This window comes from Lotus japonicus, chromosome 5, assembly GCF_012489685.1.
Source record: "Lotus japonicus ecotype B-129 chromosome 5, LjGifu_v1.2".
Taxonomy (NCBI): domain Eukaryota; kingdom Viridiplantae; phylum Streptophyta; class Magnoliopsida; order Fabales; family Fabaceae; genus Lotus; species Lotus japonicus.
In genome coordinates this window covers 55,142,119-55,210,423 of record NC_080045.1, presented here as the reverse complement: position 1 = coordinate 55,210,423, position 68,305 = coordinate 55,142,119, and the positions used below count along the sequence as shown (strand labels likewise).

The 68,305-nt window shown below is 36.7% G+C and overlaps 3 protein-coding genes and 2 pseudogenes across 3 annotated transcripts; 2 read left to right on the top strand and 3 right to left on the bottom strand.

Moving 5' to 3' along the window:
- The first annotated feature begins 15,627 nt into the window (after positions 1-15,627).
- On the top strand, positions 15,628-17,789 carry LOC130720169 (WRKY transcription factor 23-like). The gene is made up of 3 exons (XM_057570784.1): positions 15,628-16,215; positions 16,596-16,739; positions 17,096-17,789. Exons 1-3 carry the CDS (start codon positions 15,788-15,790, stop codon positions 17,508-17,510), a joined length of 987 nt encoding a protein of 328 aa, XP_057426767.1. The 5' UTR covers positions 15,628-15,787; the 3' UTR covers positions 17,511-17,789.
- Positions 17,790-21,554: 3,765 nt separating this feature from the next.
- LOC130719813 (uncharacterized) lies at positions 21,555-22,142 on the bottom strand. The gene has a single exon (XM_057570418.1). The coding sequence runs from the start codon at positions 22,140-22,142 to the stop codon at positions 21,555-21,557; it is 588 nt and encodes a 195-aa protein (XP_057426401.1).
- A 15,689-nt stretch (positions 22,143-37,831) lies between these two features.
- LOC130719812 (uncharacterized) lies at positions 37,832-38,453 on the bottom strand (annotated as a pseudogene).
- An 11,066-nt stretch (positions 38,454-49,519) lies between these two features.
- Positions 49,520-50,135, bottom strand: LOC130719811 (uncharacterized; annotated as a pseudogene).
- Positions 50,136-54,131: 3,996 nt separating this feature from the next.
- Positions 54,132-56,920, top strand: LOC130721172 (uncharacterized). Its single transcript, XM_057571918.1, has 4 exons — positions 54,132-54,279; positions 54,404-54,917; positions 56,458-56,601; positions 56,723-56,920. Exons 2-4 carry the CDS (start codon positions 54,404-54,406, stop codon positions 56,737-56,739), a joined length of 675 nt encoding a protein of 224 aa, XP_057427901.1. The 5' UTR covers positions 54,132-54,279; the 3' UTR covers positions 56,740-56,920.
- Positions 56,921-68,305: the final 11,385 nt, after the last annotated feature.

Genomic DNA, 68,305 nt, shown 5'->3' with positions numbered 1-68,305 from the left:
TAAGTGGACCATGTAAAATTCACAATTTGTTGTTCATCAAAGCAAAATAGAAAAGTTCTCTATCTTCTCCCTTTTCTTTAAACTATATCATTTAAATAATATTATAATTTTTATATATTTTTCTCTCCTTGAACAATGTTTCTTTCACACCTCTCTTTGAGGTGAAGAAGAGAGGTGGAGAGAGGTAAAATGAGGAAAGAAATATGAAGAAAAGAAAAAATATGAGAGAAAAAGTATGAGATATGACACATGATAAGAGGAGAGAGATAGAAATAAAAAATTGTGGATATTGAGTGTTTAAAATATGAGGTGTGTATATATCATTATTGTCTCTCCTTATCTTTCTTCCGTATTTTCTTTCTTCACATCTTTTCATAAGAAATAGAATATTAAATAAAGATGTGATTCATTTAAGTAGAACATATTTAATTCACTTTAAGCCACCGAATGATCGTTCTTGTTTAGTTTCTGTCGTTAGGGAATGTCTTTCTTTATGTAATACTTTTCATATTGTTTCTCTTGTGTTTTTTCACCGTCATAGTAATGTGGTTGTTGATTTTATGGCTAAAAATGCCTTCTATCTTTCGCCGATTTGGTTTGAATTGAGGAGATATCTTCTCAAGTCGAACCGCCTCTTGTAGACATTTTGACTTCCATACCAGCTTCAGGTTAATTTTATGCCGTAAACCTTAAAAAAAATTGTACCAAAAAAAACTCATAAAAACTTGCTTCACCATGTGTAAACTTATTCTTCCACTCCCTTCATATGAAATTATTATGACGTGAGGTACAAAAAGTAGAACACAAGCTTAGATTTGAATGGATTCGGATATGTATTAGGCCTTAGGGATGGTGTGTTACCGAGTGTACGTGGGTTAGTGGGGACTGCATATGAAGTGATCCCGTGAAGGGCACAAGGAACAAATCCCCCCACGTGCGCGAGTTCAAAGTAAGGAATTTTTTTTTGACATATCAAAGTAGGGAGAACCTAATATGCACCATTTTTAAGTGTTGTAACTTTACACCACCTACTTTAATTGGGTATAGCAGGTTAACACATTATTTTTTTTAAGAAAAAATATCATTAAAAATTTGTCATATATTAAATTTCTTTAAAAAAAGATGTGTTGACCTGTTATAGCAAGTTAAAAAAAGTGGTATAAAATTAGACCACTTTAAAAGTTGTCCACATTAGGGGTCACCATCAAAGTAAGGAAATTAAATAGAGATTAGCTTTTTATTTATTTATTTTGCCATCAGTCTCAACGGAGAAAGAGACTCTACATGACTAATCTGATCGGGACACGTTAGTAATGTCTCTGACCACAAATGTATTGTTTTTTTTACCTCAGAAGGGATCGAACCCTATTAGAAATTGAGAGACTCTCAACCACAAAAGCTAGCTCAAGAGTTGAGATTTGTACTACCACTTATAAAGATCATCTATGTTTTATCTCTAACCAATGTGGACAATCTTGTTATGATATCAGAGTCTATCATAGATCCATTTGTTGTGTGGAGACCTCTCATAATTGGGCCACTCGTTGTTGTTGATCACACGTTCCTGGTTGTTTAGTCCTGTACGTGTGAGGGGGTGTGTTAGAAGTCCCACATTGGCTAGAGATAGAGCATAAATAGCTTTTATAGGGATAGTGCAAACCTCAACTCTTGAGCTAGCTTTTGTGGTTAAGTATAGGCCTCCCAATTTCTAATAAACTCGGGCCAGAAGCCTAGGCGAAATCCCTTAAGGAAATGCACATTCACTACTTGTGTCACCCCTTGTGGTAAACGGTGATTTTTTTTTTGGTTAAGCGGTGATTAATTGATTATATATTAAAACCGAAAATTAAATCTAAAATATTATTTACCAACTCAAAATTTAATCTCAAATTTAAAAAATATTACAAAACATATATTTAAATTTATAGAGGTGGCAAATGCAATGGGGCCCATCAGTCCTTAAAGACCGGCCACCGTGTATCCAGGTTTGGGTTGCTCTCGCTAAGACTAACTCCAATGGTGTTGAAATGTGGGTGATTAATGTTGAAAGGGGTGTGTAATGGTGTTGAAAGTTGAAAGGGGGAGAGAGGAGTTGAAAAAATTAAACAGAGTTGAAACCTGTGTCCGGAGACACGTGGCACGCCCTGGTTGGTGACCGTCAGGCGCGTGCCACACACGCGCCGACAAGGCGCGTAACGCTGCAGGTTTGGCAGCGTGTGGGACCCAGCAGCTCCGGAAGTGGGACGCGTGGCACGCGTCGGTTGGACACCGACAGGCGAGTGTCACGCACACGTCAGAGGAGAGAGAGATGGTCTGCAATGGGACACGTGGCAGAGTTTTATTGGTCCGGGCGATTTTCGTTTATCCTAATCTTTCAAACTCAATTATTTCATTCAAAAAAAAAAATTTAAAAATATAATTTTTTTACCAAAATTCATTTTTTTTTTCTCTATAAATAGAGACTTGGTTCGTTTGATTTGGACACAGAAAAAAAAACTAAGTTTTCCATCATCTTATTCATTTGTTGTCTTGCATTTTAAGTTAAGCAAATAAAATATATTATTGTGTGCTTAGTTTCTTTTCTTCCATTTGAAGTTAACAAAATAAAATAAATTATTGTGTATATTTTTTTAAAAAAATATTAAATTGTTAAGTGTTTTAATTTAATTTACGTTAAAAAATTACTTTAATTTAATTTAATTTAAAATAATAAAAAAACATTAAATTAAATTAAATCGATAATAGTTTATTTAATTTAATTTTTATCAAAAATTTTAATTTTATGAAATCATAAAAAGAAAAATATAAAATTAAATCAAAATATGAAATAAAAAAAGTGGTGGGGTAGGGGGTAGGGTGTTGAATGAAAAATCATTGGAGTGAGTAAAAGTTGAATGAAGTGTTGAACTGGAGAGAGAAGGTGATGTGGAGTGTTGGAAAGAGAAAAAGTTGAGCGTTGAGGGTGTTGAATGTTGAAACCATTGGAGATGGTCTAAAAGGAAGAAGCAACCATTGATCACGCCAATCTTCCTTTTGGATTTTCTACACCTACCCAAATCCAATTTTCATGAGTACTTTTTATATTTTCTGAAGATGTTTCTAGAATTAATCTTTTAATTAATGGAATCCCTCTTAAACCGGGAGTTTTTAGATTTCAAGTTTGAAACCAATTTTTTTCTTTTTGGTCTATAGTTTCTTCGACTTTTTTACTTTGTTAGTGTAAATTTAGAATTTATTTACTAATCTAGTGCAAGTTTTAAAATATTTACGAAATTAGTGTAAATCGCAACTAGTGGTGACGATATCTATTTTTTTTTCTTCATACTTTCAAGAAATCGCCAATAGCTCTGCGATATTTTTTTTTACCAATATTATTTTTCTAGTATCGTCATTATAATTGGCGATTTCATTTGTTTTTTACTTTTAAGAAAAACGCCATTGTGATTGGCGATTTGCTTTGTTTTAATTTAAAACATTACGTTTTGCTTTACACGTTTTTATTTTTTTTTTGTTCACTTTGATAAGGTTGTTGTAGTTAAAATATAATTTTTTATGCATGCAATGGTAGATGCCCATTATATTAATGTGTTTAGTTTAAAAAAGAAAAAGAAATCGCCAGTCTTGTTGGCGTTATTGTTTAAAACAAAAAATAAAAGACATCGCCAATGGTAATGACGTTTTGTTTAAAAAAATTAAAATCGCCACTTATGATGGCGATACAAAATAAATTATAATATATGTATTATGTAAACGCCAACCCTAATGGCGATAAAAAAAAAAACATCGCCAAAGCCATTGACGATTTCCTTAAAACGTAAAAAAAAAAAAAAATAGATATCGTCATAACCACTGGCGATTTACACTAGTTTCATAAATATTTTAAAAGTTGAACTAAATTGGTAAATAAAATCTAAATTTACACTACCAGGTAAAAAAAGTCAGTTTCTTCTAGCCAGTCAAAATTTGTATCCTGCTGCATTAATCACGCGTGGGCTCGAATATTATTTGTATGATTCGATATATATTGTAATTATAGTTGAGTCATATCATGTAAAATGAATCGTAAGATAGTGATTGAAGTTCATAATTGTATTTTCGAATCTTCTAAACAAAGTACATTTTTTTTATTTTAATCCCTATTTAAATTTTACTTATTCTATTACCACATTAATAAAAATAATATTTCTATGGTTTTTTTTGGTAGGTAATATTTCTATGGTTTATTAGGGACCATGAAGGTATTATTTTTATATTACTAAATATCATAATATTTTGAGGATAAATTTAACTCAATTTAAAATGACTCACTAAACAGGTAATTTAATTTTATCTTACAAAAAAAATCATTTTTATTTAGGCTATGTTTGACACGTTTAGCTGATAGCTGAAAAGCTAGCTCATAGCTGAAACTTGATAAGGTAGCTGAAAACTGAAAAGTTAAGTAATTATAACAAAAGTGTTTGGTAAAACTAGCTGTTGAACAAGCTACAATTGTAAAATGACATAAAATGACATACTTGTATAATTATTTTCATATTTAACATTACTTTATTTTCACATTAATACATATAGAATATTAATATTAAAATTATTATAACTTTAAATATTTTAATTTGACTCAATTTATTTATCATCTTAAAAATAGGTTTTCCGAAGGGACAAAAAAAATCATCTTAAAAATATAATATTAATTTTTACTTATTTTATTTTAACATTAATACCTATATGGTGGAATTTTAATAAAATAATAAGGATAAAAATGACAATAAATTCAATAAGCTATAAGCTACCTCAGATAGCTTATAGCTTAAAGCTTTATGCTACTGAAATAAGCTCCTTCACCAAACACTTTTATAGAGCTTTTAAGCTAATCAAATAAGCTATAAGCTAGCTGAAATGACATGCCAAACATAGCCTTAATATTATTTATATTTCTAAATTATGAAATTATGTACAAATTCTATTTCATATTTTTGTTAGTGTAATTATTCCAAATTCTTATAGCTAAGGTTAATATTTTCATTGAATTTTGTTAAATATCGAATTAATTTCCTTCACATTTTGTCTTTAAAAAAACTTGATTCCCGCCCCACCAAAAAAAAGCTTAACTTAAAAAAAAAAACTCCACATTTTTGTTCCTTTCAAAAAGAAAAAAAAAATCAAATTTCACTAGCTCGAAAGTGGTTGAGTATTTTAATTTACTCTCACTTTAAAATGAACGTGTCATTGTAGTTCTTAATTTTTTAATTCAAACATTTTTGGGTTAATGATTTATATCTTTGGTTATTTTTTCACTTCAAATTCTACCTGTATAAATCACTCATGTAGATAAGTTTACCCAAATCAAATGGATCAATAAAATCATTTATACTTAAGGATATTAATTATGTGGCACATTGCAATTGCTTGGTTCATTACTCATTATCTCATGATCAAGACGATGTTTGGATTGTCAACTTTTCTGATTGTGTTCTTACTCGTTCATTGTCAGACATTCTGGAGATAATTTTTTAATATAATTAAGTGTCATTTTTTCTGTAAAAAAGATTATGGCTTAATTGCAACTTTGGTCCCCGATGTTTACCAATGCCACGATTTTGGTCCCTCACCTAATTTAATTACATGGATGGTCCCCGACGTTGTAGGTCGTGTGCAACGTTAGTCCTACCGTTTATTTCTTAATGGAGGAGGCTTACGTGGACGTCTAGTTGGAGAGAAAAATGAGATCTGAGGAGAGAGGGAAGCACGTGAGTATCACGTGAACCTTATATGAACTCATTATACCCAAATCTGAAACCCTAGGGATCTAAATCGCGTTACACTACTAAAAAAAGCTATTTAGCGACGGGCAAAATCCGTCGCTAAATAAGCAAAAATCCGTCGCTAAACATTTAGCGACGGACCTGCATCCGCCGTGCAAAAGGGCGTAGCTAAAAAATTAACGACGGAATATGATATCCGTCGCTAATAGTGACGGAAATATACCGTCGCTAATTTATTTAATTTTGTCGCTATATCATTTGCCGTATTAGTTCTTATTTCGTCGCTATTTGCGACGGTACAAGCCGTCGCTAAAGGATCACATTCCGTCGCTAACAACATGACCTTTTTATTTCTATTCCGTCGCTAAATCCCTCGCTAAGTTAGCGACGGAATGGTTCCCTCGTTAATTCATGAATTCCTATATGAAATTCTTCTGTCACGTGCGTATCACAGTATAATCTATTATCCATCAATTTCTTATTTTTAGGCATATCCATGTTTCTAACACAAACACAATAAACAACCAATAAGTAGCAGTTCAGTAAATGAATCCTCAATTTACAAGCATATTCAAGCTTAAATCAAAGCATTCATCAATGAGCAAGTAAATTGCAAAAACATGCATTATAAATTTATGGCATGTTACAAAGATGATACTTGAAGAATTAACATCTGACCCCAAAATAAAAATTTGAAGCAGACCAACCCAACTGAAGCACCTTATTCACCTGCATTCAAAGAGTGGAAGTCATTTTATGATATTAAGCCTAAAAAAACAGAAGCACTACATCCACAAAGATAAATGAATGACAATACATTTTCCTTTTCTCTTGGGATAACAATAATTTTTTATGGGACTGGAAAACAAAAAGTTCCTCAAGGTGCTGAAACAGTATAATATGGATAGAGAGAGATTATGAGAACACTTTCTTGCTCTTTTTTAAAGAGTAAGTACTTTGAGGTGCTGAGATTGCATTTTCTGAAATTTTTGGCTAATGCTTTTATTTGGGCACATACTAAGAAACCAATGTCTTTATTCCGGGGAAAGAGAAGTTGATCCAAACACACTATCAATCTAAGTATGATAAAAGCTTTATAAATAAGTACCTACCTCAAGAGTAGTTACTGCAAACTCAAGAGCAACATTACACTCTAATGATCCATTCTGCCCTCCAACAGAAGAGAAAAATGATGAGAAGGGAAATAACAAATAAGAATAGTTTGAACGCCACTTAGTTATAGTTATAAGGAAAAATAACCAGAAGCAATTATGCAAATACCTTCATCACAGGTACAAGATTGGCGATGTTACGTATCATGAATACTTCTCGAGGTTGGAATCCTGATATGTTAGAGGGGCATACCCTAGAGTCTGCACAAGGAATTACAAAAAACTGTACTTGGATTTATCAGTTAAGAGTTAAGACCAATGTCTCAGTTGAATTACAACATGGAGCAGTAAACATACAAGAGCCAAAGAAATTAAGCTAAAATGTAATGAAAAAGGGGGAATTGGTTTTTTTTTAAGAAATCAAACCCACATATGACATCCAGCACATACACATTATTCAAAGTTTACAGACACAATTTAACAGTGCTATGAAACTTGAAGAGAAATGACTAGTTCCAGTTTTCAGACCTTCTATCAGCCATGTTGTTACCCTCAACTTTTCATGAACAAATAAAAGGAACATACTAGTGCTATAGAACAAATAATAAATGAAGTCTTACCATCTATTCTGACACTTACCTATGTATATAACATATTAACCAGGTATAGGTCATAGCATTTATAGACTCTTTTGTCAGGAACAACATCACAGATTCAAAGAGTTCAAAACCTTTCACAAATGGAAACACATAAAGTTCAAATCCAAATGTCATAACTAAAAAAAATCAAACATTGACTCACAAAGATACAAACTTTGAAAGAAAAAAGAGTTAGATCAGATCACAATCACAGCTTGAATCGAAAAAGTTTTGAAATTGAACAAAAAGAGCAAGTGAGAATAGAAAGAACAACGAGAGAAATATTTGAACGGCTTAGTTAGTGAAACAAAATAAATAAACAAATAAAGAAATTGAGGAACAAAATAAAGTGGAAGAAATGGAAGATCTGCAATTGCCATAAAGTCCAAAAATAAATACTTAGTAAGAGATGATTACAGTGGTATATGTTGGTTCAACAACATCTATAAGAAGCACAAAAACAGTTAATCATATTACTTAAACAACAAAGAAGAATCATATTCGGGTGTGTTTGGATCAGTGTTAGCAGAATTGGATCTGATCAGAATTGGATCTGGTTAGAATTGGATCTGGTAAACGTGAGTTTGAGTAACGTGATTTATGTTTGGATACATTATCAGAAACGTGATTCTTCTGAGAGAATTTCGTTTGGATAACTTTGATTAGAATTGATTTTGATTGTATAATGACCGAAATGGGTATGAATATTATAATGAATATGAATTAATTTATTAATTTACTTTCACTAAATTAATAATGATATATAATACACTATTAGAAAAATTATTAATTTTATTTCACTAAATTAATGAATATTAAAATTTAATTTCATTCAACCACCATTGTTTTTAAAACTTTGTATTAATATAATGATTTGAATCATATTTAATAAGAAAATAAGAAAAAAATTAGCCTTGTACGGTTGGGCACTTGGGCCACTCAGCCCAACACCACTATCTAATTTAACACTAACCCTAAGTTTGTCCCAAAAAAAAAATAATAATAACCCTAAGTTAATAATGCACTCACAGTCAAGGAGAGGATATATGCAGCCGCCACACGCAGAGAATAAGGACGGAGGATAGAAGGAAAAAAAAAACAGAGGTGAGATGACAAACAGTGAAGATCGAAAGCAGAAGAGGAAGTTATGTAGCTTTTCTTTTCTCCAAGTCCTTTCTCTTCTAAAATCATCCCCACATGTCAAGAGTCCAAGGTGCAAGAAGAAAGGGGTATAAACGGAATAAAAAATCAGATGGAACCCAGATCTGGAGAGAATCGCGTCTCTATGACGGAGAAGCAACCCAGAGCAGCATCAATGAGATCCGCATCTGGTTGCTAAAATCGATTCCAAAATAGAGCATCCAAACATCAATTTTTGTTGAAGATCCACGTTTGCTCATCCAGACGTGATTTTGGAGGTGTGTGACGCGCAACCAAACACACACTTCATCCAACACATTTGGAAATAGACCATGGAAGAGTAAGTTGGAAGAAAAATTTCTAAATGCTATTTCTTGAGTTCGAACCTCTGGGAGGGCCAATTTTTCATTTTTAAATAACAAAACCAAAAGCTTTAGCGACGGAAATAAGACAGTTATGATCTGTCGGTAAAACAGCGAGGGAATTAGCGACGGGTGGACATCAGCGACGGTAAAAATCCGTCGCTAATTTCCTGGATAAAATATAGAAGATTATTAGCGAGGGAATTAGCGACGGAACTACAAAGAGGTTGAAAATCCGTCGCTAATTCCATCGCAAAATTTTAAAACAGCATGACTTTTTTACCTTGGTAGTGTAGATTTGGAGTTTATTTACCAATTTGGTGCAACTTTTAAAATATTTACAGAACTAGTGTAAATCGCCACTACCATCGGCGATATATATCTTTTTTTTTTTTTTCACGTTTTAGAGATATCGCCAACAGCTCTGACGATATATATATTTTTCTAGTATCGCCATTAGGACTGACGTTAACCAAATATTATATATAATTTCTTTTACTGTCGCCATTATAATTGACGATTTTGAATTTTTTAGTGTCGCCAATCCTATTGGCGATGTCTTGTTTTTTTTTTTTTAACTATATAACTTATAGTACTGGCGTTCCTTTTTTTGGTTCACAAATGTAGTTATTAGTTAATAGTTATATTTTTAAAACCTATATATATATATAGTTAAAATATGTACATAGTTAAATAGCAACACATTAAATATATTAAATGTATGCATGTAAGAAAAAAAAAACATGCATGTATTCATGTGTCTAGTATTAAAAAAAAAAAAGAATTCATTGCTTAAGACAAAAAAAACAAGAGACATCACCAATGGTAATGAAGATTTCTTAAAAAAAAATTAAAATCGCCACTCATGATGGCGATACAATTTTTTTTTAATATATGTATAATCTTAACGCCAACCCTAATGGCGATACAAAAAAAAACCAAACATCGCCAGATCCATTGGCGATTTCTCTAAAACCTGAAGAAAAAAAAATAGATATCGCCATCAGCCATGGTGATTTACACTAGTCTCGTAAATATTTAAAAAGTTGCACTAGATTGGTAAATAAATTCTAAATATACACTACCAAAGTAAAAAAGTCGCATTTTTATTCCAAAAACATGAATCCGTCGCTAATTCCGTCGCTAACAGCAAGGGATTTTGTTCCGTCGCTAAAATCCCTCGCTAATTCACGTTTTTTTAGTAGTGTTACCTTCTTCGTTCCAGGGAGGTCAGGGGTTTGGGTATAATGGGTTCAGATAAGGGTCACGTGATACTCACGTGCTTCCCTCTCTCCTCATACCTCCTTTCTCTCTCCAGCTGGACGTCCACGAAAATCTCCTCCATTAAGAAATAAACGGTAGGACTAACGTTGCACACGGCCTACAACGTCGGGGACCATCCATGTAATTAAATTAGGTGGGGGACCAAAATCGTGGCATTGGTAAACGTCGGGGACCAAAGTTGCAATTAAACCAAAGATTATTTATAAATAATAAAGAGTAAAATACACTCACCCCCCTCAAGGTTTGCCAGAATGACACTCCACCCCATTCTTTTTTTAAATCTACACTCCACCCCATTTTTTATAAAGGCAAAATTTAGTGACGAAAACAAATTCGTCACTAATAAAAAATAATTACTAATTAGTTAAAATTTAAATAAGTTTAATGCATATACACTATCATACATTAATTTATGAAAATAATTTTACTGAATTAAATTTAAAAAAACAATCCACTCTGTCTGTTAAGTCCACGTCCCATCTGTCTCCAAATCATATTTCTCACCACAAACGGTCACCACCAAGCCTTTGCTCCCTTTAACACGACGGCCACTGTCCCAGAATGTGAAACCCCATGGCACCACCATGCATCAAAGTTTTGTTGCGACCTGAACCACAGAACATGAATCGCACATTCCCAAAGCTATATGTTCAACTACTTCTTGTGAACTTCACCCCCTTTAAGTTGCAAGCGAACGCTCTGTTGGTTTAAGATGTCGTTGGATTTTGTTAAAAAAGGTGCTCCACCGCATCGTTGGGTTCTAATAACCTCCGATCCACTTCATATTTCTTAATTTTGTTTCTCTATTTTCTTCACCCATTTGTCTTGCTTTTTGGGTCTACAATCCAATTTTCAAAATTTGAGGTATAAAGAGATTATTTTGATTAAAATTGAATTATTACCAAATATGAAAACACAAGCATGTTTCCCTATGTTCGAGATATGGTTTGTAAACCGGTCGGGTGTGCTATTGCAGAATTTGCATTTTGAATTTATGGAGGAAGACCGCGATTGAGAGAATGAGGAGGACTGTAATGTTTTCATTTTTAAATTTATTGGATTATATTGAAAATATTTTTTGAAATAATTGATTAACAATTTAAATAATAACTAATTATTAATGAAGAATATTTTTCGTCACTAAATTTGCATCTATATAAAATGGGGTGGGGTGTAGATTTTAGACAAGAATGGGGTGGAATGTAATTCTAACAAACCTTGAGAGGGGTGAGTGTACTTTACTCAATAATAAATAATATTTTTATAAAATTCTAAATGCACATATTTTAAACACAATTTGTCCACTAGTCTTGGACAAACTTATTCACATGCATGCATGACATGAGTGACTTAGAGAACCCTACATGGTTGCAATTTTAAATACGTTTTGAATATAAGTTGGGCTTTAAATAGTGACTTGCTGGATAACAGAAATAGATAGGGGAATGAGAAATCTGGATTTATTGCAGTCAATTCCAACACTCTCAATTATGATATGACGGTTCACATATTTAGCATGAATTCTTATCTAAATTATTGAAGTCAAATATAAATCGTGGTGATTTCAATCAAATGTTTGATCTTGCTCACATGAATGTGGTGATTGCGTCAAAATACAATTACAATGAATCAGTTCCTGATTAAACATGCTCCATAAGATATCTTATAGTTATAACTAGGAAGTACCCCTCACTAAAAATGCATATGGAGCTACATTACTCCATATAATTCTGTGGAGCATGTTCAACCAGGAACCAAGCTATTGCAGTATTTGGAGCCTTTTTTCTCTTATTGTAATTGTGGCCCCTTTTTATCTCCTGTTATTTGTCTGTTTTCTTTTCTTCTCTCCTCTCTTTGTCTTTTAGTTCTTTCTTTTTTACTCTTTAGCTCTCGGGCTTTCATCTTCTCTTTTTGTTGAATGTGTGGTACTGAGTTAGGACACCTCTTGTGCTCTTGGTTTTATTAATCTAATTTGGCTTTTCAAAAAACAAAAAACATACCTAATTATTCCCCTACTTGCCAACAATTCAACAAAAATGATTCATTTCCACTCAATTCATCGACACCCAATCTTAACTAGTGTTTCTTACAGCTTCAATTCAACAATATTGAGTTTCACCAACATCGCCATATCGGTATGACACCTGTAATTTGTGCTATCGGTATGACACCTGTAATTTGTGCCGGTTTTTAAGTGATTGAATGTGATGATGAATCATTTTGCACTCAGATATGAAAATGAAGAGGGATTATTAATTAGGGAGTGAGTGGGGACGGGGGACCTATGAAGTTAAAGAGATTGAAACGGGACGAGGGAGCATGGCCTTTATTTGCGGGGTACATTCAAAAGAATAGGTGTGGTACGGCAAGGTACACAACCTTACACATATCCAGCATTTTGAGGAACGTTTCCTTGGTGATAACTCCAAAGTGATTAATTACTTATAACGTTACAAACAAATCAATTTTGAACGGACTCTAAAAAACAAATAGTGCATAGTACTATCGCAATTAATGAGTGATGGGGAAAATAAGAGAAAACGGACCCTCCTATGTGGCTAATTCACCCCATGGTCCTTTTACCATATTACTTATACACAGTGGCGGATCCAGGACCCCGGAGTCAGGGGGTTTAAAATTTTCAAATAAGCACATCGATAAAAATATAATTAAAAACAACTATAATATGTTAATACATCAACATAAGATACCAATACCATAATCATAATTAACTTCAACATGTAGTGGTTGCAGGGACGGAGGCTGAAATTTCTACAGGGGGACTAAGATCTAAATGAATATGATTTGTGAAAATAATTCAATTGTGAAAATAATTCAATTCTTATCAAATAAAGAATGTGCCAAAAAAAACATAAATATTTTAGTGATAACAAAAAAATAGTTTGAGTGCAAGAGATATTTTATATAAAAATAAGAATTATAAGATCATTAACAATTTTTTTGGCAAACAAAACCAACAACTATATTTGATCATTAACAATTTGAATCTGTTCTGCTAGATTATACTGCAATCTCATTCATAGGTGAGCATATTTGTTCAAATATCCATCAATGATTTACACCAACACTTTTAGGAAAGGAAAGCATGATGTAACCAAGTTTTGGATGTATTAATGAATTCAAATGCTGAGTTTAGACCCTTCTTGGGTTTGAAACGTTTCCTTTTAAGGCTAGCCACGCCGTGACGAAGTTTAAGTTTGTATGCTCTTCTATAACTCTTCAAAACCTTCTTCATCTCCTTCATCTTGTAACATTTGAAATTCTCTTCTCCATGTTTCCATCTGTTCATCAAAATGTCTTAGTTGTTCTGCAACAAACAGTATATTATTGTAGTTTCTTGCAGTAAAATCTCTACCAAACTCTCTGCAACTCCTTCATATTTTATCATTTCAACCCGAAAGCCTTTACTCATGAACAGTTTATCCAGCCATTGCTGTGTAATGGCCTTGATCTCTATGTCACTCTCAGCTAACCAGGCAGGCAACTCTTCCACAAAAAAAGATCCCTTCATTGTCCAGAAAGCTATATTTCACTGGTGCCTTTCATCAAACAATTGGTGTGCCCAATTTCATCATGCCCCTTTTCTGCCAATGTCAAACATAATGAAGAGAATGATAACCTTAGCTGCAACATTATGATAATTAAAGGATATAACAAGTGGGAAGAAAACATGAATAAAAAGAGAAAACTCATTCAGGCATTTTGTCATACAGTTTACAGACACCGAAATTTCAATGATGATATGAAGAAAGAAACATATCATTCTTACCCATCCCCCTCCCTCACTCATTTTATGCCTCTAAATCCCAATCAACCTGAACACTATCAATCTAATTTCTAAACCATTCAAACGATTGAAAAGAACATTGCACAAAACACAACTGTAAACCCATTACCTTGACTCCTTGAGTGCAGATTCCCAACACTGGCAACGCAGAGCACTAAGAGTGGCCTTCTCGTGAGATACAGAGATTGAGAGGCGCGCGACGGTGGTGGCGTGGCGTGGTGGTGCGCCGTGCTCGACTGCTCATGCGTGTGCTTGTTGACGGCCAGACCTACACACCTAGTGAGAGAAAGACTGGGTGAGGGTCGTGAGTCTGTGAGTGTGTGAGAGAGGTGTAAGTGGGGTCATGGATGCAAATTGAAATTCTCAGGGGTTCAAAAAAGAAACAATACAAGGGGGTAAGTAGAAATTTTTCTTTTTTCAGGGGGTTCAACTGAACCCCCTCACTGCTATGTGGGTCCGCCCCTGCTTATACATGACTGCGATGCTTTCTTGTACATAATGTACTCCCTCCTATTTATTGATTTTTTTCCCATCATCTTTTATTGGCAAACACATCAATGTATATGTACATGCCTAAGAAAAAAAATCTTATAGCGATTTGTATAAAGAAAGATCTTCAAACCCGTGAGAATGTACGAATGGACTATGATCATCAATTCATCATGCTTTCACCCATGATATAAACATAAGTACATAACATGTATATGTTATCACATTAACATAGCCGTAAATGACACGCTAAACAATGGAAATGAAGCAAGCACCGAATCACTTTGCAAGAATCTTCATCAGAAACATTGAAACCACACGTGCATGAACTTTTTCCATATCTCAGAAATTACGGAAAAAAAGAGTTTCATTCATACCGGCACCGCAACTTTTTTTTGTCTTTTTATTTCCCCCACTTTTTCTATTTTGGTTTTTCCTATTTGGCAGTTGCTACTTTAACTTTTCCAATTTCAATCAACGATTATGTGGAATTGGAAATGAAGCTTAATGTTAAGAAGCGTTTCACACTTTTATTTTCAAGGAAATTAAGACACAGAAAAAGCAAACACATCCACCGACAACATAGATGGATGCTAATTATGCTATAGAAAAAAAAAAGATCACACATATACGTGTGACGGTGTGAATCACTCACCAATTTAATTAATCAATTAATTTCATGATTAAGCCTTTTTTGTTTTGTTTTGTTTATCACACGCTATTCTATTTTTTCTCATAATTTCAGCACAGTGAAAAAAAAAGAGTAAACACTATTTGCAATTTGGCATTTAATAAAAGAAGGAGGGAAATTAATTTTAATTGATTTAACGCCGTTGGAATCCAGAACGTGGCAGTGTATGCGGAACCCCGTTCACACACACAGTCAAACACCACGTATGAAAGCGTCGACCATGCATTCACAATGTCACCGGCCCAACGTTCTCCGTACCAGTCAATCACCTACAATTGCCGGTCAAACTCTCCGTGTCCCTTCCATTCACACAAACACAAACACCTTTCACTTTCTTGTAAGCTTAAAACTACACACAACCCTTCTTTCTCTCTCTCTCTCTCTCTCTCTCTCTCTCTGTAGCTATAAACCTCTCTCTTCATTTCTCACCTTAGAGATTGTGTTTTTTGGAATGAAGGATTTGGATTTGTGTATTTGAGAAATTATCAGCTAGCTAGCAATATGGAGAAGAAATCTAGTACTAGTACTGTGAAGACTGAGGATGTGGTTGGTTCATCTTCCTTCCCTTGTTACAATTCTAGTGCCTTTCCATTTTCCAATGGATTTGATTTTTCTGAGGTGGAGAAAAGCTCTTTAGGGTTTATGGAGTTACTGGGTCAGGGTGTGCAGGACTATGGTTCTCTGCTTGATTTACCACAACTCTCAACTATGCCTAGTACTGTGTCTGTGCCTCATCATCAGACTGCTACAGTGAAGGCTCCATCTGATGATGCTGGGAAAGAGTGTTCTTCTGAGGTGTTGAATCAGCAACCTGCTACTCCTAACTCTTCTTCGATTTCATCGACATCAAGTGAGGCAGTCATTAATGATGAACAGAATAAGACTGTTGACCAAACAGAAGATGATGAACACAACAAGACCAAGAAACAGTGGGTTTTTTTCTTCTCTTTCTATTTATTTAACTTTTTTATCAAAGCCATCTTTTGTTTTGTACAAATTGGTATTTTTTTATTTTTTTCCCCAATTTCTTCTTCTTTTTTGTGTTTTGTTTTAAGCTTCATTTCTCAAAGGCTAATTTCATAGCATGGTATGTGAAGAACATGTTTTGTGGTAGTATGGCATAAAGCTAAGTACGTGTTATTATATCTGCTTTTGCTTTATGTTGGAAAGGGAAGCTTGTTTCAGGATCAAATTAGATAAATGAATGTGATGGAGTTGCTTTTTGTTTTTTACTATTTGAGATACAATACAATACTAGTGGTTAATTTGATGGATTCTGGGATCTGCTGCTGGTTGTTGTTTGGTTCAGGTTGAAGGCAAAGAAGACAAATCAGAAGAGACAGAGAGAACCAAGATTCGCCTTCATGACCAAAAGCGAGGTAGATCATCTCGAAGATGGATATAGATGGAGAAAGTACGGTCAAAAAGCTGTGAAAAATAGCCCCTTTCCAAGGTACTAACAATGCTTGCTTGCTTTTAATTCTCTAATCACAAACATATGTTATAAAGTACTATTTCTACAATATTCAAAAGCCAAAATGAATTTTGAAGAAGCTTTTATGAGAAGCTTATGAGTTTTCTTATTAGTTTTGCTTCTTTCCCTTATAAACTTGTTAAATTAATTTGGGCAAACTTATGATCTCATAAATCATGTTTTTACTACTACTAACCGTTCATATATTTTGTTTACAATATCCTTCTTATGTGTTAGAATTAATTTATAGAGAAATTCTTTTGGTTTCCGAAACCAGATTTTTCTTAGTACACAAACAAGCTGTTAAGTGTTAACATTTGTGTGTTTTTATACAGGAGCTATTATCGTTGCACCAGTGCTTCATGTAATGTGAAGAAACGTGTGGAGCGATCCTTTACTGATCCAAGCATTGTGGTCACAACCTATGAAGGCCAACACACACATTCAAGCCCGGTCATGCCTCGGGCAGGCTTCGGCGGAGCTCCGATACGGCCAGGTTACTCCACCGCGTGTGGCGCCACTAACTTCGGCTCAGTTTTGCAAGGAAACTACTTGTCCCAGTATCAGCACCATCCCCACCAGCACCTTGTCAATACGCTGTCATCTCTGCAGGGTTTCCCTTACTCTGATTCTCCATCTTCAAAAAACGCTGCTTTTGTTACTCAAGAGATGCAGCAAGCGACTGCATTTCTAATGGACCATGGGCTTCTTCAAGATGTTGTTCCTTCACACATGTTGAAAGAAGAGTAGATGATATTGATAAGTAAAATAACTGATCCATTGCAGGTTCTTTCATGTGGCTTAATTTTTTGCTGACTTTTTTCTAGGTAAGAAAGAACTAAGAACTTTAGTACTAGTAGTACATGTAATTTTTGTTCATGATATGACTGATAGAGTGATAGGTGGTAAGATTAGTGATCATGATCATCATACTTGTAAATTCCACTTTATCTTTTTTTGCACGTAACCATCATCATCATTATTATGGACTATTATTACTATTATTTATTACAATTAGTATTATTATGATCCAATATTGCAGGGACTGGTTCTGGTTTCTTCCTCAGTCACGTCTCTAACTGGTTGTTTTAATTGCTTCAGTATTTGAGCTTTCCGTATAGATCCAAAAGAAAATGAAAGAACATAGTTTCTCGTTGGTGGGTTTGGGTTTGGGGCAGTGTGTGAAATGATTAAAAAAAGCAGTTTTTGATCTTCTGATTTCTGACTCTTCCTTTGTCTTGTGTTTTTGTTTCTATTTGGTGGAGGAATGTGCATTGATTTCACAGCAGTGAAGATTGTTAGGTTAAGGAACAATTGGTATGGAAACAAAGACCCATAACCAATTATAGTTAAAATGCTTTTTTAAAATTAGAAGAACACAGTGGGTGAAAACTGGAGCTTTATCCTAATATGGGGTGCAGGGTTATAAATGGGAAGGGAAATTCAACCACTCTGATCCATTTTTAGCTGGGTGAGTAAATGCCCCTGTGTATTCTACACGCTATCAATGCAATACAAAAATAAAAAGAGAGAAGAAAATAACAAAAGGAGAAAAAATGATACAAGCTAAGAATATTAATTTAGTGTGATATGGTCACACTGTGTGTGATGTAATTGATAGTATTTGATAATGACTCATGTGTGAGCTTCTTAAAGAAGGCATAGAGACAGGTGGTACTTGTTATTAAGCTTTGGTGTTAATTGAGCAGGTGAGAGATCACTCTAATCGTTATGAAGAATAATTGAAGTTTCAAAATTTAATAGAGATATATAGCGCGTTCAGGGATGAGGGGATGCATTGCATGCCAAGTTGCCAATACATTGTTTAGAAGTTATATACGACACGCCACCATCAAGGAAATTAATCAATGGGGTCTTGTTGTCTCTTTCAGTTGAGTCTTATTTTTTTATACGCTTTCGTTTTCTATTTTCTTTAACGGTAAAGTGGCAGATACATTGCATTGAGATTAAATACTTCACCTGTTTAGCATAGTATAAAGTAGGGTATAATATCACTTCTTTTCTTCCAAAGCTAAAATGGTGTTTTAAATTGCCTTTATTCTTCTTCTATTCCTGCACCCCAATGGCAAATAAATGTCATGTATTGCGACATGCTTGCTTACACGATTAGCAAACTAGTATTGCTTGAAAATTCAAGCATGAGTTGAAATCTCCATTAAATATGAATGAGGTTTATAAAGGAAGTAACATATGTACAAAATATCTAAAATTGATATGACATTAAGTTAGACTTATTCTCAGTCTCCCAACACTAATATCTAATCAACCAGAAATTTAGCATGCAATTATGGGGTTAGGATAAATTAGACAAATCATTTCATTATTAAGATAAATTGTGTTTTCAATTTTTAGAAGCGGATAACGAATCTAAAATTTGTGGTGCCTAACGGTGGAACCACATTTCTTTTCATGCTTTGTGGGCTTCATATAGTTTGTCATTGTCATTCATCTGTCATCTATGAGCGTTACAAATAGAAGAATAAAAACCCAAAGATTCTTTTGATTTTTTTAATGGGTATCAGATATCAAACTAATGGCTAAAGCCACGGTAAACAGCGCCTAAAAACCAATGTCCATCAAACCTAATGAAAGCAATACAACATATAACACTATTTTTTTTTTGTCAAATGTTCATAGTTCATTCATAACCTAAGGGTTGCCTAACGACACTTACAACATGCGGGAATAAATCTCAACGAGCGATATCGCAATGCAAAACATGAGCAATTTAAGTACAAGAAGCATGCACACTCAAACATAAAGCTGAAACATCCAGCATAAAACATGATGTAAAAACCCTAAGGGCCATTCAAAAGCCCCTAAACCCCAAAATACCAAAGAGCCTGATTGACTTCTGAGCGGAGAAGTTTCAATCTTCAGTTTTAACCGGCGCTCCCCAAATACAACTCACTCGGCTCTGTCGTAGTTGCAAACAGTCCGCTATCGGGAAAGCCCAAGAACGGCTTCAACAGCACCAACAGGGGGACAATCCAGCATCTCTGAGAAGTGAGGGGATAATAGGAAGCTTTTGTAGATCTGGAACAGGGAGTGGATGGAGCCAACAACAAGAGTGTGATAACAGCAAGCCAACCAGGGGAGTAAAGGAAGAGCACGCAGAGGACGACCCAAACCCTACTTCCACTTCCTCTTCAAAACAAAACAAAACCAAAGCTTTCACTTTTCAACCCAAGCTTTCACCTTTCTGCCCAGATCTCTGCCTGAAAAAACGAAGAAGAGGATGGCCTCAGATCTGGGTTGCGGCGGCAGCCTGTGTTGCGGTGGCTCTTACGACATCTCAGACATTGAGGTGGTGGTCGAACCTTCTCAGCACTGGATCTGCAGCAAGGCAAACGTTGGCAGATGGAGGTGGGAGAGGCGGCCAAGGTGGAGGGAGGGATGAAAAGGGCAGAGGCTATGGTGGCCAAGAGGATCCAAACAAAAACTAAGCAAAAAACCCACTTATTTAGGTAAGCAAATCCACCTAATGTGGAGAAACACCCACCTGTTGTGGGAGAAAGACCTACCTAAAGCAGGAAAAGAGCCTCCCTAGAGGAGGAGAAGCTTTACATGCACCAAAGTTGCTATAAATTTAAAACATACACCGCAACACCCTACCAAAGTGTCCCATGAACAAAATAAAACTGGCTTGAATCCATGAAATGAAGCAGGCCTTACAAAAAAGGTGTTATATTTTTTTGGAGCCGGCGTTGTAGGACTTCTACAAACACTAGAAATTATCTTATGGGCCCCTTATTACTTTCACAAAATTTTAACAATTTTTCATGAAGCTAGCTATGAATTCTCATTAAAGGGACGATTCCCAAAGAGAGAGGCCCAGAGATAGTAACATACAATATGCAGGCTTAACTCCATTTTGATTAGGCTTCCAGAAAAATCGCGGTCCATCACTATATGCGAAATTGCGAATGGTGGAAGTTATGGAAGTTACGCCATTCCTGGGAATGTTTTATGCCCGTGCATCCAATTTCCAACCTTATAACAAACACGAGAATATAATTGTCTACCTCCACATTCCCGGGAATGTATTTCCCAACCTTCTACCAAACGCCCCCTAAAGAGTTGTTTAAGCTTTTGACCCTAAAAAGGGGTCTCCCCACATCCTGACTTTCTCCCCTCGACCAATAGCGCACTTGGGCAACTAATAATGTACCGCCCAAATCGGAAGAAAGGGACGAACCTATATGACAAGTGAGCTACCACTTTCACAAGATCACATTAAATCAAAGATCAAAAGTGAAATTCGTCTAATAAACTATTGCCCCATGAATACACTGCCCATGTCAATAGGTCATCCCTTTTTCCACATTAAAGTTAAACCTTGTTCTTCCACTTTAAAGTGATTTAAGTCATCTCTAAACCCAAAACCGAAAACGAAAATAGCCAGTCAACCTTAAATTAATCCCGCACAACACTGAAGTCATCAATGCATAAAGTCATCACGAAAATTTAACCCCCTCATCCGTTTTGGCCTTACAAGAGTGTAATTATATATTTATTTATTTGTTTGTGTAATGGAACACCAAAAGCAAATCTATTCCAATATTGAAGAAGAGAATATCCAAATTAAATCTAATAAAAAGTGAAAGAAGCCATGTAGACATGTAGTACTGATTAAACCTGAAGTGAATAAAATAAACACAGTACAAATGTTAAAATAAGAGCTATTTCTTTGCTAGCTAGATAGATTTCAAACAACAAATAAATACCCACGAAGTTAGACACGCTCGAGCAAACTTAAATACCGATTAATAATTAACGACTAAGCAACTGCCTCCCAATATAGTGATAGGAGTATACATTAATGGCAGCAAATTCAGCTTGTTCTATGCTGAGGTTCATTTGACCCCAATCCTTAAACATCGCACATGAAGGCCAATTTTGAGGTTCAAAATCCGTACGAACAGCATGAACTAGTTCATCTAAGCCGCAAAAGCTCAAACGAGGGTCACCTTTGACAGCCGAAGCCAATTGTCCCAGTTCCACAGCATTTCTGCATCCAATCCCGAAGTCTTTCTCCAACTTGGCCAAATTATCTTTGATGCCAAGACCAACGAAGGTGAAATCCGGACGACGAAGAAAATTGAGCAGGGAACAGGGAATGGAAGGTAAACGTTGTAGCTGAATGATAAGACATGAACGTCCATCACAAAGATTCAAAGTTGCACATTTGGATTCCTCACCTTGAGATAGAACCCACTCGGTATCCAACCCAATGATCTTCATTTGGTTAGAATGATTATCCAAGAAAGACCGTAGAAGGTTTTCAACGCTCCACTTCACATTTGTCACAGTGGTCTGTATGCTCCCTCCGTTGAAAGAAACCAACCTCTCAAAACCCATTTGAACGAGAACTAAGTAACTAGCATGTATCAGCGTGTATATTGAAAAATAAAAAGAGACGATGGCTGGCTACATATAGGGATATGAAATGAACTGATGTGGGTTGGCGTTGTGACCCAATTGAGTGCAATATTCTTGTAACTCGTATAAGGGATTTAATGCAGAAGCTAGATTGATTTTTTGATTTTTCCCTCGTAAGTTGAGTTGAGTTAATGTGTGATTAAATACAGCATTATTTTCTGTCCACTTAATTCCGAAATTTGAGCCTTAAATTTATTATTGGTAGTGTAAACGATGCCCAAATAAACATGCGTTCTCTTTTTCTTGGTGCTAATTCATGTTCACAGTTCACACAAGAGTTGCGAAAAATACGGCTGAAAGTTTAGAGCAATTTCTAGTTCAGGATATCATATTTTTTAAGACCAAATCCAATAGAGGGACTAATAACATGCATAATTAACCTTACTTATAAGTCAACTATAGAGAAACCAAATCCAATTGATGGCCTACGTTGAGACCTACGTTGGTAGAGTTATTCAAGATATCCATGATGTGGCCTTATCTTTTGTTGTCGCAGACTTAATTTTTGTGAGACCCCGTTGTAACAACTTCCTCGCTAAATATGCATTTCCCATCCAAATTGGATTTGGATTGAGAAAGGGCCTCAAGCCTCTTGAGTTTTTTTTACATTTTGATGTGATTTATTGAACCTTATTTTTTTTACTTGAACTCATTTACCCTTACAAATTATCTTATGTGGCCCTTACCTTTTTTTTTCGAAGGTTCAAATTCATTCAACACCCAAAAGGGGGAGCCCAGCGGCACTTACAACAGAGATCGACATACATATTGAATGAAGAAATTATAAGCCCAAATTAACTTACAAGGTCAGTTCATTAACATTAAGCATAAGAGTCCTTAGAAACATCTAAATTAAGTTAGAACCAAGGGAGATTAAGAGAACTCTAGTAAGTACAACCCATAAAAAAGCCCATGTTATTGAGCCCATGAAAAATTGGGCCCTACAAGCCCAAGCTTTAAGGGTCTCCAAACCCTTGCCATCTAGGGTATCGAAACAATGGCAATGGCAGAAGGGGAGCGGCGACTGCTCCAAAGCTCAATCCAAAGAAGACTTACTGCAAACAGAAGTGAAAATTTGATAATGAAATCTTTACATGTCACTTCTACTACCTTGTCGGCTCAGCCGTGAGCTATCTTGCTACAAGGTAATCATCGACACAAGTGTTCAACACCTATAAAACAGGGGACAAACCCCGCAGCAGGCCAGATCTAAAAGAAGTAGGAGATGAGACCAAGGACTTGAACGATGTGGCCGCAGATGATGGTTGGTGGTGGAAATCACAGTCGTGGCGCAGAGGAAGCAGCAAAGAAGATACCTTTTTACTTGCACAAATTTTGACTATTATTTTTTCATGAAGCTATGAATTCACATTAAAGGGACAAAGCCCAAAGAGAGAGGCCCAAAGATAGTAGTAACATACAACCAACATGCAGGCTGAACTAAATTTTATGCTTTCGGAAACATCATGGTCCATCACTATTTAAGAGTTAATTAAGCACTTGGCCTTTGGCCCTCCAAATTATCAAAAAAAAAAAGAGAGTTAATTAACCTTTTGACCATAACCAGGGGTATATGAATCCTTGAATTCAGAAAGTCCGTAAACCATTTGATTTAAAAGCATCTCAATTCTCAAAACCCCATAGCCAAAACGCAAACTCATCCATTGTGCCTTGAAAGAGATATTCGTGAGATGAAGTGCTCAAAGAAAATTCATTCGAGTATAGAAGAAGAAAATATCCAAATCTAATAAAAACAGAGACAGCAGCATGATGAAGTACTGATATATTGATTTTAAACTGAATAAAGTTGACACAATGACGTTAACAATATTGGACCCCTTTCTTTGGTAGATAGATTCCTAACAATGCCCACATGCAAACCTAATCATCACGAGTAAACATAACTAACACGCGCGCGTCGAAGCAAACTACATCCAATTTGGTAATAACAATAAACATGTGCAGTTGCAAGTTTAGCTTGTTCTTTGCTGAGGTTAACTTTGCCCCAATCATTAAAGACCGCGTTTGAAGGGAGATCGAGACTACCAGAGAGACCAAGCGCATGAGCTATTTCATCAACAGCTCCTGAAATACTCCAATGAGGCGTGTTGTCGATAGCAGCAGCCCATTGCCTAAGTTCCACCGCATTTTTGCATCCAATCCCGTAGTGCTTCTCTGGACTGATATGGGCGGACCGAATGGGCTAATCAGTATCATGTAACTAATGGGCCGGGCAACCCATGGTCCAGCCGGACCAAAACCCAAGCTATAAATAAAAGAGGACCGCCCAAGCGGTGGGGATCCTATCATTTCACGCATTTTACTCACTTTGTTTACTCTCGCTTGCTCTCGATATTGGTTAGCTTTAGTCTGCGGTTCCATACCGGAACATTGGCGCCCACCGTGGGGCCTTGGATACTTTCCTAGGCTTCGTTTTTCATCGCGATGGTGACTCGATCCGGGGTGAATGGAGAGAGGAATCATGTTCAACAAAATGATGTTCCTCCCGATGTTCTTCAGCGGATCATGGACGATCTCAATGAACATCGTCAACATAATCAGCAGTTGCAAAATCAACTTACTGATCTTAATCAGACTCAGGGTTTACGAGAGGGCGATCGAAGAATGGCTGAGACGGTGGTGGACTTTCAACCTTTCACAGAGGAAATAGCGAACACTGTCGTCCCAGACAATTTGAAGACGTTGAAGCTTGATTCTTACTATGGCGATTCAGATCCAAAGGACCATTTAGTGTATTTCAACACGAAAATGGTCATTGTAGGCGCATCAGACGCATTGAAGTGCAAAATGTTACCGTCAACTTTTAGGAAATCAGCGATGATTTGGTTTACAACTCTACCGTCAAGGTCAATCGTCAATTTCACAGAATTATCTACAAAATTCTTGTCTCAGTTTTCTACCAGTCGTGCACAAAAAGTGACTCCGGCGACATTATTCAACATTCGGCAGGGAGTAAATGAGACTTTGCAATCTTATATGGGGCGTTTCAATCAACTATCTGTTCATTTGGAGGATAAGATGCCAGAAATTTGCATTGCAGCCTTTGAATTGGGTTTGAGGCCGGGCGGTCTAAACAGTAATTTAAGCAGGAAACCGGTGGAAACAATGGTGCACCTACGCGAAAGGGTTCAAGGATACATTAGGGAGGAGCAAAGTGATCAGATCAAGAATAACCGCCCGAATGCGGTGGTAACTGGGCAGAAACAGCAGTTCGAGGCGAGAAAAGGAGCGGTTACAGATCAATATTCGAAGGGATGGACCGAACGTGGCAACGCAAGGTATAATAATCGTAACCGTTATGACGGCCGATTTGATAACCGTTCTAATTTCAAAAATCGTGCTCAACCGTATGGAGTGCGTGGGCCAGGACATTCGATGACGTGGACTCGGAACCAAAATGACCGTGCAGTACCTTTGGCGGTTAATTTGATTGAAGCTTTGCACACGTGTTTGGAGGCGAATGTTATTCGTTTTCCACGGCAGCCAAAGCCGTCAACGGGTTACGTGGACAAGAAGAAGTGGTGCGAGTATCATAGGATTTCAGGGCATAATACTGATGACTGTTTTACTTTGAAGAAGGAGATTGATAAATTGATAAAGGCTGGGTATATGAAGCAGCTTGAGGGGCGAAGCAATTCAGATGAAGCAGGAACTTCAACAAGACGAACCGAAGATGGAAAAGAGATTGAGGGTGGTGGTCAAGATAGGCAATCGGATGGAAAAGCAAAGGGGCGAATTCATTCTATTTTTGGTGGATTTCGTGGCGGAGGAATGACTAATTCAGCTCGTAAGAGGTACGTTCACTCCATTAATGTTGTTTACTCTAACGATTGGGGAAGTTGGGCAACCAATCAACCCGATATAACGTTTACTGTGCGAGATTTTGAGGGAGTACAGCCTCACGAAGACGATCCAATTGTTGTAATGCTGAGGATTGCTGATTATGAAATTGAGAGGGTACTTCTGGATCAAGGAAGCTCGGCGGATTTGATTTATGGTGACGCTTTTGAAAAGTTAGGGCTAAATGAATCTGATTTGTTGCCTTATGATGGTTCTTTAGTGGGTTTTTCTGGAGAAAAAGTATTTGTTCGAGGATATGTGGAATTGAAAACTGTCTTTGGAGAAGGGAAGAATGCGGAGGCATTTGCTATTAAGTTTTTGGTAGTAAAGTGTACTTCACCGTACAATGTACTCATTGGGAGGCCATCACTAAACAGATTGGGGGCGATCATTTCTACAAGACATTTAACGGCGAAGTATCCATTGAGCAAAGGAGGAGTTGGAATTTTAAAGGCTGATCAAATGGTTGCTCGAAAGTGTTATTCAGAAAGTTTTAAGCAGTATGGGCACATGGGTAAGAAAGCAGTGAAAGAGGGGCATCGAGTCTATGAGGTGGATTTAGAACAGTCAGAAATTATTTTGGATCCTCGAGAAGGATTCAGTGAGTACAAGATGAAATCAGAAGAGGAAACTAAGGCGATCCAAATTGGTGAGCGAAACTTGAAAGTTGGTGTCAATTTAACTACAAGTCAGGAAAACAGGTTGGTAAAATTATTATCTGAGAATATGGATTTGTTTGCATGGAGTGCAAGAGATTTACCAGGAATCGATCCGGAATTTATATGTCACAAATTGGCTTTAAATCCCGGGGTGAAACCTATTGTTCAGTTTAAAAGAAAGATGGGCGAAGAAAAGGCAGAGGCTGTAAAGGTGGAAACAAATAAGTTACTGGAAGCTGGATTCATTAGGGAAGTAAAGTATCCAACTTGGTTGGCGAATGTTGTTATGGTGAAGAAGGCTAATGGCAAGTGGCGAATGTGCACAGATTATACAGATTTGAACAAGCACTGTCCTAAGGATTCTTATCCTTTACCGAATATTGATAAGCTTGTGGATAGGGCATCTGGATTCGGAATGCTTAGCCTCATGGATGCATACTCAGGGTATCATCAAATAAGAATGTATCAGCCTGACGAGGAGAAAACAGCTTTCATGACAAATCAGGCGAACTATTGCTATCAGACTATGCCGTTTGGGCTGAAGAATGCGGGAGCAACATACCAAAGGTTGATGGATAAGGTGTTTGACAAGCAGGTGGGGCGGAACATGGAGATTTATGTAGACGACATGGTGGTCAAGTCAGAGGAAATGGTGGCGCATTGTTCTGATCTCGAAGAAGCTTTTGGCGAACTAAGAAAGCATAACATGAGACTTAATCCGGAAAAGTGTTCGTTTGGAATTCAAAGCGGAAAGTTTTTGGGCTTCATGATCACGAGGAGAGGAATTGAGGCGAACCCTGATAATTGTAAGGCGATACTCGATATGCAGAGTCCAACCTCAGTTAAAGATGTGCAGAAGTTAACAGGAAGAATAACAGCTTTGTCCAGGTTTATTCCGTGTTCTGGGGAAAAATCAGCACCATTTTTTCAATGCTTAAGGAAGAACAAAACTTTTCAATGGACTGAAGAATGTGAGAGGGCGTTCCAAAGTTTGAAGGATCATTTATCCAAGCCACCAATTTTAGCCAAACCAGTTCCAGGTATTTCATTATCAATGTTTATTTCCATCTCTGATAATGCAGTTAGTTCAGTTTTGTTGCAAGAAAATAAGGATGATATGAGGATCATATATTTTGTGAGTCATGCTCTTCAAGGAGCTGAAGTTAGATACCAAAAAATTGAAAAGGCTGCATTAGCTCTAATCATATCCGCCAGGAAATTAAGACCTTATTTTCAAGGCTTTCCAATTGTGGTAAAAACAGATTTGCCACTTCGCCAAGTTTTGCAAAAGCCTGATCTGGCTGGACGAATGGTTTCCTGGGCTGTTGAATTGTCAGAATTTGAAATCACTTTTGACAGGAAAGGTCTGGTTAAAGCACAGGTATTGGTGGATTTTGTTAATGAAATGTCTTCCAGTGAGAAAAATATGGAAGTTGGCGAATGGAGTTTGTCTGTAGATGGTTCGTCTAATGTCAAGGGAAGTGGAGCTGGAATAATCTTAGAAGGGCCAGGTGGCGTGACAGTTGAGCAGTCACTCAAGTTTGACTTTAAAGCAAGCAATAATCAGGCAGAGTATGAAGCTATAATTGCAGGTTTGAAGTTGGCGATCGAGATGGGGGTCAAGAGCATAATGATTAAAACAGATTCTCAGATAGTTTCCAGGCAAATTCAGGGTGAATATCAGGCGAGTGACGCACAGCTGGCTAAGTATTTATTGAAAGCTCAGGGATTGATAAAGCAGATAGGCACAGTGCAGGTCAATTACGTTCCGCGGGAGGAGAATACAAGGGCGGATATTCTATCAAAGTTAGCAAGCACCAAGAAGCCGGGAAACAATAAGTCAGTTATCCAGGAAGTTTTAAGTAGCCCAAGTATCGAAGAAGATGAGACAATGATGGTGTTAACTTTAGCGAATTCAGATTGGATGGGGCGTATCAAACAGTGTTTGGAGGCAGAAGGCTCTAATGTGTTGACATTCTCTAAGGATCAAATTCGCGAGGCAAGTCGTTACACATTGTTGGGCGATCAATTGTACAGAAGAGGGATTGGAGTTCCTTTATTGAGATGTGTCTCTAAGGATGAGGCGGAAAGAATCATGTTTGAAGTTCACGAAGGTGTGTGTGCAAGTCATGTAGGGGGAAGATCTTTGGAGGCGAAAGTGCTCAGAGCAGGGTTCTATTGGCCAACTTTACGAGGGGATTGTATGGAATATGTGAAGAAGTGTGGTAAATGTCAAATTTATGCAGATTTACATAAGGCGCCGCCTGAGACTCTTAGCTCAATGAGTTCATCGTGGCCATTTGCAATGTGGGGAGTAGATATTCTGGGACCGTTCACTCCAGCAGGTTCTCAAATCAGATTTATTTTGGTGGCGGTGGACTATTTTACTAAGTGGATTGAGGCGGAATCAATGGCGAAAATAACAGCAAAAAAAGTCAAAAAAATTTATTGGAGAAAATTGGTTTGCAGATTTGGCGTTCCAGCAACTATCGTCTCAGACAATGGAACACAGTTTACAAGCAGAAGTGTGAAGGATTTTTGTGCAGGAATGGGAATTGAGATGCGTTTCGCCTCAGTTGAGCACCCTCAGACAAATGGACAAGTGGAGTCAGCGAATAAAGTCATTCTCAATGGAATTAGAAAGCGTCTAGGCGAAGCTAAGGGATTATGGGCTGAAGAGTTAATCACGGTCATTTGGGCGTACAATACTACTCCTCAATCAACTACTGGCGAATCACCTTTTAAGTTGACTTACGGGGTAGATGCAATGATACCAGCAGAATTACAAGATGTAACTTTCAGGGTGGCAACTTATAATGAAGAGCAGAACGACATGAATAGAGTGGTTGATCTCAATTTAGCAGAGGAAACGCAAGCAGAGGTTCGTTTGAGGCAGGCAATGGTAAAACAGAGGTTGGAAAGGCGATACAATTCTAGAGTGGTTCCGAGGCAAATGAGAGTTGGTGATTTGGTTCTGCGTAGGAAGGCAAAGGGGCCTGATGATTCGAAGTTATCACCTAATTGGGAAGGACCTTACAGGATTCTGCGAGAGCTTGGTCAAGGGGCGTATCATTTGGAGGAGTTATCGGGGCGAAGGGTCCCAAGGGCTTGGAATGCACAGCATCTCCGTTATTATTACAGTTGAAGTGCAGGGTGGTTCGTTCGGTTTGTTTTGTGTTGTACAGTTTGTTTCAGTGTATGTTTGTCCAAGACTGTGTTTCGTTGTTTCAGTTTGTGTGTGTTGAAGTCTACGTTTGTTGGTTGTATCGTTTAAAACTATGTTTGTTGTGTAAGACTAGATTTGATGCACTCTTTTCTCTACCCCAGGCGGGAGAGTTTTTAACGAGGCATCAATTATTAATGAATAACAGGTGTGTACTCTTTTCTCTACCCCAGGCGGGAGAGTTTTTAACGAGGCATAACCTTTTTTAAAATGATCAAGGGCTTATCATTTTACTTATTTCTTTTACCCATAGCGGAAACTTATCAACTAAGGTCTATCAATTGGGCGACGTCAGACAATTGAGAAAAAAGTAAGTCTCTTAAAACAAGAGCATTCGGCCACGAATTCATAAGCACAGTCTTAAATTGGATTTAAGCTTGTCCAAACTAAGCACAAGTCTCCACGCGAGCATACTAATGAAATCAAATATGTTGACTTTGATTTCCATGAGTAACTATGTCAAAAATGAAAAGTTTGACTAAGTTATGTACACAAAGGCCTTATGATTCCAAAGTAGTTGATTAAGTTTAAACTTTAGCATATTTCATTATGTACGACAAAATGTGGGAATAACGTATTCAACTAAACGACGAAGGCGGATCAAATTTGGTGAAAGGTTAGTAAAAATTATTCATGTTAAGTTATACTTTGAGATTACTGATTGAAAGGTTAGTAAAGCGCAGTATTATTAATTATATTAATTTGTCTAATTGATCTAGTTGTTGTTGGATGAATTATGTTATTGATATCGAAAGAATAACTTAATGGTTTCTATGTTAAGTTAAGATGTGATGTCTTCATGGAATAGGAATAGGAACAGAAATATATTAAGTGTTGGAAACATGTTATTAAGTGTTGAAGTAATTTAGACGGGAGGCAGAACCATTAGAATTATGCAATTTGAGAGTTGATATATAGAAAACACATCATATTAATAGTGCTTGATAAACATTACATAATTATCTTAGGATAAACCGTGGAGCTAATTGCTCAACACTTACGGAAATAAAGATAAAACATAGGCAGATTTAACTAACTTAGAAAAAAAAAAAAAAAAACTAAAGGATAATTCATGTAGTACATATGCTTGAACAGGGGTGGAACTAATGATTCTCTCCTTCGCCTTCATTGTTGTTGGCATTCCCATCTTCTTCATTTTTATCTGCTTCTTCTTCTTCTTCTTCCTCATCACCAGTGTCAGGGCTGATCAATTTGCCATCAACAATCCTTGCAAAAGGATCGGAACCAGCAAAGTTGATGGAAACTTGAGGATTTAGGAAAAGAATCTGTTCTTTGGCTTTTGCAAATCCAGCTTCAAATTGGTCAAGGACAGAATTCTTCAGTTCAGAAATTTGTGAATGCAACTTAGAATTTTCATTTTTCAATTCAGCATTGGCGGAATGGAGTTGTGTGACTTCTGCCTGAGATTTCACAAGTTCTTCTTCCTTAGCTTTCTGAGCGGTGTCTAAGTCTTCAGCATGCTTCTTTAAGCGTTCATTCTCTAGGGCTAAATCTGCGGCCTTCTTCTCATTCACTTTGTTGGCAGAATCCAACAATTTCATAGTAGCTTTCATCTTCAGCATCTCTCTTTCTTTCTCTTCTAACTGTTTGGCGGAATTAATCCCATCAAAGTCAGCGGTCTCCAGGTCAATCATCTTGGAAATTGCCGCAATTTCAAGTCCTTTCGTCATGATGGCTTGACAAGCTTCTTTTAATCCGATCTTCTTAACCTTTTCCCGATCCGCCTCAAATACCAAATTTGTTTCCACCAGCGAATTAAAATCAATTTTGGAGTCCCATAGCGAGGTCACTTCTTCAGAAGTGAGTTCTTCAAATTCTTTCAGCAGGCTTTTCCATGAAGGGGGCGGAGCACTTGAAGACCCAGCTTTGTGTGTCATATGTTGAGGATTACCCTTCACCATAAATTTTTCCATTGAGGGCTGAGAAGAGTCTTTTCCTTTCGCCGATTCAGGTGTTTCATTCTTTCTCTTCTTCTTTTGAGGGCGATTCGATTCGGTGCCTGAATGACTAGCATCGGCATCTAACAGAGTTTTCGCTGGGTTTCTTTTTTCCCTTGCAGCCTGTTGTTCTCGACGGAAACGGAGGATATCATCATCAGAGAGGCGAGTCATTTTTGCTGAAACAAAATGGTAGGGTTAGAAATAAAATAAATACTCGAGATACAAAGATGTGGAAATTTAAGAATCTTACCCACATATTCACCCAATCTGTTTTCATAATGGGCATCTAGAAATTCGGTGAGATTCAAGTCAATGCTAGATAGAAAGGTGCAATCCACCATTTCCTCAGGGGTGAGGGAATCATCAGGAAGTTTGATGATAGCTTCATAACGGGCGGTCCAGTAGAAAGGGAACTTTGGGCTTCGATCATTGAAATAAAATACATCCTTGCACTTCTCTGTTTCGTTTAGCCTAAAGAATTTCCCTTTAAATTGTTTGTAATGGCTTCTAAATAAGGTAAATAGGCCTTTTCCCCTAGCGGCGGCTAAAGAAAGGTATTCACCTTTTATGCTTCTACCACTAGTTTCAAAGAAGTAAAAAAACTTATTGCTAGTGGGTTCGATACCTAACACTTGACATAGAAGTTCGAACGCCCTCAGGTATGCCCAGCTATTACAATGGAGTTGTGTTGGGGCAACATTTAGTAAGGTTAAAACGGAGCAAGTGAAATCTGAGAGAGGGAGTTTATATTTTAGGTCGGTGAAAATGTTTTCAAAGAAATAGGTGTGGTTTTTGCCGTTAGGGTCAGGAGCCCCAAAACAACAAGGTTCAGTAGGTAAACAGGGGACTATGTCAAGGTACACATCTTGGCCATCAGAGCGAAAAGTGTTTTCAGTGATTAGATCCATTACAGTTTTAACATTGCAGAATTTAGTGAACCTAGTTTTAACTTTGCTAGTGACCCATGTATCGACTGCAATGGAAGAAGTTTTAGGAGCTTTAGAGGCCCTACGGGTGTGTTTTGCATCCATTTTCAAAAGAATTCCTGAAATTATAAAGGATCCAGGGTTATGAATATAAAGGGGTAAAATGTAAGTTGGAATTGTGGGGAAGAATAGATTTTAAGTAGAGTTTGGTTTGGATAAACAAGCGAATGAAGAAGAAGAAGAATTTAGATGAAACTTTTTAGTGTAGAAGGAAGTAAGATTTCATGAATAAACAGAGTGAAGAATGCTTACCAGTGAAAAAGGCTGTGATGAACTCGGTTAAATCTGGAGGACTTCTGGTAATGTGCAAGAACACTTGTAGTTAAATGCAAGAAATTTGGTAATTGCGGAGGAATGGTGAAAATTTTGAAGTGCAAGAGTGAAGTGGTTTGGGGGTAAAAAGGATTGCTATATATAGAGAGAAGGTAGAAGATGAAAAGGTGTGTCAAAAAGGTGTGGTTAAAAATACTTGAGGCAAACTGTGAGCATGCGTGTGGTTTGTGTGAATCCACGCGTTCATTCAGACCACACATTTGAATTTGCTGAGGCGGTGAACCGGCGCGTCATTAAGAGGTGACGTTTGGAAAAAGTAACGCTTGAGCAGAGAGTGGTGTCAGTTGGCAGGTAAGCGTCGTTTCGAAGAAGAAGAGTCGTTTCAGAGAAAAGTTACCCTATGAGTGGATTTTAAATGCACATTTCAATTAATGCGAATAGCATAGCTTAGGTAGGTTTTATACATTACAAGTTCCAAGATATCTGTAGTATATTTGTGATGATTGTTGCAGGTACAAAAATCCGGAAGGGGATTGATATGGTGCATAGTGATTGAGGTGATGGGCAAAGCGTCACTTAGACATCACGTGTCACGCAGAAAGAATTATTTTATAATGATTAGCCTAGTATATTTTTACTTTGTTGATTAGCCTTATTTCATTGAAGCCTGCGTGCTCACAAATTGGTTCACATTGTACACGGGCGTACCAGAAGTTGTGGGCCTCAATAAGACACTTTCGTTTTAGTTCTAAAACATCAGTGTCTTGTGGGCCTGTGGACTGATATGGGCGGACCGAATGGGCTAATCAGTATCATGTAACTAATGGGCCGGGCAACCCATGGTCCAGCCGGACCAAAACCCAAGCTATAAATAAAAGAGGACCGCCCAAGCGGTGGGGATCCTATCATTTCACGCATTTTACTCACTTTGTTTACTCTCGCTTGCTCTCGATATTGGTTAACCTTAGTCTGCGGTTCCATACCGGAACATTCTCCAACTTGGCTAAATTATCTTTGATGCCAACACCAACGAAGGTATGATCCGGAAGGCGAAGAAAAGTAAGCAGCGAATTTGGAATAGAATCTAAATGTTGTAGCTGAATGATAAGACATAAAGTTCCATCACAAAGATGTAAGGTTGCACATTTGGTCTCGTAATCTTTAGATTCCGGATTCTGAATCAGAACCCACTCAGAATCCAACCCAATGACCTTCACTTTATGATCATAATCATTAGGAGCAGGAAGCAAGAAAGACTGTAGAATGTCGTCAACCTTCTTCAGCTCATTTGTAACGGTGGTCATGATGCGCACTCCGTTGATCATATCAAACGACTCCACAAAACCCATGTTGACAACAAGTTCTAGCTAGTATCAGCGTGGATTCAGATACAAATTTAAAGAGACATGATATTGGGTATATGTAAGGATACGGAATTAATGCTTGTGTGGTTGGCGTTGTGACCCTCTAGTTTTCTACGTATATTAAGTGCAATATTCTCGTAACTCCTATTAGGGATTTAAGGCAGAAAGCTAGAGGGTCTTTTCCCATCTCGTATGTTGCATTCAATTAATCTGAGATTAAATACGCTATTACTGTATGCTCACCTAATCCCGAAACTCGAGCTTTTGATTTATCATTGGTGCTTTGTGTAAACGATCGATGCCCAAATAAACATGGTATTGGTGGACATATCTTTTACTCTTCTTATTCTTCCTGTTTATGGGTATGCTCATTTGGACTCATTTTTCCAACCCATCCTTGAGGTTTAAGGGGATGGTAATGGTAGAAGGCCCAATTAAGACTTCAAAGCCCATTTAGATATAATTGTTGAGTCTTTAGATTACTAGAAATTATTATGTTATTTTTATTAATTTTATTCTAGAATGTTTCCTTTGCTAATATGAGGCCACATATAGAGCCACCCTTAATTCTAGGAAGAAGATGCTAGTATTTATCTATATCTATATCTATCTATCTTCTATATATCTATGTAAAGGAGACTTGAGTTTTTTTGCACTCCTTTACATTGAATGCATTAAATAGTAAATCATTTCTTTTGTATTAATACCTTTAATAATAAAATTAAAAACTAAATACAATTTCTTAAATCATAATCTATTCAACTACCTACTAAATTGTACAAGTCACTTTGAACCTTCATATGAAATACATTAAATTAAAATATTAAAAATGAATAAAATTGTTTAAGTCATTAGCTATTTAACTACCTACAAAATGTAAAGCTCACTTGAAAGTTTGTTACAAATACATCAAGAAAAAAAAAATCATGTTGTATTATATACATTAAAATAAAAACATATCAACAAAATTTACAACACAATATGTTAATCAACTACCAACTAATTTTCGTGTTTGTTGTATAAGGTAGAACAGAACATAACACTTTAGTTATATAAAAGTGTGAAACAAAAAAGAATGAAACATACACTCTAATAAAAAAAAAAGTTACACTGATGTTTATCGACCAAAAAATTACATTGATAAAAGCACCCATAATTTACATGTAAACAATTTTAGTTATTTAATGATAAAAAATATAAAAAATAAATTATATAAATAAATATCTTAATAAAACATTGATTTTAAAAAATATTTGTGAATGCTTGGTTTCCCTTAAGCAATGTCCCAAGTTCGAGTTTTGTAGATGAAAAAGCTTCGCTGAAAGAGTTAACTTCACCAATATGTGAAAATTCTCGGCTCAAGCAGGATTGCCTATAAAGGAGGATTCCTCTGAAGGAGGATACATGTAACCACCAAAAAAGAGTTAACAAATATTTGTTTGTGGTAGGAAGTTTAATATGAGTTAATATAATGATTTAAAAATATTTTTTTACATTAAAAAAATATATTAGTCATAATATTTTTATTTTTTAATTTAAATAACGTAAAAAATTCATTAAATACATTAAGAAGTAAAAGCGTCCTACATTTGTATTAAAATACATGACCAATAGAAAAGATTTTAACTATTTTTTGATAATCTGATTTTAATTTTCTTGGTTCTAAACACAATTATTATTTTTTATTTTATAATAAATATATTTTAATATTTATGTATTAATTGAAGCGATAATCATTTTAAACAATGTTAAAAATGTTGTAAATAAACTCGTACAACGTGTTATATCTATTGTATAAAAATATTGTAAGTAAACCTAAATATGTATTTCTCTATCATTATGAATTAAGGCCCAGTTTGGAAGAGCTTATTTGAGCTTATCTGACAGCATAAGCTCTTATGCCAGTGTTTGGGAGAGCTTATGCAAACAGCTTATGGTCTGCCATAAGCTATTTTCAGCTTATTTTCATAAGCTACTCAGGATAGCTTATGAAAAACAGCTTATGCTTATACACAGCTTATTTTTAATTTATTTCAATAAATTTTTAAAAATAGCTTATGAATAAGCGCTTATGTCATAAGCGCTTATGACCATAAGCGCTTAATTAAGCTGTTTATCCAAACGGGGCCTAACAAGAATATTGGCAAATGCCTCTTTTTTTTTTTGATTGAAAATGAGGGCAAAGCCCAAAGAAACAAGAATCGATTACAGAACTAAGCGGGGAAACGAAACCCCAATAACATCATCCTTAAGGAATGGAAAAAGAGATCTAGGAACATTATCACTGTGAAATTCATCTCCTGCTGAACTATGGCCTAAGCGAGCCAAATGGTCCGCACATCTATTTGCTTCCCTATAAATGAAGAGAAAATAAACTTTCCAATTGAGAGAAGCAAGGTAATGAATATCCCTTACTAAATCAGAGCAGGGGTGGGCATGGGGACAACTAACAGTAATAAGATTATAAGCTGTTTTTGAGTCCATTTCTACCATGACTTCACTTGGAGAAAGAGGAAGAGCAAGTTTGAGGCTCTTGAGCACACCCCAGAGTTCAGAACGGGTTATTGAGCAGAGGCCCAGGGAAGTGTAGTAACCAGCAATTTTCTTCTCTTAATTTTTCTTTCTTTGATTTTGCTTGGTAGAATTTCTCTCTACCACAAACACACCCCTAATAGATTTGGTCCGCCACCACTAATTAAAACCATCTATAAACTGGATTAAAATCCTCATTTCAAGAGTAGTATACCGTTTCATGTCACAATTAATACATGAGAAATTGGGGTATGTCAATATATAAATGAATGCATCAATATGACCATTTATAACCATGACTAGCTACATAGTTGCAATTTACCATTTCATTCATGGAATTAATAGGAAACGAAATGAGTCAATATTTGAAGATAGAGGATCTAGATTCAAACAGAAAAAGCCAAGTCAGTTCCACATAGAGGCACCAATAAATATATTTCACTACTATATCATTTATCTGTTTGTTTTTTATTTACAAATCTAGTGATTTGATTCATACGTCATGAACACATAACAATCTTGTGGCCTTACAAGAGATATATAATTAATACTTTCTGAAATGGAGCACTTAAAGAAACTTTTCATTCCAATATTGCAGATAAAAAAACAATCACAGAAGCCACATGTAGTAATACTTTTACTGACATTGATTTAAACTGAATAAAACTTGACCAAGTAATGTTAACATAAGAATAAATAGATTTCTAACAACAAATACCCACAAACTTACTGACAAATAAACTCATCACTTAAAACCAACGAAACAATGTGGTTCCAGTTTGGTAATAAGAGAAAACATTAACGGTAGCATGTTTAGATTGATCTCTGCTAAGGTTAATTTGGCCCCAATCCTTAAAGACTACGCCTGAAGGCTTCTCCGCTCGAAGATCAAGAGAGCTAACCACAAAAGCTAGTTCATCTATGCCGCAAAACCTCAAATGAGGAATACCCTTGACAGCAGTAGCCAATTCCCCCAGATCCACAGCATTTCTGCAACCAATCCCGTAGTGTTTCTCCAACTTAGCCAAATTATCCTTGATACCAACGCCAACGAAGGTAAAATCAGGAACATGAAGAAAATTAAGCAGTGAGTTGGGAATGGATTCTAAATGTTCCAGCTGAATGATAAGACATGAAGTTCCATTACATAGCTGCAAGCAGGTTGCGCATTTGGTCTCGTAATAAATTGAAGGACTCCTGATTCTGAAACAGAACCCCCTCAGTATCCAACCCAATGACCTTCACTTTATTATAAATATTATGAACAGGACGCAAGAAAGATTGTAGAATTTCGTCAACCTTCTTCTCCACATTTGTAACAGTGGTCTCAATGCGCACTACGTTCAGATCAAACCACTCCACAAAACCCATGTTGACAACAAATTCTAGCTAGTATCAGCGTGGATTGAGATACAAAAATTAAAAGAGACGATGGGTATATGTAAGGATACGGAATTAATGCTTGTGTTGTTGACGTTGTGACTCAGTATTAAGTGCAATATTCTCGTAACTCGTATTATTAGGGATTTAATGCAGAAAGCTATAGAGCCTTTTTCCCATCTCGTAAGTTGCATTCAATTAAAAGTTGAGATTAAATACGCATGCTCAACTAATCCCGAAACTCGAGCTTTTGATTTATTATTTGATGCGTTGGGTAAACGGTGCTGCCCAAATAAACACATCTTTTACGCTTGTTTTCATTTTTTGTTTAAAAACAAAAAATAACTATTCTTTCGATTTACAATTGTTTTCCACTATAAATAACTTGATTGAGTAACATGGTTTTATATAGAAAAGTATTAATTTTTTCTAAAATTTAGGAATATGCAAGGGGTCTTATATTAAAAAATATTAAAGGTGTCTCTAAGAACGAAGGGAATATTAAGGAAAATGCTGTGGGGCACGACCTTGGGCCTCGTGCACCACGCACGAAGCAATTTCTGGCGGTTTTTAACCGCCAGAAACCGTAGCTTTGCTTTTTTTTTTAACAGTTGTAATTTTGTGGCGGTTTAAAACCGCCACTAAATTACATTCGTGCACTAGTCGTACATATTCTCTCGTACCATATAGCATTACTCAAATATTAATCTGAAATATTACTAGATTTTTCACCTGTGCGTTGTACGGAGGAGCATATATCAATCAATTCATACTTTATAAACAAATAAGTAAGTATAAATCAGCGCAACAATATGACGACGACTTTTAAAACGACATAAATTTACACCAATTGACCAAAATATTTAAACGATTTCCATGAATAGAAGAGCATACACATGTATAGATTAAATCATGCAATGGTATTCTATTGAATAAACCATCAAACAAGAACAACTTCATTATGAAAAGGATTTGAGGTTCTACACAGTGTCGCAATGAATGATATACAAAATTGATAATAAATTAGCAAAATGATGTCTAGTTGATTCAAGCTATTCCTCTGGGAAAACTCCTCTATAATCGGAGATGAAGATTCACCCTTCAGCACTGAAGTAAGGGTCCCCATAATCAACAATGGAGCGGAACCCTCAATAGAGGGAAGGGATGCTTGAAACTGACACATAACCTCTGAGTCAGAGCAGATTTTCTTAACTCGGTACGATGGTTCAAATATCGAGTTTGAGTTGTTATTGACTTCAATGTTGAATAGAAATGTTTGATCAATGAGTTCCAAAACATCAGCAGGAACTTCAAAATCAGCAGGATCCTAAAAAATGAAAGAATGAATAAACATCAGCCCCATAACGAATTCATATAAATAAAAGAGTTAATAGTACATTACTTACCTTGGTTGGATCTTTGACCAAAGCAGCACATGGTTTATTAAGAAGGATCTCATTACTACGATTAGCTTTTAGCTTTAACTAAAATATACTGATCTTCAGAAAAGGATCTCATTAATAGAAATTAAACAACTTATACCTCAACTAAACTATACAGATCTTCAGAAAAAGATCTCATAAACAGAAGAAACAATTGATACAAAGGTTAATCTCTTTTCACTAAAATAGAAAAATTCATGGCAAAGCAATCTCTTTCAAAGGTTAAAAATAAAGCTTATTTGATTGTTCTCAGCCAAAAATTATAATCAATTTTTCATCACAATTTTCTTCTCAAATTATGTAATGAGATGAGAACAATAAAATCAAGGTGAACCTCCAATGACAACAATGTTGAATCGTGTAGATACCTTTTCATGGAATGTGGTTTCTTCACTTTGTTGCAAAAGTTATTTCTCGGCTGATCCTCTATGCAAACAAATGTTTCAACTTTATGTTGATTTTAATACTCAAATATCTCTAACAAAAATAGACCTTGAAAGCAAAATATATTGCAGCTTAATCTCAGCCTTCTTCTTCTGCCACAGGCAATCTAAAGCTCTGTCAGCATCCCCACTGAAAATAGAAATCAGAACATAAAATCACAAGTCAGTAGTTGCAATTCTTGAAAACTACTCATAGAGGTGCATCAATTCAACATAATATCTAGGTCCATTACAGTTAGAGAGGGAACAAAATATGTCCACATACATTTACAAACATAAATACAAAACACAAACAAACAACCAAAACACAATCAACTTCCTAGTTAATTTAAATAAGCTATCTTCCCTTCATATAGAAATTAAACAGATCCTCCTGCAAAGATCCTAAAACTCTGTTCATGATGATGTAAGTTAGCAAAAACAAAGGATCTCCAAACAAAAATCATTCAAGAAGATCTAATGAGAGAAACTTGAATGGGTAATCATAGTAGAAGCTGATAATACTTCCTACTTACCTAGAGCGTGTATCAATTCTTATTGTTTAGCCCATCTCCACATCACCTGAAAAAAATTCAAACTAAAAATTCAAATTGTGAAAATCTACATGAACCAAGGAAATCCGAATTTGTATCCATTCTTGCTTTTGTTGTGCACTGTAAAATCAGAATTTTTAAGTAAGTTTTTAAAATAGAAGAAGCAAATTATGAAGAAGTAGTTATCAAAAAATTTCAAGCTTAAGCTTCATCCTTTAACAATGTTGAAGTGTTATCTGAGCATAGACTTCTTCTGTTTCTAGACCAGCTTTCCATAAGCCAAAAAAATGACAAATTAAAATAGACACTCTAAATCCTTAGGGGCAGTTGAAAAGTGTTTAAACCTTGATTTATCGTGAGTACTGAGTACAACTAAAAATCTGATCTCTGCAACCTATCCAAATGAGTCATCAACCTTGCTTCTTTGTCCACCCTCAACCTCGCCAGAGATGGTGCAAGAATTTAAATTCAAATGGAAAGAAAAATCAATCCTAGAATTTAAACGAAAAATATTAAATGGTAACTAACAATTAATAAAAAATACTCACAAATTACATATCACCAGAGAAAACCGCAACAACGGCTTGGCGGCGGCCGCGGGTGGAGAAGGCAGTGCAACAAAGACTGTTTGGAGGATGAATCTCAGTTCAAACACAAACGTAAAAGAACAATTCACAGCCACAACTGGAAAAATGAGACTCGGTGAAAGAGAAGAGGGAAGGAGAGTCAAAATCGGGCAGATGGCGATGCCGCTGTTGAGGGATGGTGGTGGACGAAGGGTTTTGATATGAAGATGAGGGGGAGAAGGGTCTCAAAAATATACTGCCAGTTAGAAAGAATAGTGGGAATGCACACTGGCAATTGGGAAAAGGGGAGGTGGTGGTAGAAAATCTCGAGAAAGAGATGTTGGGAAACTGAAGAGGAGTAATTGAATCAGATAGGGTTTAATGATGAATGGTTTTAAATTTTGAAATTTGGGAGATGAAATAACAACCTAGGTGAAAGGAGAGAGCATTATTTGAAAAAAATCGGAAAAGTTAGGTAAATGCCACATGTACAGTGATGATGTTAGAAGGGCTGTTAGTTTGGCATGTGAAATTCCACTAATTCTAAGAATGCATGAGAGCGTAGAATGCATGAGGAGATGACATCTCAGCATTTGGTCCTTTGAACCTTTGCTCTTTTAATAGTATTATTGATTTTTATCTCTCTATTTACTAAGCAAAAGCTTTGACAAAAAAAAAAAGCAAAAGCAAAAGGGCAAAGCTCAATGCATCCGCTTAGAGAAAAGTAATTAACTAATCTGGGAGGCATATTCTCCAACCAAATAACATCCGAGGAATCATATGCTAATTTTAAAACAAAATCTGCCACTTGATTCTCGGACCTCCTAATAAAAGACAAAGTAAAAAGAAATGAAAAGTCCATGCCAAAGTTTTACAATCACCCAAAATGAAAGTAAAATATGATATGTCTAGACCATGCTCATGCCAAGCATTAAATAGAGCTTGACAATCGGTGTCAAAACACGAGTTACTGGCCCCCAAACCCACCGCCAATGGGAGCCACTCCCCATCTTGAGCAACCAAGCCAAAACCGACGCCCCTCAGAGGAACCTACCGTGAATCCCCCACGGAGGAAGGCTGTCCCCCACCGTCACGAGAGCAATGCACATTTGGCGAAAGAAGCTGTTGAACCCGACTCAAGAGCCACCCAACGTGTAGTTGAATACCATCGAAAACCCATTTGTTTTTTTTTTCTCTCAAACCGCAACTAAACCAGCAAACAAAGACGCCAAAATTGTGACATCGACCTCGGCAAAAATCAGCTCCATAACCTCAACAGAACCAGTATTTGGAGAAGGCAACAACTCCTCGAACTGAATCCCCAAAGTCCCCGCGAACCAGAATGGTCAAACATTACAACAAAGCAGAAAAGCATGAACCACAGACTTGTGCTCCAGCTCACGAAAAGGAAACAAAGGATCAATGTCCATACCTCTTGCACCCCAGACTGGAACAACACCCTGACACAACCTCCACACTGTCCCCTTCACGCGAGGCAGTGCTTTAATCTTCCAAAAATGCCTCCCAAAACCATTAGGTACACGCACCAATGAAATATTTGAAGTGCTGGAAGATAGCTTTGATTGTTCACAAATAAAAGCATAGCCAGCCACCCAAGTCTCCGCTCACCGCCATGGATGGTGATAGCGTATCCGCTCACTGCCATTGCCATAGGTGCCGGCGGCATCTTGGTCACCTGCTTTCCCATCCACAACGGCAACACTTGTCTTTCTCTCAACCTCGATATTGAGGGGCTCCATCATAGCGGCACTCACCCTTCCTTTTGAACTTTTTTTCTGGATTATTTTTTATGAATTGCCACTTCGGCATGCTCCAATTGAAGCTGCTTTCATTAATTTTTATCAAATGTTTTTTTTCTTTTTTTCTTTATTTCAACCACGTCACATTATATATCATACTTATCACTTAGGGTTAAAGGTTATATTAGTCCATGTGTTTGTAAAAGTGTTTGAATTTGGTCCCTTAGTAAAAAAATGACGTTTAGTGGCGGTTTTTTTTACAGTTACTGGCGGTTTATAATACAATTACCGACGGTTTTTTGGACTGAGGGACCAAAATCAAACGCTTTTACAAACACAGGGACTAATATGACCTTTAACCCTATCACTTATCTCTCATTTATCTCTCTCAAGTGCACCCTCTTTGAGTGTACACCAAACTTTATTCAAGAATTTGGTGGTTTCTAAAAGTCTCTAAAACACACCTAGTTATATTATTTGATCCCAAATTTGGGTATTTTTTACTTGCAAATAAAGGAAGAGGTTACTCCATTCCCCTCCCCTCAAAGTCTTCTCCTTCCAAAAAACTCACAGACAAAGTCTTAAAAGTGTGTTTACGAGTTGAATTTTGGAGAGGAGGAAATGAAAGGAAAAGGCTTCCAAGTATCTTTGAAGTATTTCTAAACATCATCAATGATCGCTCTAAAACCCTCTCTTAGCTATATCTTTTAGTTATTCCTCTAATTGAGGGGGGTTTGTATGTTTAACCCTCCTCCCACTCTCATTTTTTTTTGGTAGGCCAAAAACTTCAATTAAAAAGGCACAAGGGTACCACCCAAGGTACCAATACAGGTACAGGTGCATAGAAGTAAAGAACAAAAAATAGAGACAAGAAACATAACAGAAAACAGAGATACAATACCGGAGGAGCACACGTTGAAGCCCAAAACGATGGCAGTACACCCCTCATGACCAATCAATGTCCCAGCACCACCCACAGAGAAACCGCAAAGACCCATCCATGCTGCCCACAACAGTGTCAAGTTTCAGAGTTCTATCACTGATACAATACAGTCACACACAAAACAGATACAGCACACACACGAGAGAGAACAAAAGTGAATTGGGGAAAAACTGATTTCATTCAATATATGACAATAGGTGCTTACACTTTAGTCTATTTATACACAAGTCCTCACACTAACAAACTAAACCACTTACTAATCAAGTAAGTCTAACTAAACACCTTAACTAACCTAACTGATTACATGATTAACTCTGGTTAATCTCCAACACACCCCCTTAATCAGTTTGGTTCAAACTCCTAACCCCCAAGCTCTTCCTAAGCTTCAAGAAAGCTTGCTTCTTCAATGCTTTAGTAAGCACATCAGCAACTTGTTCATCTGTCCTGCAGAATTGCAACCTCAATTTATTCTTGCTCACTTGATCCCTAAGGAAGTGGAATCTGGTCTCAATATGCTTACTCCTCCCGTGAGCTACAGGATTCTTTGCAAGATTAATTGCAGATTTATTGTCTACAATTAGTGTTACAGGACCAGAACCAATGATTTTCAAGTCTTCAAGGAGAGTTTGCAGCCATAAAGCTTGACAGCTTCCCATACATGCAGCTATATACTCAGCCTCACAACTAGACAAAGCAACCACTTGCTGTTTCTTAGAACACCAGCTAACTGGAGCTTCACCAAACTTGAAAATGTAACCAGTTGTGGACTTCCTATCTGACTTATCACCACACCAGTCTGAATCAGAAAATCCCATCAACTCTTGTCTCAGATTGTCATGTTCAGCTGGAAACATTATGCCAAGATCAAGAGTGCCTTTCAAGTATCTTAACAATCTCTTGACTGCCAACAAGTGTGTATGACCAGGATTCTCCATATATCTACTCACCAATCCAACACCATAAGCCAAGTCAGGTCGAGTATTGCAAATATATCTGAGAGAACCAACCATCTGTCTGTACAGTGTCTTGTCTACTGGCTCAACTGACTTACCAATAGCTTCATCATTGGTAAGCACAAGTCCTGTCTCAACTGGAGTTTCAACTGGATTGCAATCAAACATATGAAACCTCTTGAGCACATCAGTGGAATACTTCCTCTGATGCATCAAGATACCAGCAGCAGTTCTCACAAACTCAATGCCAAGAAAGTAGGACAAATTTCCTAAATCTGTCATCTCAAATTCAGCTTGCATTTCTCTTTTAAACAACCTGATCTGCTCTTCACTACTTCCAGTGATCAACAAGTCATCTACATATAAGCAAACAACTAACAAGTTTTCAATTCTCACCCCCTTAATGTAGATGCCAAATTCAGTAGTGCTTTTAACAAATCCCAGTTTCACCAGAAAAGAGTCAATCCTCTTATTCCATGCCCGAGGTGCTTGTTTCAAGCCATATAAGGCTTTGTGTAATCTGTACACTTTATCCTCCTTGCCTTTAATCTCAAACCCTGGAGGTTGGCAAACATACACTTCTTCATCTAGTGGTCCATTTAGAAAAGCGGACTTCACATCCATTTGATGCAAAGACCAATTTCTAAAGCTTGCAAGTGCAACCACTAATCTAACAGTATCAAGACGAGCCACTGGTACAAACACTTCATCATAGTCCAATCCATGCTTCTGAAGAAACCCTTTTGCAACAAGTCTGGCCTTGTATTTGGCCACTTCTCCATTTGGCTTCATTTTAACCTTGAAGACCCATCTAACAACAATTGATTTCTTCTTCTCAGGTAGAGTAGTCAGCTCCCAGGTGTTGTTACTTTCAATAGAGTTCAATTCTTCAGTCATTGCAGTAATCCACTGAGGTTCTTTCAAGGCTTGACTCAAATCTACTGGCTCCATTTCTGCTAACAGTGCCATATGCACTAGATCACCTTCTGAATTTATCATAGAGTCAGGAAAAACTTCATAGTCTCTGAACCTCTGAGGCAACTGCCTTTGTCTCTGTGACCTCGGATTCTGAACATGATCATAGGAGCAACTGGAGTAGATTCAGTTTCAGTCAGAACATCAAGAGGTTCAAGTTGAAGCATAGTTTTCTGCAACTGTTCATTCTGACCTGAATTCCAGTCAAAGCTTCTATGTTCATCAAATTTAAGATCTCTGCTGATCACCACACTTTGTGTTACAGGATTGAAAGCCCTATAAGCACCAGTTGAATGATAGCCTAAGAGAATTAGAAGCTGTCCTCTATCATCAAGCTTCTTTCTCTTTGCATCTGGAACATGTCTAAAGCAAACTGAGCCAAAAATCCTCAAATGCCTAACACTTGGTTTTCTGCCAGTCCAAGCTTCTTCAGGAGTAACACCATCTAATCTCTTGGTAGGGCACCTGTTGAGTAGATAACTAGCAGTAGAAGCAGCTTCTCCCCAAAATTTCTTAGGGAGACTTCTAGTCCTCAACATACTTCGTGACATGTCCAGAATAGTTCTATTGAACCTCTCAGCAGTACCATTATGCTGTGGTGTGTATGGAGCAATAATCTCATGAGTTATCCCTTCCTTGTCACAGAACTCATGAAATTCCTTAGAGATATATTCTCCACCCCCATCGGTTCTTAAATTCTTAAGACATTCACCACTCTGTTTTTCTGCCATTGCCTTGAAGGTCTTGAACATCTCAAACACTTGATCTTTCCTCTTAATGAAGTAAAGCCATAACTTCCTAGTGAAATCATCTATGAAAGTTACAAAATATCTATTTCCAGCAAGTGTTTCAACTTCAAAAGGACCACACACATCTGAATAGACAACTTCAAGTGGCTTCAATGTCTTAGAAGGTATGAATGGAACAAAAGAATTCCTAGCTTGCTTGCTAGCTAGGCAATTTTCACATAAACCTCTAGGAGCTTTAATTTTTGGTAACCCATTCACCATCTTAGTTCTACTAAGTAACTCTAAACTCTTGAAGTTAAGGTGACCATACCTTTGATGCCAAATCCAATCATCAGTCATCACAGTTGCTTCAAGACATTTCTGATCTCCAATTTGAATAGAAATTTTGAAAGTTCTATTGCGAGATAGTGGGACCTTCATGATCAGTTGTTCCTTGTCATCAAAGACCTTCATATGCCTGTTCCTCATCTCCATAGCATAGCCCTTTTCAAGCAATTGTCCCAAACTCAGAAGATTTGTCTTCATTTTTGGAACATACAAAACATTGGAGATGTAAGACTCTTTACCATCTTTCCGCTTGATCAGAACCCTTCCAGTACCTTCAGCTATGATGAAGCTGCCATCTGCAAACCTTACATTGGTTTTGGTAGATTCATCTAGACTGGTGAACCAATCTTTGTGGCCAGACATATGGTTTGAACAACCAGTATCAAGGTACCAAACATTCTCTCCAACATGTTCACCCTTTGTGGTGACCATGAGCAATTCATAAGCCATAGAGCCATGTAGTCCATGTTCACCATCAGAGTCATGCTCATCCTCTGTGATTTGCTCATCCTCTGTGGTTTGCTCATCCTCTGTGATGGCCATGAGCAGTACTGGCTCATCCGAATCATGCTCATCCTCTGTGATTTGCTCATCCTCTGTGATGGCCATGAGCAGTTCAAGACCATCAGAATCCTCACCCTGAGCCATGCTCACTTCAGCATCTTTATTCTTTTTCTGGAACTTGGCACACTCAGCAGCAAAGTGGCCAAAATTCTTACAATTCCAGCATTGAACCTTTTTCCTGTCTACTTTCTTCTTCTGCCCAGTTCCCTTTGCACCATAATTGCCCTTCTTGTTTGAAGAATCTTGGTCATTCTGTGAATTTGAAGACTCACCACGGTGGTAACTGGAACCAGAATCAGAACGCAAGTTATCTTGCCTGGAATTGTCATTCCCCTTCCACTTATCCTTCTTGAGCTTCTCCTTTCCCTTCTTGGAGCCATCATTGAACCCAGAGGAACGTTTCCCAGCCTGTGCTTGCAAAGCTTGTTCAGTGGAGCGATCACCTCTTTCTTTGATTCGTTGTTCATGTGCCTCCAACATGCCTTGCAATTCATCAATCTTGAGTTTCGCAAGATCTTTTGATTCTTCAATGGCAACTACCACATGATCAAATCTGCTTGTGAGAGTTCTTAGTACCTTCTCAACAACCTGCAAATCTGTCATGGATTCTCCACATCCCTTCATCAAATTGATGAGAGAAAGAATTCTGGAGAAGTAATCTGAAATTGATTCTTGATCCTCCATTTGCAACAGCTCGTACTTTCTCCTCATGGTTTGAAGCTTGACCTTCTTCACCCTCTCTGCACCACCAAGGCTTCGTTCAAGGTTATCCCATGCCTCTTTTGAGGTTTCTGCGCTGGAAATCTTCTCAAAATTGTTGGGATCGAGACATTGATGTAGAAGAAACAAAGCCTTACAATCCTTTTTCTTTGATTCACGAGATGCAGCTTTCTGTGCATCGGTTGCATCTTCTCCGGCGACCTGGAACCCATTTTGAACGATCTCCCAGAGTTCTTGGTAACCAAGAATCGCCTTCATCTGAACCTTCCATCGATCGTAGTTGGTCTTCGCGTCCAAGACAGGAAGAGTCATGGCGAAACCGCCATAGCCACCGTTGGTGTTCGCCATCACACCGCTGTGACGCCGGCGAGATCCCTAGAGTCGGTCTAGCTCTTGATACCACTGTCAAGTTTCAGAGTTCTATCACTGATACAACACAGTCACACACAAAACAGATACAACACACACACGAGAGAGAGAACAAAAGTGAATTGGGGAAAAACTGATTTCATTCAATATATGACAATAGGTGCTTACACTTTAGTCTATTTATACACAAGTCCTCACACTAACAAACTAAACCACTTACTAATCAAGTAAGTCTAACTAAACACCTTAACTAACCTAACTGATTACATGATTAACTCTGGTTAATCTCCAACACACCCCCTTAATCAGTTTGGTTCAAACTCATCCCCTACCCCTCTCTTGTTCTCCTCTCCCCATGAAAGTGACAAACACGCCTTGATAGATTTGAACCCCCAACACTAATTAAAACCATCTCTAAACTGGATGAAATTATCATTCCCAAAGTAGTGTACCATTTCTTGTCACAGCTATTTGTGGCCTTACAAGACATAATTATTCATTGGCGAGAGAAAACGATGAATTTCATTCATTAGTCCAATATTGAAGAACAAGAAGGTATCCAAATCTAATAAAAAGCATTGCAAGCCATGTAGATATAATGATTTTAAACTGAATAATGTTAACAATTAACCTTTTCTTAGATACGTAGATTTCCAACAACAAATTAAATTAACACTGCAAAACATACTCATGACTAACCCTCAAACTAAGTACTAACGTTGAAGCAAATTGCTTCCAATATTGTAGTAAGAGTAAACATTAATAGTAGCAAGTTTAGCTTGCTTCCTGCTAAGGTTATTTTGGCCCCAATCCTTAAAGACAGCGGCTAAAGGCCTATGCTGACAAAGATCAACACGACTAACCACACGAGCTAGTTCATCAACGCCACAAAAATTCAAACGAGGCATGTTCATGACAGCAGCAGCCATCTGTCCAAGTTCCACAGCATTTTTGCATCCAATCCCGTAGTGTTTCTCCAACTTAGCCAAATTATCTTTGATGCCAACACCAACGAAGGAGTAATTAATCAGGAAGACGGAGAAAGTTAAGCAGCGACTTGGGAATGGAATCCAAATGTTGTAGCTGAATGATGAGACATGAAGAGCCATCACAAAGATGCAAAGTTGCGCATTCTGTTTCATAATAGATATCGTCGGTTTCCTTTGGATCCTGAATCAGAAGCCACTCAGCATCGAACCCAATAACCTTCATATCATTATCGGCATTATGCAAAAAAGACCATAGAATGTCGTCAACCTTCTTCGCCTTACTTGTCACAGTTGTATCAATCAGCACTCCGTTCAGATCAAACAACTCCTCATAACCCATGTGGATGGATGACAATTGACAACTGACAAGTACTACTAGCTAGCAAGTATCTGAGTGGATTGAGATAATAAGAGAGGATTGCTATAATATATAGGGATACGAAATTAATATTGTGGCATGTGTGGTTGAGCGTTGTGACCCAATTGAGTGAAATTTCTCGTAACTCATAAGATATTTATGATGCAGAAAGCTCGAGGGTTTCACATAATCCGTGAGATCATGCTCACTTAATTCCGAAATTTGAGCTTCACATTTATATGTTTTTGGAAGTGTAAACGATGCCCAAATAACTTGCGTTTTCTTTTTCTCGTTCATACAAGAATTGCACAAAAAAATGGAATTATTGTAATGAGTAAATAAAAGATGAGTGTACACTCCAACTTCCATCCTCTTTTGACTTCATATAGAAATTGTAAAAATAGCGCCTCTTTAAATCTCTCGATGGAAACCTTAGAAGATGCATTATTGGATGAGTATGAAGTGATGATATGTTCACACCTCACTTTTTCTTATAATTTATTTTCACCTTTTTTTTTTATGATTCTATTCAATTAGTGATATGATACACCCTCCGGTCACTGTTATAAGCAAAAGTTAACTTTTTAGGTTCATTTAATAAAATGGTCACATACATCATTTATTGAATAAACCTACAAAACTAACTTTTGCTTATAATAGTGACCGGAGGGTGTATGTGATTTGAATTAACACGAAACAACATATTCAACACCAAAAGATTAACTCATTATTGAATTGTTAAACTGGTTCTTGATATCATTTCGTGTTAAATACTCATGAGAAACTTATGAGATATTTTTAGTTCGGGATTGTCTAAATGACCCATGAAAAATTTTGGGTTAAATAACTCGCGTCGTTCAATCGCATTAAAAATAAGTGAGTTCGAATTTTTATAATTCATTTATTAATTTATTTATAGAAAATCATATTGAATTATTAAGTTGTGAGTTTGTAATCCACATGGGTCATTTAGACAACTTCTTTTAATCCCTATAACATAAAGATCAATTATATGTTATCTTTTTTTAAATCTTTTTAAAGTTTGAATGAATGTTTGGTTTTAAGTTTCAAACTACATTGAATGCCTTGGAGTTAACTTTTTTCTTGATTTGGTGTCTTATGAATGACCAGAGCCGTGTATAGACATTTTGGGGCCTAAAGCGAAAAAAATTCAAGAGTTTTTTTTTACAAGAAACTTAGAATATTATATGAAATATTAATTTTTATATTAATCTTCTAGCTTTTTGAGCTGCAAAATCATTTAGAAGTTTTAGACTTAAATACTCTAGAGATCCCTGAAATTGTATGGCGTATGAAAATAAGTCCCTGAATTTTTTTTTTCGATTTGGATCCCTGGAATTTTTTTTAATCTAAATAAATCCCTACCCGTGTTTCATGCTTATGTGGCTCATTTTTTACATAGTCATCAATTCCATGTGTATTTTTTCTTTTATTCCAAGTGTGTTAATTTTAATTATTAAATAAACCAATTACCTCAGCTCAGTTCTTGAGAATGGTCGCCACCTCTCCCAGGACCGGAATGATTATCCCTGCCCGATGGGTCAGAGCAAGTGAAGTGCCCCTCGGGTGAGGGACTTAAATATTAATTGTTAGTTAAACCCTTTCATCAACATCTTTAACATCTCATCCATCATCTTCATCCTCAACAACAAGGAGGCACCATCTTCATCATCAGGTTCTACGAAAATACCTAGATTCTACAACAAAACCCAGAAACAAACTCATCTTCAACATCTTATTCATCATCATCTTCAACCTCAATTCCCATGGTAACAATGGAGAAGAAGGTTGCGGCCACAGAAAGAGTGTGACGAGATGATGGAGCAAAGATTCAAGAGGGACCTCACCTCGCAACCCCCACCCCCATCGCAACCCCAATTCTTCGATCGACTTCCTGTCAATCTCTTTCTCGATCTCGCCTCTGAAATCCCTCTCAAATATCGATCTCGTCTCTTCACTGCCCATATCTAGCCACCCTAACCACAGCCCCACCAAGATCGAGCCACCCCAACACCTAGCCACCACCCCCAACCCCAGCCTACCCAGACCGAGCCACCCCCAACCCTAGCCCCACCCAAGTTGAGCCATCTTTATCATTGAGAAATACCCATAAGAAGTAGAGAGTTTTGACGTAGAAGAGAAAAAACCAGATGGGTTTTGTCCATCTTTGAGTCTAATTGTACCAGGAGAAGAGAGGACGTGGAAAAAGCAATCAAGTTGAGATTTTTCTCTCTGCGTTAAAGGAGGAAGAAAATGAAAAGAGGAAAATGAGAGGGGTTTGAGATTTTTAGGATTAAAGATTCATCTTCATGAAAGCTGAGTTTAGGAATGTTTTGTTTTGAAGATAATGTTTCAAGGAGGAAGATGATGGATCTGTTGAAGTGGTCTGAAAAAGAAAATATGAGTGAAGTATGTGTTAATTAGGTTTAGTTAATTTTAAAACCATATTAGTGTAATTTTATTTTTAATTAGTCTTAATATCTGTTAATTAAATAAAGAAATTTGTTAATTATAATTCATTAACACACTTGGAATAAAAAAAAAGAATAAATACACATGGAATTGATGACTGTGTAAAAAATGATATACATAAGCATGAAACATGGGTACGAACTTATTTAGATTAAAAAAAAATTCAGGAACTTATTTTCATACGCCATACAATTTCAAGGACATCTAGAGTATTTAAACCCAAGTTTTATAATCAAGCATCTAACATACGCTTTCAATACATAAAATAGCTAACCAATTCAATTTTAATTTTGAGAAACTTTTTCAACAACTTTAATAGTTAGTAACCCAAAATGCATCCATTATGATTCCTTATTTTTTGTAGGTATTCCAATCTGCTCATTACCCAACTCCATTCACTATTCACTACTCAGTTTGTACCAAAACCGTAGTAATTAAAATCTTTTTTGGGGCCTTAGGCTATTGCTTTTTTTTATCTAATGGCCTACACGGCCCTGTGAATGATGAAGACTAATTTCATATTTCGAATCCAACTGAATGCATGCCAATAAAGGACTTCCTTTCACGTTGAAGTCATCGAAATTTAGACTTGAGTTTCTCACCGTCATCACTGACATGGCTTCACCCAGTCTAATAAATTTGAGGGATAAAGTATCCATAAGAAATCCACATTCCTTACTCCTTATATAAATAAAGGAATGTGTGAATTTCAGATTCTAAATTCCATAAGAAATCCGATTGTGGATGGCATTTGAATTAGGGTTCTCTAAAATTGATTTTTTTTACCTTTTTTTTTAATATTTTCCTATTTGTGAGTTATGGAGTTGATATACCAAGGCTTCACCATGCATTTTTTGGTGATAGAAATCGAAAACAGAAAGATGCCACGCGCAAGTTCAATGTTGTTATTTGTCGGCAATCTACTCCAAACTTGGAATCCACCCTAACACCACCTTTAGCGGAAGATGGGAAGAAAAGTGAAAGAAGTAGAGATATAAAAAGAAGATGAAAATGAGATAGAAATATACATGAAAATGAAATGAAAGAGAATAAAGCTGCCACCATAAGAGTATATCAAAATTCAAAGTGAATTTTCTATTTAGGCACCTTTGAGTCCATTATTTGCTTACCCATGATAATAAGATCCTAACTATTGAAAATTTAATAAATTTTTTTTGTATATCGAAAAGATAAATTGCACCCGACAGGAATCGATCCCTGGACCTCCCCTTACCTAAATCATATGTTCCTAGCTCCTACAACTTGAGCTATCTTACGGGACTGAAAATTTAATAATTTACCACTTGAACAAGTGACAGGTAATGGATAAATGGATAATAGGAATATGCCAGCTATAGCTTTTGCGTCTTCTTGTGAAACGTGGGAATTGGGAGGACATTGTTGACTGTTTTCCAAACCTATCCAAGTTTCAAATATAAGAAAGAAAAAACAGAAAAACCATTGGCCATTATAAAAAGACAAAAACCTTAAAACTGTCGTTTTTTTAATATTTGTTTTTGTTTTTAAAAAATGTCTTGTCTGCATATGAGTGCGCCTTCGAACATCAACATATTCCTAGTTAGGAATGTTTCAAGAATATCTCCGATCCTAGGGTTCTTCCCTTTCACTCAAGGTACCCCTTTCTTCTTCTTCATCTTCCATTTAATTTCATCTCAATTTTTCAATTCATTGCTTTTTCAATTAATTTTTTGAAAATTGAAACCCCTTGTTGATCAAAATTAAATTGATTTAATCAGATGGACGTTGAATTTGACCTAGAAAGTGGTGGGAATTCCAGCGAAGAGGATGTAACCAATGCTCTTTATCTCAGTGATAGAGAATCCAAGAGTGCTTTTCATGGGGTTCTGAATTTTGATGGTTCAGACAAGGGTGAAATTGGGGTAGAGTCATGTAGCAATTCAACAAATTCAGGTGATGTTGTGGTTGTGGATGAAGATAATTTAGAATTGTTGGTGGGCAAAGGGCAATTGCCTTATGTAAATGGTAATCCTGCAAGACAGAAGGTTAAGCTCGTGAACCCGAGAAAGCCTTCGAAACCTCCTCTGCCTCCTAGAGGGCCATCACTGGATGCTGGTGATCAGAAGTTTGTCAAGGAGCTCGCTGAGCTTGCGTTGAGGAAGCGCGCGAGGATTAAGAAAATGAAAGCAGTGAGAAAGATGAAAGCAAGCAAGTCGTCGTCATCGTCCTCATATACCAATCTTTCTGCCATGGTCATCACAGTTTTCTTCTTTCTTGTTATAATACTCCACGGTAAATTAGCTGTTCTTTTGTTAGTTTTGTTGTCTTCTACAAGATGTAATGTAGTTGGTGCATGTTTGATATCTTATTAATTTATAAGTTGTTTTAAACATAATTGAGATAATTTGAATGTTAACTCGCATTTCATGTGCTCACATGTCAAATTGGTCTTGTGCTACATATGTAGGCTTTCATATAAGCAGAGAAGCTAAATTGTTTCTTTACAAATACTAAATTGTTGATTTTAAAAAAATTCAAGGGAACAAGCATTTGAGTATTCGTTTTGTGCATATATCAAAGCAACCATATTGATACATTAGGTTGGGTTAATTTATCTTGCAACTGTTACTCTTGTAGCAACCATATGGTCACCATTTACTTGTGTCCCTTCATATTTATTTCTTATGGCAAGTTACACGGTGTTTAAGCGCCCTATTCAGTATATGTTTCAAAGTATTAGTAATTGTACTACTTCTCAAAACATGACCATTTATTCTGACTCTTACTACTAAGATCTATCTTAACTGAGACAAATACTTATCAAAATGAGTATACATTGTAACTTCATCATCGCCAAGTTATAGGGATATCATTAGGGTCTGATTTACTTTTGTTGTTGTCCTATCTTTTTACCTTTAGCAATTTTTCGTCATAGTAATATAACAAGCTCTATTATGAAATGAGAAACAAAATTGTGGTCAGTTAAATGTTTTGTTTCCATTGGATAACACCTAACAAAATTTAAAACAACCCACCAACTATGTATTGTTAAAAATCAAGGTTGTTTTAAAAACCGCCTCATGCAGTTCATGCCTGTTTCCTTTCGGGCCATATAGCATAACTGGTTGAATTCAAATATGTATACTGAATTGACAAAACTTATGCGGTGTATTTTGCTTACCTGCATTTGCCACATTAGTCTCATCTCTGATTCAAAGCATGCATTTCATGCTTACATTCCACTTGAGTCTGACTATGATATTATATCTAGCTTTATGGTTTTATGGATGTCCCCTGATGATAATTTATTACTTCACATTATACATGTTGGGTTCTGACGTACTGAATATACATGAGGAGAAATCAGATTGACACACCTTGAATTGATTAAAACATCTTGGGACATTATAAATTTACTTCGAGCGAAGGATTTCTTAATATTCCTTTGATGTGTTGGGAAGGCCCCATTCTTTTATAAACTCTTGAGGGTTACTTCCTTTCTGCTTTGAAAGGGCCTAAAGTTGCTGCATATATAGTATTCAATTATAACCTCTTCATGTGGTTAATGTGTTGTATTTTGGTATGTTATATACCACAACGCTGAGCTTGTGCAGCTTTGTTCAAGTGCCCCTATAAGAACATTAAATGGGTGTCTATCATGTAAAATTTTAATGACGTGTGATCTTGCTTGCATTGATAAGTTCTTGCTTTGTCTTCAAACTCTGAGGGGTATCTGGCTTCTATTGAGCATCAAACTCTTAAGTTTTAGGTGCATCTCATCCTGGAAGTCTGGTCTTTATGAAATACTCATGTTGCTAAGACTTGCTTGCAGGAATCAGATCTGCAAGTAGTGCTGCGGTTGGGTTAATTGCTTCCCCTGAGACAGCAGTTGCAGCACATGAAGGGTTGATTTCAGTGCAGTATCCCATGAACTTTGATACCAATGTAGGAGTTTCACCTGGCTCTGAATATCCAGGTGTGTGTTTTATTCTATTAAAATTGTGTAATTGAATGAAAATTCTATGTGCTATGATGATGGAATTATAATCAAAATTTCAGCAATATGATCATGTTCCAACTGTTTTGTATTGATGCAGTTCTGCAGGAAAGATGATGCGGAATTTTTTTGGATATTCTTTCCCTCCAGTCTGAGTTTAGACTATTTTTTACTAGTTTGGATTGTGTATGTGTTCTTGTACAGCCATTAGGAACCAGAGCTATTTGTGATGTTAATCCATGTTCCTTGTAACAGTGATCTCGATTGGTAATGTTAATAAAATCAGAAGTTCTAGAAAGTGCTAATTGATAATTTTGAGCCCAATTGGTTTACTGTTGGAAAGTGTGAAAACAAGAAAATAATACACCCCGAGAAACTCATTTCATCTTTGCGGACGTATGAGTCTGTTGTTTTACATTTTACTTTCTACAATACCGAGTGCATGTTTGGAAACTCGTTTGAAAGCCATGGTAAAGTCAAAATCATGGTGGACAGAAGCAAAAGCTAAAGTATGTTGCTTCTGCCCCCCACAATTTTAGCTTTATCATAGTTTTCAAACGAGTTTCCAAACATGACTACCATCCCAATGCATGTAAATATTTGTTTCGATCAAATATGTACCTCTCGTGGAACAATCTTTTAGACTTACATGCACTTAATTAGCATGTATTAAAATGAGTTGAGTTTTTTTGTCCATCTTGGTAATGGCATTGTTAATTTTTCGTGGAGAAGAAAATTTAATTTTTCTCTAGGCAAATGCTAATGAGATGAGTGTGGTAAAGAGAACTCCCTCCTTCCCATTTTGTTTAACCTTTTAGCGATTTATTTTCCACTTTTATGTCTTACTTTAGAATGAATAACTAATTATTTTACTAATTTCACACTAATTTCAATGGCCAGAAATTTAAAAGAGAATAGCAAGAGAAATTAATTGTATATTTGGTTTATTTGCTGCTTTTAAAGTTTTGTATGTGAAAGTGAAACTGAGAAAATAATGTGTCTTTTTTTTGTCAACGAGAAAATTTGTTTTATTGTCTTCAATATTTCCTGCAGTCCTTTACTACCGGACCAGATTCATGAGAGGCCCAAGCGCATCATAACTAAACCAGACTGGTTGAAGAGTTTCCTTAAGGGGAGTTAAATTGAGAAACACCAAATACCCCCTTTCCCTTTTCTTCTTCCTTCACTTTCTTCCATCTGAAACATTTTCTTCTTTCTTCACTTTCTCCTTCCTCACTTCCACATCACACTCACCTCTCAAGTCCTTTCTCCATTCATTTTCTTCATCCTTTTCTTCTTCATTTTGCTAGGCTTCTTTATTGTCTTCCCTTATCTTCTTCACTTGTTGTGCTTCACCCTTTTCTCCGTCACATAATTTTTTAGGAACATTCTGGGTTTTATAACTTGAAACACAAATCTGCTATTCTAAGTTCTGGGTTTTAAAAACATGGAACACTATTAGTGTTTTCAATTCCAATTCATTTTACCGGGTTTTAAATTCCCATAACGCTTTAAGTTTGTGTTTCGGGAATTTGAAATTTCTAGAACACATCGTAGGTCTTTTTAATTCCGGATTTTCAATATCTTGAAACACTTTAACTTGTATTCTTGGATTTATACCATCTAAAACCTAAACCAACGAAATGCACTCTAACACTACAAAAAAAAAAGTATTTTGCGGCGCTTCTGGAAGCATTTTGCGGCGGTTAAAACCGCCGCAAAATGTATAATGAGGCGTTTCCTTGAGCGCCGCAGTTACGAGCGTCGGGGGCCGTTCTGCGGCGCTTATATCCAAGCGTTGGAATAACCGCCGCAGAATATAGCGGCGGCTAAGCGCCGCAGAGTCTGTAATTCATCCCGCCTCTATTTTGCGGCGGTTAGAAACCGCCGCAAAGTTCCACACAAATTCTATGAATGCAGGTACACACTGACAGTTTAGATTTTCATTTACATTATGAAAACCTAAGCTGGTAATGGTATAAAGCTTTCCCTTACTCACATGGAAAGAATGAACCAAATTACATAGTTCATAAATCCAAGGAATACACAATTAGCCAATTTCATGTTCATAAACCCTTCATGCATAGAATGTTCATTAAAATAAAGTAACATGCATACAGTGTTAGGGAACATTGCTTGCTAGTGAAGAAAAATGAAATGAAATGAAACGATTAAATATAATGGCAATGAATCACTCTTGAAAATATTGTGTACAAGTGAAAATAAACAAGAGGAAGCTTTGAAGTAGGTGCACGACTTTACTGCAAACAGCAAAAGTAGGATGAGAAACTGAAAAGTCTTAAAAAGACCTAGCCAAATATGAGGTCAATCCATTCATGTAAATGAGCAGATACATACTCACTCTCCAGAACCATCCTATGCGTATGCACAAAATCAACTGGATTCTCAGCCCAAGCTAGAAGTCTTACAGTATCTGGTATCAAAGAAGTAAATCACAAACAGAGCTATAATATGCATGTGAATATACCATGATATCTTCTGAAAGGAACTAATGAACAAAAATCTTAATGACTATACCAAGCTTTCCTCCCAACTGCGTTGTACCAAAATCAATTGAATTTTTATTTGTGAGGACCTCGGGGAGGTAAAATAGCAGAAGAACCTAATAAGTGGAGATTAAACCTCTCATTCACATCCAATTTTACACCTCTATATACTTGTTACTCCAATTTTATTTCTTGTAATATTTATAGTGAAATATGTGGAAAAAAATGAAACTTGTTATCAGAAAATAAAGCCCATTTAGAATATCACATGAATATACCAAAGGGCAGTGATAAAAGCAAGAAGAGCAGCATAGAACAGAGTTTACCGCCTGAATAACCGCCTCAATTTTACATTTTGCGGCGGTTTTCTCGTAACCGCCGCAGAATGTCCGCCCCTAGCTGCTTCTTTTCTTGTAGTGTAAGTTTTAGACCCTGGAAGCAAATGAAAAGATTTATGTTATGTGTTTTCTGTTTCATGTTCGAAAACATTACCTTACCTCACATCCCGGGTTCTTAGAACCCTGAAGCACATTTAAGTAAGGATGGTTTTTTACTACAATAAAGAGGATGAAAACTTTGTAGATTGGATGGTGCTAGAAATCAAAACTTTCACCCTCCCTATATGTAGTGTTTAAAGAAGATTTTTACAATGTGTATTTTTTCAATAAACATATATTTACTTATTGGCCTGGTTTGGTAATGTACAATTTGTTTAAATTTACTAATTGATGCTTCTAACATTGTATTTCAACTAACTTATTAAGATATATCACAAAAAATACATTTCTAAAAAACATACAAAATTATATATATATATATATATATATATATATATAACCTAGCTACCTCAAGAATGTGTTGGGTTGATTGTCAAGTCTCACATTGTCAAGTTTCTAAAATAAAGAAGGAGGTTAAAAATTAGCTATTGGAGAATTCTCACATTGCTGTGGTGAATCAAGGGGAAGATCAATGCTATATATTAGATCTAGGTTCTTTGTTTTTAGATGTACCAGTCAGTAACACTATAAGCTTATATCTGACTTAGTTTAAATATGTGCTTTGTGAGAGTGTGGTTCTACTGGGCATTGTGGTGAGAGTAAGAGAGAAGTCTATGTGTTGTAACAATTTTCACATAGTGATAATTCTCTGGTTGTTGGTTTAGACACGGTCGTGATTTTTCCTCCAGTTTTGGAGTTTCCACGTAATTTTCTCGTGTTGTGATTGTGTTTTAATTTTTCTTCAGCTCTGTTGTTTCCCAACAAAACAGCTACCTCAAAAAGTGTTTCAAAAAGAATTATAACCTAGCTATTTAAAAAAGCTTATTTACCAAATATCTTTGAGGAGCTTGTAAATTAATCAAATAGGATTAAATTTTTTATAAAATGTCTTACACACTCATGTATTTTATTTAATTAAGTACTAATTACGTACATTAATTATAACTAAAAGTTATATATAATTAAATAGACTTATTTTTCTTTTTTAAAATGTATCTAATGCTTCTAAATTTTGGATTTTCAATATCTTGGTATGATCCAATATAAGATATGGCTGCACCCCTTGTAAGAGATCAGTAAATGCAGTCATGATTCAATTTCATGAATATACGGTGTCTAGCTAATTTTGATTTTTGGGCCAATCTTGATAACTCTTACAGTTGAATTATTTCTGGAATATATCATTATTACTCTTTCTGGAATTGCCCCATAATTCGATCGAGTATCCACAAATATTTGTTCACGAATATAGAAGATGATGGGAATAGATGCAATATCTGACTTGTGATGAGTGGGTTTATTAATTATAGTGCATGCATGACCCTTGCATATGATTCACATAATGCGAACACCCGAAGCGCCCTATGAAACCGCAAGCCGAATCCACGACACTTCTAGTACTTTATACATGGGTTTTGGTCCTTTGACGTTATGGTATATATGGTCCATAGAGCATGGTCAGTGATATATTAATATCACCAATAATAAAAGTTCACTAGGAACAAGAAAAAGAAAGAAAAAAAACCCTTGCTACTTGCTCTTCCATCCTCTGTCGACTGCTAAACATTTATAATGAGATGAGATTTATATGATAATTCAACCAAATTCAGTGAACAACATCCTATCCTTTAGATTGAATTCGGCTCTCTCTTGTTTTCATGTTTCATTCTTTATCTCTGAAAATAATAAAAGAGAAAAAAATGTTAACGACTGTGTGTATTACTCTAGTGAGAGAGATAATTAAATGGATTATGGATATATCAATAGTGGATATTAAATCTATTTCTTAGTATTTGTATCAAAATTAAGTTTGAAATGTCAAATAAAGAGAAACATCTGGAGTTTGAATTAGATCTGCATGAATTTAGTTTGAGACTATGTCAATGCATGTGTGGATTGTGGAGATTAGTCATGAGTCATTAATGTTACTATTACTTCAATGTTTGTACTATTAAAGAGAAGTATGGGGTACTGAATAGTTATATCCACATCAGAGATAACTCGTTTTGGTTTAATTTGGCATCCATGCATGCATGCATGGCTATGGCCTTAGACCATAGGACCATACCAGTTGCCAGCTCCCAAAGCAGCAAACACCCATGCGCGTGTTTGACTACAAACCGTGGTCGGCTGAGTCCCGTCTTTTGATGATCTTTTATTTTATTTTTTGGGTTGACATTAGTAATTTATAATAATTCAAATCTGGATCTATATGCATTCAACTCACTCTATCAATACCCGAAATGGTAGTTTTTTTTAATAGGCAAAATAATATATTAAATTGAAATACAAGGGGTCCTTCAACCCAATACAAGTAAGAAAAAAAAAAATTAAAATGTAGCAATTTTAACAGTAACTACTGTTGAATATTATTATTAAGATTTAGTTTAGAAATAGAGATGTGGTTCAGATATAGGTTTCTATTATAGATTAGTATCTTAGGTTTCTATTATAGATTAGTATCTTCAAGATTTAGGAAGATATAGTTTAGATATCTCTTTTACATTTATATATATTGTACAAGTTTATCAATATATGAAATATCAGAAATTATCATATTCAAGTTGGTATCAGAGCTAGGTTTTTAGGTTTCTTTCTCTCTTTACTGGTTTGTTATTCCAGCAGCCACTGTGTTGTTGCCGCTCGTTTTTCCGGTGGTTAAGTGACTTCACGACCACCGCCATCAGAACCAGAGGCCGTCGATCTGCTCTCCGACGAAATTTCAACTTCGTCCGACCACCCACGCGTCGCCACAGCACCCCACAGCTTCGCAGGCGCGTGAGTTCCACGCGCTGCCTTCCAGGCCGCCACGCGCTGCCTTCTAGGCCGCCACGCGCCGTTTTTTCTGCCACCAGAGTGATCGTCCGGCCTTCCTCTTTCCCTTTTGGCCAGGTTTGGTTTGTGGGTCTTCTGTTTTGACCCTGTTTCGTGCCACCTCTCATTGTTGGCAAAGTTTGGTTTGGTTTGGTTTGTTTTTAGGTGTTGTTTTGCATCTGTTTGGACGTCCTCCTTGACGGCTCCCATCGTTTGCCCAATTTTGTTTATTTGTGCTTTGTCTCTTTGGTATTTTTCCTTTTTTCTTCATGGCTGAAGAGAAGAAAAGTTTGGTGTCTTATTCTTTTTCCGGATCTTCTAAAATTACCTCGGAAAAGCTTAATGGAAAGAACTATTTGAGTTGACGTGATGTTGTTGACATTTGGTTTGTTGGTCAGGGATTATCTGACCATCTTTCTTTCAAGGTTTCTGACATTGATGCTTCCAAAAAAAGACGATTGGAAGAAATTTGATGCTCAGCTTGTATCCTTGTTATGGCAGTCGATTGAACCGAGTTTGATGCTTCACTTTCGCACTTACAAAACTTGTTATGATATTTGGAAGACAGCTGAAACCTTTTATGCGAATGATGTTCAAAGGCTTTATGAGACAGCTCGAGGTATATCGTCTCTTCATATGACAGATTCTGACCTGCCCTCCTATCTGAAGAAGGCTCAGTCTCTTTGTCATGAAGTCAAACTAATGTTGGAAAATGATGATGTAAAGGAGATGAAAAAGAAGATTGATAATATGCTCATGGTACTTGTTCTCCATGGCCTCCATAAAGACTATGAATCTATTCGAAATCAAACTCTAACAAATTCTGCTATCCCTACAGTTGCAGAGCTTATTGGTCGTTTAATTAGGGTTCCGCCACCAGAGATGGATTCTCACACCGCTTCCGAGTCATTTTTTTTGGCCTCTAACTCCTCTGGTCGAGGTCGAGGTCGTGGAGGTAGATATGGAGGTAGAGATGGAGGTCGTGGTAGAGGAAGAAGCAATCTTCATTGTTCCTATTGCGATATGGACGGCCACACTCAGGATCGTTGCTACCACTTAGTTGGGTTTCATAGCAAAACTGCCACTGTTGCTCAATCTCCGGTACATGCTACTGAACAAAAGCTCGAATATGAGGAACATCGTCTTTCTGCTAGTGAATACAAGGAATTTCTTCAACTTAAGGAAGCTCAACAATCCTCTTCCTCAGCCACCGTAGCACATGCTGGTAATTCTACCATTTGTCTCTCTCAATCTGCAGGATCGTGGATTTTAGATTCTGGTGCTTCTGATCATATGGCTGGTAATCCTTCCCTTTTCAATAATTTGACACCTCCTAAAGCACCTCATAGTGTTACTCTTGCTGATGGATCTAAAGCACAAGTCAAGGGCATTGGTCAAGCTTCACCCCTTTCCTCTTTATCCTTAGATTATGTCTTCTTTGTACCTGGTTCCCCTTTTAATTGAATTTCCATAAGCCGACTTACTCGTGCTTTGAATTGTTCCATAACCTTTGTTTCTGATTCTTTTCTCATACAGGACCGAAGTACCGGGAAGACGATTGGAGTTGGATATGAATCACGTGGTCTCTATTACATGCAACCTTATCTATCAACACTATGTGCAATCTCCGAGTCTCCTGATCTTTTGCATCGTCGGTTGGGTCACCCGAGTCTTGAAAGGTTGAAGCAAATGGTTCCGAAGCTTTCTCACTTGAAGACATTGGAGTGTGAGTCATGTCAACTTGGAAAGCATGTTAGAGCATCCTTTCCATCTAGTATTAGTAGTCCCACTGTATCACCGTTTGACCTCGTTCATTCTGATGTTTGGGGTCCAAGTCGTGTTACGTCAGTTTTAGGATTTAGGTATTATGTTACCTTCATTGATGACTTTTCAAGATGTACTTGGTTATTTTTAATGAAATATCGTTCTGAGTTATTTGATGTTTTTAAGACTTTTTGTTTTGAGATCAAGAACCAATTTGGAAAGACTATTCGCGCTTTACGCAGCGATAATGCAAAAGAATATTTCTCTGCGCAGTTTACTTCATTCTTAGCATCTCATGGCATCATTCATCAATCCAGTTGCCCTTATACACCACAACAAAATGGTGTGGCTGAACGTAAGCATCGTCATTTGGTAGACACAGCCCGAACTTTATTAATCACTGCTAACGCACCATTGAAGTTTTGGAGTGATGCCATTCTTACTGCATGTTATTTAATCAATCGCATGCCATCTGCTGTTCTTGGTAATAAGGTTCCTCACAGTATTTTGCACCCTCAAGACACTCTTTATGTTGTTCCTCTCCGGGTGTTTGGCTCTACCTGCTTTGTTCATAATCTTTCCCCTGGATGTGACAAGTTGGCTGCACGAGCTATTAAATGTATATTTCTTGGATACTCTCGCTGTCAGAAGGGATACCGGTGTTACTCACCAACTACACAACGGTTCTATGTGAGTGCGGATGTTACTTTCTTTGAGGATAAACCATTCTTTGACTCAGCATCCGACGTGGCTTCGCAAGATTTTATTGACCCTGGTATTACATCTTCAGTATTACCTGTGCCACTCGCTGACTCTCGTCGATTTGGTATTACTTATGAGCGACGACGATCAGACATATCACGACCTTCTCCTACAGTTGAGACTCGTGATTCAGATCCAGCTCCAACTTCTCCTCCTGCTGCGGTCCTCCCTGATCCTCTTGATGACCAGCCTATTGCTCTTCGTAAAGGTAATCGTTCCACAGTTAATCCCCATCCCATTTATAACTTCCTAAGTTATCATCGCATATCACCTTCCTATTGTTCCTTTGTGCCTGCCTTGTCTTCTGTTACTATTCCTAAAACAGTTCAAGAAGCACTTTCACATCCTGGATGGAGACAAGCTATGATTGACGAGATGACTGCCTTGGAAGCCAATCATACGTGGACACTTCTTCCACTTCCTCATGGTAAATCTACAGTTGGATGTCGATGGGTCTTTACCATTAAGGTTGGCCCTGATGGACAGGTGGATCGCTTAAAGGCCCGACTTGTTGCCAAAGGGTACACCCAGATATATGGTTTGAATTATGGCGATACTTTCTCTCCCGTTGCTAAGATAGCATCTGTTCGTTTGTTTTTAGCTATTGCTGTCATTCGCCATTGGCCGTTGTATCAACTTGATATTAAGAACGCTTTCTTACATGGTGATTTAGAGGAGGAAATTTATATGGAGCAACCACCTGGGTTTGTTGCTCAGGGGGAGTTAGGTAAGGTTTGCCGGTTGAAGAAATCTCTATATGGTTTAAAGCAGTCACCTCGAGCTTGGTTTGGGAAGTTTAGCAAAGTCATTCAAGAGTTTGGCATGATTTGTTGTGAAGTCGATCATTCTGTGTTTCTTAAACGCTCATCATCCAATCAATCCATTTATCTTGTCGTGTATGTGGACGATATTGTCATTACAGGTGATGATCAAAAGGGTATTGAGGAGTTGAAGCAACACTTGTTCAAGAACTTTCAAACTAAAGATCTTGGTCAGTTACGATACTTTCTTGGGATTGAGGTGGCACAATCAAAGGCAGGTATTGCTATTTCTCAAAGGAAATATGTTCTTGATATTTTAGAGGAAACTGGAATGCTTGATTGTAAACCTGTTGACACACCTATGGACCCCAATGTGAAGCTTCTTCCTAATCAGGGGGAGCCATATCCTGATCCAGGGAGATATATAAGATTAGTTGGGAAATTGAATTATCTTACAATGACTAGACCTGACATTGCCTTCCCAGTTAGCGTTGTGAGTCAGTTTCTTAATTCACCATATGATAGTCATTGGAATCCAGTCATCCGGATTCTAAAATACATTAAAGGATCACCTGGAAAGGGGCTTGTCTATACAGACAAGGGTCATACTGATGTCATTGCATATGCTGATGCAGACTGGGCAGGTGATGTTAGTGATAGAAGATCCACTACAGGTTATTGTGTTCTTATTGGAGGAAATCTAATTTCCTGGAAAAGCAAGAAACAAACTGTTGTTGCAAGGTCTAGTACAGAAGCAGAGTATCGTGCTACGGCTAATACTACGTGCGAATTGCTCTGGTTAAAGCACTTGCTTCAGGAGTTGAAGTTTTGTGAGTTAGGACCTATGGAGCTTGCTTGTGATAACCAATCAACTTTGTATCTTTCCTCAAATCCAATTTTTCATGAGAGGACCAAACATATAGAGGTCGACTGTCATTTTATCAGAGAGAAGATACTCTCAGGCGTAATCAAGACTTCATATGTTCAATCTAGGGATCAACTTGCAGATATGTTAACCAAGTCTTTACGAGGTCCTAGGATACAATATATATGTAACAAGCTGGATGCATTAGATATATATGCTCCAGCTTGAGGGGGGGTGTTGAATATTATTATTAAGATTTAGTTTAGAAATAGAGATGTGGTTCAGATATAGGTTTCTATTATAGATTAGTATCTTAGGTTTCTATTATAGATTAGTATCTTCAAGATTTAGGAAGATATAGTTTAGATATCTCTTTTACATCTATATATATTGTACAAGTTTATCAATATATGAAATATCATAAATTATCATATTCAAGTACTACAACAATGATCCTCCTACTATCTAAATAACCCATCACCCACCACCCTCCAAGGAGAAAAATTATAGAAATCATATGTCTCTTTAAAATCTTACCAGGAAAAAACACCATTGGGAAAACACGAAATGGTAGTAGTTAGAAGTGATTGTTTAAATCTCGAAGTAAAAAATTTAATATTTAATACTCCCTCCGTCCCTAATTATAAGCTAAAGTTGAGACTTATTTTTTGTCACTAATTATAAGCTAAAGTTGTGATAGTTAATATTTCTTTCCATATTTACCCTTGCATTTATTGGTTTCTTAATTCCAACATTTTGAAATTAAAACCCACTTTTATTCTCTTTCCTCCTACTATTACCCACTTAAATAGGGGTAAATATGAAAGATCGTACCATTTTTAAAAAATCAAAGCATCAATTAAGGCTTTCTTAATAAACGTGATTTTTACAACTTTAGCTTATAATTAGGGACGGAGGGAGTAGATTTTTGTACTTCGCCACATCTTTGGGTAGATTTATTTGTCTTCACCATAATTGGCGAGTAACTAGATTTGAATACTCCTTTTATGCCAAAACTTTTGTCGTTTAAGATTGTGAGTACAGTTCAAAGGTCCTTTAATGAATTGATGTTATAATTTGAATGAAACACACCTATTTAAAGTTGAGTTTGTATTAAAAAGAAAGAATATTAATTATTGGTTAGACAATTTATGAAAATTGTGATAAGTGAAAATATGAGGTACACTACACCAAAAAAAGCCTTTTACAGCGCTTAAATTTTCCCTTTTACAGCGGTTTCTGACTGTTCCGAACCGCTGAAGATCTCGCCGCTGTAAATGAGATTACAGCGGTTCGAACCGCTGTAAAATATTCCTTAATTACAGCGGTTCCTATACTTAAACCGCTGTAAATACAGACGTACAATAGCGGTTACTCCAGAATAACCGTTGTACTTGAGAAATCTTTTACAACGGTTTCCTAACACCAACCGCTGTAATTGAGTCCTCCATTTTTATTTTTTTTGGTTGCCCCTGAATGGTACCTATTCAGCCAAAAGATCATCATTTTCTAAACACAGCATATTGTCTAAACTTCTGCATATCAAAACCAATATATATATATATAATGACTACCAGTTATATCACAAGGCAAAGGATACTTAGCAGCTACAATATCACAAAGATTACCTTGTACTTACAGATTAAAATGACTACAGTTTACAACGTAAAGGAATAAAAATAAAAAACAGAGACACGTGAGTAATTTGTCAGT

What these genes read in the sequence shown, in the direction of transcription:
- LOC130720169 (XM_057570784.1), top strand. Translation starts at nt 15,788, where the DNA reads ATGGAGAAGAAATCTAGTACTAGTACTGTGAAGACTGAGGATGTGGTT. An exon ending in CACAACAAGACCAAGAAACA is followed by an intron (nt 16,216 to 16,595) that starts GTGGGTTTTTTT and finishes TGTTTGGTTCAG; the next exon opens with GTTGAAGGCAAAGAAGACAA. An exon ending in AAAAATAGCCCCTTTCCAAG is followed by an intron (nt 16,740 to 17,095) that starts GTACTAACAATG and finishes GTTTTTATACAG; the next exon opens with GAGCTATTATCGTTGCACCA.
- LOC130719813 (XM_057570418.1), bottom strand. Translation starts at nt 22,142, where the DNA reads ATGGGTTTTGAGAGGTTGGTTTCTTTCAACGGAGGGAGCATACAGACC.
- LOC130721172 (XM_057571918.1), top strand. Translation starts at nt 54,404, where the DNA reads ATGGACGTTGAATTTGACCTAGAAAGTGGTGGGAATTCCAGCGAAGAG. An exon ending in TCTTGTTATAATACTCCACG is followed by an intron (nt 54,918 to 56,457) that starts GTAAATTAGCTG and finishes ACTTGCTTGCAG; the next exon opens with GAATCAGATCTGCAAGTAGT.